At 38.4% G+C, this 52,500-nt stretch overlaps 3 protein-coding genes and 4 pseudogenes across 4 annotated transcripts in view; 1 reads left to right on the top strand and 6 right to left on the bottom strand.

Moving 5' to 3' along the window:
• Window positions 1-369: 369 nt before the first annotated feature.
• Window positions 370-3,576, bottom strand: LOC111319364 (uncharacterized; annotated as a pseudogene). Its single transcript, XR_015996409.1, has 3 exons — window positions 3,010-3,576; window positions 2,627-2,741; window positions 370-1,478 (listed from the first exon to the last, which is right to left on the bottom strand). The product of XR_015996409.1 is annotated as an uncharacterized LOC111319364 (transcript).
• A 1,920-nt stretch (window positions 3,577-5,496) lies between these two features.
• LOC148740019 (uncharacterized) lies at window positions 5,497-6,344 on the bottom strand (annotated as a pseudogene).
• Window positions 6,345-11,023: 4,679 nt separating this feature from the next.
• LOC148740020 (peroxidasin homolog) lies at window positions 11,024-13,055 on the bottom strand (annotated as a pseudogene).
• Window positions 13,056-13,662: 607 nt separating this feature from the next.
• Window positions 13,663-18,119, bottom strand: LOC111319706 (uncharacterized). The gene is made up of 4 exons (XM_088748062.1): window positions 17,710-18,119; window positions 17,313-17,427; window positions 14,895-14,989; window positions 13,663-14,749 (listed from the first exon to the last, which is right to left on the bottom strand). Exons 1-4 carry the CDS (start codon window positions 18,037-18,039, stop codon window positions 14,084-14,086), a joined length of 1,206 nt encoding a protein of 401 aa, XP_088604188.1. The 5' UTR covers window positions 18,040-18,119; the 3' UTR covers window positions 13,663-14,083.
• A 10,581-nt stretch (window positions 18,120-28,700) lies between these two features.
• Window positions 28,701-34,124, bottom strand: LOC148740021 (uncharacterized). The gene is made up of 3 exons (XM_088748067.1): window positions 33,702-34,124; window positions 32,694-32,808; window positions 28,701-30,754 (listed from the first exon to the last, which is right to left on the bottom strand). The coding sequence occupies exons 1-3, from the start codon at window positions 34,029-34,031 to the stop codon at window positions 30,126-30,128; spliced, it is 1,074 nt and encodes a 357-aa protein (XP_088604193.1). The 5' UTR covers window positions 34,032-34,124; the 3' UTR covers window positions 28,701-30,125.
• A 6,969-nt stretch (window positions 34,125-41,093) lies between these two features.
• On the top strand, window positions 41,094-42,910 carry LOC148740022 (uncharacterized; annotated as a pseudogene).
• A 6,917-nt stretch (window positions 42,911-49,827) lies between these two features.
• Window positions 49,828-52,500, bottom strand: part of LOC111346650 (uncharacterized) — a 12,002-nt gene continuing 9,329 nt past the window's right edge. The window contains exons 5-7 of the mRNA XM_088748058.1: window positions 52,162-52,284; window positions 51,768-51,869; window positions 49,828-51,413 (exon numbers count right to left, since the gene is read on the bottom strand). Coding sequence (XP_088604184.1) covers window positions 50,785-51,413; window positions 51,768-51,869; window positions 52,162-52,284 — 854 coding nt within the window. The 3' untranslated portion in view covers window positions 49,828-50,784. The remainder of the gene's footprint in view (window positions 51,414-51,767; window positions 51,870-52,161; window positions 52,285-52,500) is intronic.

A 52,500-nucleotide genomic window follows, 5' to 3' on the forward strand; every position in this document is an offset into this window, starting at 1 on the left:
AAAAAAATAGAATTTGTTCACTGTTGACAGATTTTTAGATCTGATGTTTTGTACAAGGGTTTACAACAAAAGGATCCTTTGTGAGACTTTTGTACAAGCTCATTCTAGCTCATTCTCATAGCCTCTGGGGCTCGCAATTTAAGAGTCTGAACGTCTCGCGCTCGCACTCAAAACCCTTTGAAGTCTCGGTATCGCAATCTAAAAAGTCAAAATGTCTCGGGCTCGCAAAGAAAAACGGTAGTCTCACCGTCTCGCAAAGTCTCGCATTCACCATTCGCCTTAACTTAATATAAGTAGACTATATATTAAGTTTTCAAACCATTTAGTGGATACTATTGTCAAGGAGCCTCAGGCTACTTCTATTTTTCAAAGCTTTTTATTCATCTAGTTATTGATTTTTTTTTTTTTTTTTACCAATTTAACAAAACATGTAGTGCTCGATATTGCTTCATAAATTTCTCCATGAAATAACCGATTGATTGATTAAACATATCTTGGATGTTTTATATCTGACATCATTATACAATCATCGATGAATACTTCACAGTTTCTCGAAAGATCGATAAGTTGTAAGTTTGACTTAAATGAATTCTACTGTATTTGATTTTCTCGAAAAGTTCTGATGGCAATTAATTTGTTGCTTGTACAGATCATAGGATGCTTAAACATTAAAACATTGTGACCGAGGTGATGGTCAAGTTGCTTTATCTTTGCTATGAGAGGGAAAAAATGCGCTCTTACTGACCATTTTAAAATATGCACCTAACTTGAATTACAAAGTGACCTTAAATGAAAGATTTCATCTTCTACGAAGTTATTCATTTCTAAACTTACTTTGAAATATGAAGACCTGGTCATTTTAACGGATCCATAAGTTCAACGAGTAGGACTGGGATACAGCGTTGCCGGCCTAAGCCTCATAACCAAAGTCAAAGTCTCTCTCACTGCTGCAGCGTCTCTTTCTGTGATTCCAATCCCGTGATCTGCACGTTCACAGTTACTTCCTCCTCCACCAATCATCATCACTGATCCATCACCATCATCCCAGTCGCACCAGAAGCCGATCTTGTCAGCACTTTGGATGTTTCCACTGCACTTAGCCTGTTGAAACCCATCTGTTGACTTGTACTGTCCACCATATTGAACCGTACAACTTCCTGGACACTGATTACTGGCCCAAACTGTGCCATTTCTAAAGTCGCCATAACTTGTGATTTTCGATCGGAATGTTTGTCCACCCGAACAGTTACCTGTGGTTTGTAACAGAGGAGTGTGGCTGGGATCGTCACTACGCGTGATCTTTATTTCGCTACCGCTGACCAACCAAAAGCCTGTTGAGATCATATCGTTGTTCATTGAAGGGTTGTTTGTCGCTCCAATAGCAGTTTTCTGGTCATACCACCATTTTCCATTGCCACGCATCCAATTCTTGCTATCGCTGTTCGAGAATCGAGCGATGAGAGTCCAGCCATTTTTGTCTGCAATGAAAGAACATTTCCTCACCTTTTTGCTTTTGATAACAAAGTCTGGAAAGTTTAATGTTATTTCTTCGTCTTTCTGGGATATAATGGGCATATCGTAAAGGATAATTATTTTTTACTTTTTCTGACTTTCAACGAATTTGGTAACGGTTTCGCCCTTCTTCACTCCTTCTTGACTGTGGCAGTAAAAATGACATTTTTGCTGGTGACCACAGTGAAAACATATTAACCGTTGGCCGTAATTTAGCCGAATTTTTTAACCGAAAGCCGCAGACAACAAAAATAAAAGTGGAGGAGCCAAAAAGTTTGAAAAAGTCTTGCTTCGATTGAACATGGAATGCACTTCAATGAATATTGTGGATTGATGTTTGAGTTATGTTGGTTTGAATGAGCTTATGCATCGGATAACGCGCAGAAAGCGCTTGAATACTAAATGCCGCGGTAAGGGGTCAGCAAGGAGAAACAATTGGCGTTGTTTGTTGCTTTTGCTCCCAGCTGCGTTGGAGAATATGTTGAAGCTTTTGAACCACTTTTGCCATTGGTGAGGGAGATAATTTTGATTGTCATGGGATCAAACGGCGAAATTAAAGCGGTACTTGTCAATACAACCATGGGTTCAATAAATCCTCCTCGCTAGTGTAATAACATGTAATAATAGTTTTCTTCCGATCGGTTTTTATTTTTAACGGCTGCTCATCCTTTTTACACAACATCTGTTCAAACGACTTACTAAGTTTAATTCTTAAAATCTTGTTTTAAAATTAACAAAGATTCCTTTACCAACAATGGAAAGCTGTAACGTATTGAAAAAACAAAATATTTACATTCTCTCATGCCAGATTATGATCACAGACGGCTTGAGTCTTAGCTTGCGTCTTTATATCATGACTTACGAAAAGCAAAATAGACTGTATTTAGACCCGATTTTGCTTTCAATTCCTGCTTTGAAATTTTTGAAAAGCCGTTGTTATTCCATTTTTTCCCAAAGAATGAAAGAGTTCTGTCTTATTATTAAGTGCAGCAGCCAGCTGGATTTTTCTTGAGGAGCGGCTATTTACATGTTCAGCTCCATTGAGCACTTATATTAGTTCGGCCTGTTCTGAAGGTTTTCCAAAAAAAAAAAAAAAAAAAAAATGCAATCTTACCAATTATTTGACAGTCATCTCCAGTCCACGGATGTGTGCAGGAACATGAAAATGTTTGGTTCTTCTCGTGAAACAAACAAGAACCACCATTACGACAGCCTGTCATAAGACATCCCTAAAAGGCAAACATGTATTGTCGTTTAACAGGCATATTTAATTAACAAAATAGAGTACACCTCTTCCTGTTCAGCTGCAGTTGTTTGCATGTATGTAACCACTCGATAAATCAGGGAAATCTCAAACCAATATGTATGAAATTGCGATGCTCCTTCACAAATGAAAATAACAGCTTTTTTCTTCTTGTACGTGTTCAAAAAAAAAAAAAAAAAGAAAAAAAGAAATAAAAAACAAAAACAAGGATAAAAACAATAACAAAACTATACCTTGAGCATCATAGAGAAAGTGAAGCCTTTTTGATCATAAAACTGGGCATTTCCGTCGAGGATCCCATGCTTGCTCAGTTCACAAGTTCCTTTATCGTCCTTTTCGGATGGTTCTTCGAAGTTTGTTGAAGTACACCAGGAATTTTTGAGGCATGAAAGACTGCATGATATTTGAGTGGGAGATCGAAACTGTTCGACGACATGACCATTAAGGCGCTTGTTTTCCTTAGTGGCGAATAACGCTGAACGAGAATGCGTCAAGTCTTCTTTAGCAAAAAGGATGGTGAATCCTTGAAATAGTAAGAGGAAGAAACTTTCGTTGACCGCCATTTCTAAAACATATCATTAACCGAGTGAGATCGTTGACGCAGATGTCAATTTTATTGGAAGTTGAAACAGTACAACACCATTGGCCAATTCTTAATTATCGACGTTGAACAAGGAGAGAGGCCACATGCGATAATCTAATAAATGAATATTTGCTAGCTTTCTGTGTAAGATGGAATCGACGTATCCTGTGTAACCGAGATCTTAAAGATCAAGTCCAGGCGAGATGTAAAGTGAACTACAATTAACTGATTTTCTGCCATCGAGTCAGGAGAATAAGAAAACCAGAAGCCCCATCATTTGCCTTCGAGTAAATCCTGCTATTTTAAACAATTTGACTAGAAACTTCTGGCCTGTCCTGATCTTGCTCGCTAATCTAGCTTCCCGTTTCCCTTTCATATTACATTTGCACAGTTCAAATGTGAAACAAAGGGTCTCGCACGACTGATAGAAAGGAAAAAAAAAGATAATAAGGCCCAAAATTTGAAAAATATGCTAAGACATCATCTCGGCTCGGGACTTTTTTAAACTCCCAAGTCTTTAAATTACAGTTGATTTATTCCCATCGCAGACCCGGAATAAAAATTCGTAAAACTAAGAAAAGTTATGGGTTGAAATAATAATTTTTTTTTTTATTTTGGCTGCTGTAGTTTGCTTTCCTTGAATTTTTTCCATAAACATTTGAATTTACCAGCAGGTTTTAGAGATAATGTTGATCCAGAAAAATACACGATGGTGTTTGGATGCCTCAATTTGATATTCCAGAGGAGAAGAGAGGAAGTGAATCTCGGATGACTTCGAGAAAAATGACTCCAATTATTAACCATACAACAAGAGAAAATAACTTACAGTCTCATTATTTTCTTTGATCATACTGATATTTCAAGAAATTAGAGTCTGCTTAGGGCGCGGACTTTCATGGCATTCCAGTTGGTCAACTCGGTCAACTTGGGATTCGTTAGTTTGTAACCATATCAAATTTGAGTATGACAGCGATGTTCGCAGCCTCAACATTAAAAATAAGCAATAGTGAAAATAAGGCCTGTACGGGATCTGAGCCTCTGACGCAGATCGCTTTCATATTCACTTCTTTTAACCACAGCTCACGAATATCATTTTCACATATTGACAAACGTTGACATGTCAAGTTTATGTGATGGATTTTCTCACTGATGCCATCATTTTAGAGTGTGTTGCGAAAAATCAGGATAGTAACATGGTAATTAACTTATGACTAGACATTAAAACAGAAAAAGCGAATGGTGTAAGTTCGAGAATCTCAGTCTTGTAAGTCGAGGCGACACATGCTTTCGTAAAACATATTTTTTAGTCAATTATGCCTTTAATAAACTGGTATTGCGTTCTTCAGAAAGATCACCACAAGATGTTTACGGCCACCGGTTGGTAAAATGTTAATTTCAAGGATGGTTTTCATTTGTCCGAAGAAAACGATTTCTAAGACTTGTTCCCCCACCGTCCCAGACTCTCGATTTTAGGGCAACACTTCAGACGAGCTATTGGAGATAAAAACTGATAAAAGGTAATCACCATAAATTGTTACTAAATTTGAATTGTGATGATGAAAAGAGAAACAGTCTTGATTTGTCATATCAAGTTCCCCTTTATATCAAAGTAAACTGTTTAGGCTTTTTAATCATTTATCGTATGATCTATTTATTCTTGTAAATATTCATTTATTCATGCCAATCAAATAAACAAATGTTCGATAGAGCCTCAGCATTTTCTCGATCAAATAAAAAATGAATATATTAAACATGTTTTCAGTTAACTTGTCTTTGAAATCACATCACTGACCGATCATTAATGAATACTTCACATTTTTCTTGAAAAGGTGAGTTGTGAGTCTGATTTAAATGAACTCTACGGTCAAGGAATTTGTCGAAAAATTCAATGACAATTTTTCTTGCTTTGTTTTCTTATCAGTTTTTGTTTTTGTTTTTGTTTTGTTTTTTTGCCGAAACGCTAAGAAAAATGGCAATTTGTTGCCAATGGAGATCTAAGATGAGAAGATCTTAATATTTTTCCTACATTCAAAAAGTTCATCTAACTTGGATCAGAATGTGAAAATAAATGAGTAATATCCTCCTTTCAAAAGTTCTGCTGTTCCAAACTAAGTTTGAAAAAATAAACATCTGGTCATTAGCGGATCCATAAGTTTAACGAGTAGGACTGGGGTGGAGCGCTTCCTGTTAGACCATCAAAACCAAAGTCATATTCAGTGTCGCTGGTTCCGATGTCAGCAAAAGAAGCAGCGGCAGTTTCTGTGATTCCAATCCCATGATCTGCACGTGCACGCTACTTCCTCCTCCCCCAATCATCATCACTGATCCATCACCATTACTCCAGTCACACCAGAAGCCGATCTTGTTGGCGCTTTGGATGTTTCCACTGCACTCAGCCTGTTGGGACCCGCCCATTGACTTGTACTGTCCACCATATTGAACCGTACAACTTCCTAGACGCTGATCACTTCACCAGACTTTGCCATTTCTAGAACCGCCATAACTTGTGATTTTAGATCGGAATGTCTGTCCACCCAAACAGTTACCTATGGTCTGTCACAGAGGGGTGTGGCTGGGGTCGTCACCGCGCGTGATCTTTATTTCCTTGCCGCTGACGGTCCAAAAGGCTGTTGAGATCATACCTTTGTTCACTGAGAGGTTGTTTGTTGCTCCAGTGGCAGTTTGCTGGTCATACCACCATCCACCATCGTTACGCATTTAATTCTTGTTTCAGAATCGAGCGATAAGAGCCCAGCCTACATTGAAAGAAAAGTCCTTTCCTTTTCTGTTACTGATAGCAATGTTTGGACAGTTTAATCTTATTTCTATGTGTTTCTAGATGGCCATATCGCCAAGGATAGCTATTTATTCTTTTCCAAGCTTGTAACGAATTTTGCAATGATCTCGCCCTTCTCTTTTTCTTGGTGTTATTATTAAAAAATTAACCGTAATTTTTTTTTTTTTTTTTTTTTTTTTTTTTTTTTATGGTGACCACAAAGGAAGTATATTAATTGTAGACGAAAGTCTAATTCTAAAAGATGAGATCATTGAGTATTCAAAACTCGTTGAGAGAAAAATAGTTACAGTTTAGCTATTAAACTGACTCTAAGTAGTGTGAACGTGACTAACAGATTAAGAACAAATAAGCTTTAACCATACATGTTTTTCCATTTCCAAAGAATCCGCTCTTACAGGAACAACTGAAGGAGCCATAAGTGTTCTGCCAGTTTGCATTGACGTCACAGGGCCAGAGAGAACCACTGCACTCGACAATATCTGAGAAATATACGATAACGGCAGGAAAGCGGTGAACAACTCAGCTTTGAACAAGTCTCTGGCTATGGAAGTAAATCACACCGTCAGTTAAGTTTGAAGCAGTAAAAGTACACTAAAATTGTATCTCACCTGTTTCACAATATTCCCCAGTATATCCTTTCGCGCAAATACGGATGTAACTGTTCTTCTCGTACTGTGCAGTGTATTTCCCATTGTTCTGACAAGGCCAACTGATAGTCTGAGACTAAAGAAAACATAACAGTGAGAAAGAAACGCGGAAGATGTGGCATCCGCTCGACCAACCCAGGTCCCTATTCATAGTAATTATCATCAGGAGCCGTCTTTACAAGTAGAGTCAGTATCTATTAGAAGTTCGCTAATATAGAAAAACCTTTATACGTGTTAAGATCAAATAACACTCACCCTATTTCTGCTAGAACTCCACTCCACACGCATGCAATCGTATGTAGTCCCTATCTTTTTCCTTTTAAAAGAAGCAGAGTGAACAACAACTTACAGCGATACTATATATAGTGATGATGACCCTGACTGGGGATGAGCTTGTCTGAGTTGTTGTAGATGTCCAATGGAAGCAATTCACACAGAACTTTGCCAGTGATCTCATGAAATACAGCCAGGTTAAAAGAGAAACATGAAGGGATATTGACACAAGCAAATCCACATTCGCTGCCTTCAACAACATGGTCCAAACCAATAGTAGTGATGTTGAGGAAGAAAGACTTGTGAAGCTCAAAGTTGACATAAATTAAACCATTGTTTCATATGCGCCTCGGCTGAGAAGTTTTCCTTCAGCCAGTACACTTTTGTTTCCAGAAATGAAAAAAGAAATGAAAAAATTTATTACAAGTTTCTACTCATGCTCAATATATCATCAGAATTCTAAAACACGTGTTACAAAAACTATTATCACTAGTACATGGAAACAACTCCTTGAGTTTTTGGGAAGTCTTAATTATAAGATCATTTGAAGTTGTATGCTACCATCATCCCCATGTGGCCGGAATCTGATCAGTTCCCTTGCTCTTGAATTAAGTAATTTTATAGCAAACTGTAAGTAATTTGCAGACTGTAAAATGATATGATAAAATCATTATAGGGGCTTTTTGTATACTTGGCATAACAGATCACATATCAATTGATAACCTGTCGTAAATGTAAATATACCCGGGCTGCAAGTTGTCTATCAGTTCAGAGAGCAATAAACAGGGAGTCCACTCTTAGTGATAACTTTACGTATGATGTACGATCCTCGCAGTAGATAGCGCTATTTAAGCAATAGCGAAAATCAGACCTGAAAAAAACCAGGCCTGTACGGGATTCAAACCACTGACCTCTGCGATACTAGTGCAGCGCTCTACCAATTGAGCTAACAAGCCAACTGGGAGCAGGCCGTTAAGTTGATTCGTAATAAACCCGTAAAAGTGATAAATCAGATACAATTAAATATATGAAGTTCATATATTTTGAACTGCGCCATTAGATACGTATGAAGCACGATCCTCGCAGTAGATTTTTTTCAGGTCTGATTTTCGCTATTGCTTGAATAGCGCTATCTACTGCGAGGATCGTGCATCATACATATCTAATACCGCAGTTCATATGAAGTTCATATATTTAATTGTATCTGAATTATAACTTTATTATTGATTAGTTAGAGAGAGAGATATATTTTTTTAAAAAAATGTTTTATAAAATTTTTCAAGATTTCAAATTCAATAACATATCTAAAAATAAACTTTTTTCACCACACCAAATTTGATTTTCTCGGTTGTCTTGTAAACTGACAACGTCCAAAATCTGACGTGCTTTGGAAATTGGACCAGTTAGTGTTAGCAATTTCCACTTAGAAAAGATATTGTTTCGACTCTTCATGATGAGAACTTGTCAGTGACAACAGTTCAGCAAAAGGAATGAAACAGTTTCATCGTCGTGAATGACTTAACTTTATAAGTGTTCTTAAATACTCCTCACTTTATTTTCAGTAGAAATTGATTTCCTTCATATCTTCTGTCCCTTTGTTCGGACGAAACAGTTGTAAAACTTTAAGAACATGCAACTTTTGAAACAGATGAATGTATAATCGAAAATTTTCACCTTATACTCCTCTACCTGTTTTTCCTTTTCTTTTTTCCTCTTTTATTTTACTATTATTCGGTGAAACAGTTTCTTTATAATTGCTCTTTCTATAAGGGGATAAAACATATCGCATGGTAATCCCCTGTATTGTGATAAAAAGTTAATGCGTGTCTTGGTAATAATTTTGAACGCTTCAAACAAGACACAGGTTGGGACTTTTTTTCCCTTACTCCGGGAAGAAGATGATCTTTACTGCATTCGATTCTGGAATAGTTGAAAGAGAATACCGTGGGGATACCAAGAACCAAAAAAAGGAGAAAAAAAAATATTTTAGGTGAATTGTTTGAATGGTATACCAGCAAAATGTTGAGTTTATGATACAACTTAGGAGAGAATGATAATTAACTCACCTTTGTCTGCTACAGCCCAGCCAAGTAACCATTCCACTAAAAACACAGACACAAAAACATACGGAAGCAGCGAAAAAATGGAGCTTTTCCTTTTAAAATACATTACATACGACTGAAATATCTCTTATGCTGACAGACTATTCGTGCGCTGACTGTTTTAGTTAGTTGCACGACTGAAGATCGCTGTGTGGGTCCTAATTCAACGACCATTAGAAGATCATTAGAAGGTCTGATTTTCGCTATTGCTTAAATAGCGCTATCTACTGCGAGGATCGTGCATCATACGAAACATGATTAAGATACACATAAGAACATCTTTGAGGCAGTCAATTCTCTACTTTCTCTTCTTTCAAATAACCTCTACTAAATGTTGTTGACGAAAAAACGATTACATGCAATCGTCACTTTCTAAAATGTTTCTCGCTTTACACTGATATTGATGGAATGAAGCAAGGTGTTCTCCTTAAAACATTAAAAACAAGCTCAGTGTTTGGCAGGTTATGATCTATAGACGTAGCATTTGTGCGTTTTCTTGTTTACATCTGAAGTTTTAGTTGATTAACGATTAACGTAGTAATGGGTATTTGGAAGGGAAAATAAAGAATAAAAATAAGGACATAAGGTGATCAGGGACTTATACTTAGTAGCATCGAGGAAAGGTTGTGTATTTTTTTATTATTTCAGTAAATTGCGTGAGGTCATTGGTTCGAGTCCCGTACAGGCCTGGTTTTTTTCAGGTCTGATTTTCGCTGTTGCATAAATAGTGCTATCTACTGCGAGGATCGAGCATCATACGTATCTAATACCGCAATTCAAAATATATGAACTTCATATATTCATTGTATCTCATTTATCACCTTCACGGGTTTATTACGAATCAAATGAACGGTCTGTTCCCAGTTGGCTTGTTAGCTCAATTGGTAGAGCGCTGCACTAGTATCGCAGAGATCAGTGGTTCGAGTCCCGTACAGGCCTGATTTTTTTCAGATCTGATTTTCGCTATTGTATAAATAGCGCTATCTACTGCGAGGATCGTGCATCATACGTATCCAATACCGCAGTTCAAAATATATGAACTTCCAATATTCATTGTATCTCATTTATCACTTTCACGGGTTTATTACGAATCAACTTAACGGCCTGCTCCCAGTTGGCTTGTTAGCTCAATTGGTAGAGCGCTGCACTAGTATCGCAGAGGTCAGTGGTTCGAGTCCCGTACAGGCCTGATCTTTTTCAGGTTTGATTTTCGCTATTGCATAAATAGCGCTATCTACTGCGAGGATCGTGCATCATACGTATAAAGGTTTGTATGGGATGTTATCGGTTTGCCTTAAAAGAGAGAAAGAATGTCTTGTTTTGAAATAAAATGGACTTACCTTATGGCCTTGTTGTATTCTTTGATTATTACCAGCGTCTCAGGCCATTTTGAAGCGTTTTCGGCGAGTTAGCGATATTTTGGTGTTCAACTGCTTAAATGAAGACAAGGCCGGAAACCCATTTTGGACATGTCCGAATAATTCCGCCAAAAGATTACAACCAGTCTCGATTCCTCCAGAAAATCAAGCAGAGATGTTGCAGTTCCATTTCCATTCACTCGATTCCCAATTCCTTCCACAGTCTTTCTTTAGCGATGCTTTTCTCTCCAGTTCGATAGGCTTTCTAATTTCGAATTAGTCACGTTGAAACGATCGTGGCCCCGTTCGCCGATCGCATAGTATGCCGGGTAACAAAAATAACCGTTGTGAGAGTAGCCAGCGGCCTGCAGTCGACAAACAAACCAGTTAGCTCCCCTGGTCCCTGCAGGCCGCCGGCTACCCTTGCCGGGCTTAGTTTTGTTACCCGACATACTATGCAATCGGCGAACGGGGCCACTATCGTCGCTTAAACGGATCCAGGTTTGTTCGTAACAGTACAAACGTACAGCCTGGAATCTGTCTAGGAGAAGTCTCGGATTCTTAAAGTGCCGTTATGACAGAATAACGACCTTTTGGCAATGCCACGAGTATGCGTTTCCATGTGATGACAGACGAAGGGTTAGTGAGGGCTTCACAAGTTATTTCTGCCACGGTGCCTTCCTCGAATGGGAAAGAAAAAGATCTGGTACTTTGATCACTTGTGGCGCAACTGTTAAGATAAGAAGGGGAGGAAGGGAAAAACAAAAAATAAATTTTTTAAGCCCATTGAAGTGTTTCACGTAAAGTTCACCTTAAATTTGTTAAATAGTGTTTTTTTTCTTTTTCAGAACATACCTGTAATAATAATAGTAACAGTATCAATTATACTAATAACGATAATAATAATAATAATATTAATAATAATAATAATAATAATAATAATATTAATAAAATAACAGCAAAAACAATAGCTATAATTCTTAAGCATTTGTAATTTTGGCCACTCTCGATGAGATCAAGAGAACTTTCAAAATCCCTGGGGCACATAGATCCTGAAATTAAACTTATTTGAACAAGAATGAAAACTGGATCATTTGAGGTACTTGTCATAACCTTTGCAGTGCACTCATATTCAGTGAATATCATAATACCATTTGCCACATTTTGGTTAGTTTCGTATACAGAGATCAACTGAGTCTTTTCCTCATTCTCGTCTCCTTTGCGCGTGACAGTAACTGTAGAATCAATATTTGAAATGGAAACAGAAAACAACTTGAGATGGAGGAAAAATTTCACAGCCCCTTCCCCCTGTCACGTTCTTCGTAGCTTAGCCGTACAGAAGACAGATAGAATAGGGGTAATAATGAACGCCAAGCGGTACGTGTATTGATTCAACTCTATTCAAATCAAAGAAAGTGAACGCACCCCTATAGGCGGGTTGGATTACAGCTATTTCGAGTTACATAATTGTTAACTTAACAATGTAGGATATCGTCGCACCCCTCAGAAAACAAAATGGACAGCATGCAGCAGAACCTGTATTAAGCGGCCACCTTGTCGAATGTCACTCTTTCGATGGACTGTAAAGCATAAAAGTGACCCCACCTTCAACGAAAAGCTTTGTAGTCTTCCTTTTCTTCCGCAGAAAACTAACTGTCAAACACATGTATTCCCCGCTTTGTAGGCCTAGCCACAAGTTGCCGATGAATCCAAAAAAAGTTGCCGATAAAAGTGTCTAAAAGTTGCCAAAAAGTTGTAAATTTTTTCAAAAAGTTGCCGAAAAGTTGCTGAATTTCCAAAAAGTTGCCGAAAAGTTGCCAAAATGTTCTCCTTTTTGTACTTTTTTGGGTGTCAAAGATTAAAACTCGCACATTGCTTCTTATCAAAACTTTATTTGTCAAAGTCCAATGATTATATCAGAGGTTTTTTCCATTTCACTGGATCAACAAATAGTCACTGTAATTGTCCGCCATCTTGAGAAACGTGCAACGCGATACCGCTGACCTCGTGATAAGGTATCACAAAAATCAACCCATGGGGAGCCCTGATTATTGTATTTTAGAATAAATTGAATAAATGTTTATCGAAAACTGACCAAAGTGGCTCAACACGTGAAGAAAGTGGCTTCAAAGAACCTCAAAAAGCCCAAAGTTGCCGAAAATTCTAAAAGTTGCCAAAATTCTAACAAGTTGCCGAAAATCTCAAAACTTGCCAAAAAGTTGCCGAAACGTTTCCGAAAAGTTGCCGAAAAGTTGCCGAGCAAATTGTGGCTAAGCCTATTCCCCAGAGTCATTGACACTCCACTTTAAAACTTCTAGGAGGCCATTTTGTTTTATTTTCACGCGCTCAACCGCAGGGAGACCATCGACTATACTCCAAGCTACCACAGGGTTTTGATGCCCTCTGGCCAAGCAGTAGAATCTAGCAATCTGGTTCTCAGTTACTGTTTAAGTCTCAGGTGATATGGTCACCTCCGGCAAGGAGACACTTTTTCCTGGTTCTCCTTTCTGTCCTACCATTTCACGGGAGCCAGACGCACATATTAGTTGAAAATTTGAAAACCAAACAAACAAAGAATTGATAAACTCAATCTGAATTGGCTTTTTAATGAAAAATAGTCTTAATTGATAGAAAAATCGGCTCGAAAACCTTTTTCGCCTTTTTCTCCCTCCAGTCCTTTGTCTCCCCTGATGCCTTGCTTGCCGTGTCTTCCAGGTAAGCCCAGTATGATAAGTAGTGCGATTCCATTCAAGTAACTCTATTAAAATTGCAACTTCATATTTTAGTCAAGGAGGTAGTGAAAATGCGATTACATTCAGGGGCAAATCCCCATTAGTCAATAATTAAGAAGTACCTCCTACCCAAGAATATTTATGACTATGTTAGCAAAGTAAAGCAAGATGCTGTAGTCAGAGACTTACACTATTGTTTAGTTGTCTCATTGATGGTCTAGATTTTAGTCCCAGGTCTCCTCTTGGTGTGCTGAACCATCTAAGGTTCAGTTAATCAATGGCCTGTATTCTCCTATTACCACGGTTGACACTTTCTTTCAAAACTTGAATATAGTAAGTAGACTATATATACATTTTTTAAACTGTTGGTGGATACTATACATCAACGAACCTCTTTTCTTCATTTGAAAGCGTTTTATTTATTTATCACATCGTTTATTTATTCATCTTGTAATTTAATTATTTCTACCAATCTAATAAAACACGAAGTGCGCGATATAGTTTCAGAAATTCTTGATGAAATGACTGATTATTACATATCTTGCATATTTTATCTCTGACATCAATAAACAATCGTCAACTAGTACTTCCTTTTTCCTTGAAATATCGCTGAGTTGTAAGTCTGACTTAAAGTAATTCTACTGAATTCGATTTTATCGAAAAGTTATAATGGCAATGAATTTCTTGATTGTTACTGACCATTTTAAACTGCTCCTCTAACTTGGATTACAATGTGACATTAAATGAATAATTTCATCCTCCACAAAGTTATTCAGTTCAGAACTAAGTTTGAAAAATGAAAGGCCTGATTTTTTTTAACGGATCCATAAGTTCAACGAGTAGGACTGTGCTGGAGCGTCTCCTTCTTGAGCACTATAACCAAAGTCATATTCAGATTCATGTCCAGGGCTTCCTTTGAGATCAAAAGAAGCAATGTCAGTTTCTGTGATTCCAATCCCATGATCAGCACGTGCACAGCTACTTCCTCCTCCACCAATCATCATCACTGATCCATCACCAGTACCCCAGGCACACCAGAAGCCAATCCCGTTGGCGCTTTGAATGCTTCCACTGCACTCAGCCTGTTGAAACCCGTCTGTTGACTTGTACTGTCCGCCATATTGAATCGTACAATTTCCCAGACACTGATCACTGGCCCAGACTTTACCATTTCTAAAGTCGCCATAACTTGTGATTTTAGATCGGAATGTTTGACCATCCAAACAGTTACCTGTGGTCTGTAACAGAGGAGTGTGGCTGGGGTCATCACTGCGCGTGATCTTTATTTCTCTACCGCTGACCAACCAAAATGCTGGTGAGATCATATCGTTGTTTATGGATGGGTTATTTGTTGTTCCAGTAGCAGTTGGCTGGTCATACCACCATCTCCCATCGTCGCGCATCCAATTCTTGCCATCGCTGTTTGAGAATCGAGCGATAAGAGTCCAGTCTTGGTTGTTGTCAGCCATGTGGCAGTAAACCTATTAAAGAAAGAACATTGCAGTTTAATTTGTTTGTATCGCCAAGCATAGGTGGGATTTAAAGGCTTGGTTATTTTAACCTTCACCTGCAATACTGGTACAAATTCAATTCGTGCTTTACCCTTTGTCTACTTTCACTGCTTACCTGTAATTCCACATTCCCAATTTTTAGCCAGTATTCACCATCCAGTAACTGCTCCCTATCTATTATCTGAGCCACTTCACCACATGAGTTGGCGACTGTAGAATAAATCCAACAACAACATTAAAGTTCGCCTCAGTGGAGTATAGTATCATTTAATTCCAGTATCACGGCTTTGAAGCCACTTTTTTGTGCCTTCTAGCTACGAGAATTTTCACACCTAACAAATTTCTTCTTGATGCATTTTCCAGTTTCTTTAAGAGCACCCCTAGTACTGAAATAACCACTTTTCTAATCTCTCTACTTCGATTTATTTCCGTTTTTTAAACATTTTCACTTTACAGCTGGATGAAAGCATTCGCATCTGAGGGTACAACCACGTAGATAAAAAATTGCCCATCTTTTTCTTGTTTTTAATAACAATACATGGACAGCTTAATCTTATTCTACGACTTTCTGGATGGGCACATCGTTACAATCCGATACATTGTAACGACTTGTGCGATGGTCTCGCCTTTCTTATGTTTCTTGGCAAAATTTGAGCCGACAGAGTGCGGCCGTTTTCAAGTTAATCAGTTCATGCATCGGAGAACGCGCAGAAGGCGTCTTGAATATTAGATGCCGCGGGGACAGTAAATAGAAACAATTGGCGTTGTCTGTTGCTTTTGCAGCCAGCTGTGTCGGATAATATTTTGAAGCTTTTGAACCACTTTTGCCATTGGTGAGCGAGAGAATTTTGATCGTCATGGGATCAAACGGCAGAATTAAAGCGGTATTTAACAACCACGGGCTCAATGAATCCTCGTCGCCAGTGTAATAATGTGTAATAATAGTTTCCTTCCCATCGCTTTTTATCTTCAATGGCTGCCTATCCTTTATCACAACAACACAACACGACAGCACATGCTCGCTCTACGAATTTTACTCTCTGAGTTCGAAGAGTATGCTTTGCATACCATAGCACTTTTTCAACTATTGACTATTACTGTTAACTACTCGGTTCTGAAAAAAAAAAAAAGTTCTTTATTCACGCACACACTAATCCAAGTAATAAAATGTAGGGCCAAAATGTACGAGTTTTATACTTGCTAGCATTCTGCATATATTACAGTCACACTACAATGTACACTAATTAGCAACGATTGTAGAATTTTAGCATTCTCCCCATTTTTTTGCAGTTCATTAGCGTTCCTTCGAGAATACGTTTAGTCTTTCTTTCCCGCGTTCGGTATAAAATAAGTGTTTTTAATATTCTAGCTTTTTTGTTTCATCGTTGATTTCATCGAGAGAACATCTTGTCTTAAGAGAACATCTGGTTTAGAGTTGCCTTTTCGCGGCCTACAGCGCCGATACAATCTAACATCCTAGTTATTATGTTCATCGCGTTCGCTTTAGCCGCCTTTCAGTTTTATATTTCTGCATTTTGTAAGCTTCTATTTTTGTTGGTTCTTCCTAAGTTCAAACCTCTCCTTCCGATCGAGCGTTTGTAATCATTGCTGTAAGCGGCAACGAAAAGACTTGCCTTTTGGTAGCAACAACGATTCTATTTTGATAAAATGTAAATGGCGGCGTAAATTTCTGATTATGCAACAATTACAATGTCCTCTCATCTACGTTTATAACCCCTCTCCTGTGGGATGAAAATTGAAAACAAAAAATATAATACACCTCCCCTTACCGAAATTTGCGCGTGTGAGAAAACAAAACATAACAAAAGAAATAAGCCGATCCGTTGAAGTGACTTACTAAGTTTAATTCTTGAAATCTTGTTTTGAAATTAAAAAAAGATCCCTGTAGCGACCACGGGAGGCAGTATCGTATTTGAGGAATGAATATTAACATTCTCTCATGCTAGATTATGATCACAGACAGCTTGAATCTTGCGTTTTCCTCCGTCAGATTGTGTAAGTTTGCACAGTTTTCAAGACGAATCAAGTAAAAAATATTCTAGCAAATACGTTTTTGCAATAGTCAGAGGAACGGTATGCAGAGGGGTGATAATGTAGCCACCATCAAAAACACTGGTGAAGCGGCGGAATCATCAAGCGCGCTGGCTATAATTTTTCACGGGTGTATATTTGCCTCATTAAAAGCTATTTTTCTCGTATTTTATACTTAGTGCCGACAGCATATTCATGAACTTTTGGATCATGACTTAAGGGGAACAAAATAGTCTGTATTTAAAACCGATTCCGGTTTCAATTCCCGTTATGAAGTTTTTTCAAAAGCTGTTGTTATTTCATTTTTTGTCCAGAGAGTGAAAGATTTCTGTCTTATTCTAAGATGCGCCAGCCAGCTGGATTTTGCTTGAGGAGTGGCTATTTACATGTTCGGCTCCTTTGAGCACTTATATTACTTCGGCGTGTTCTGCAGGTTTTACAAAAAAAATAAAAGAAATAAATATAATAAATGCAATCGTACCATTAATTTGACAGTCATCTCCAGTCCACGGATGTATGCAGGAACATGAAAACGTTTGGTTCTTCTCGTGAAACAAACAAGATCCACCATTACGACAGCCTGTCATGAGACATCCCTAAAAAGGCAGACATGTATTGTCGTTTAACAGACATATTTAATTAACAAAATAGAGTAGAACTCTTCTTGTTCAACTGCAGTTGTTCGCATGTATGTAACCAATCGATAAACCATGGAAATTTCAAACCAATATACATGAAATTGCGATGCTCCTTTACAATTGAAAATAACAACTTCTTTCTTCTTGTACGTGTTAAGGAAAGAAAAAAAAAAAAAACAACAAAGAAACGAAAACAAAAAAAAAACAAAAACAAGGGAAAAAGCAATAACAAAACTATACCTTGAGCATCATAGAGAAAGTGAAGCCTTTTTGATCATAAAACTGGGCATTTCCGTCGAGGATCCCATGCTTGTTCAGTTCACAAGTTCCTTTATCGTCCTTTTCGGATGGTTCTTCGAAGTTTGTTGAAGTACACCAGGAGTTTTTGAGGCATGAAAGACTGCATGATATTTGAGTGGAAGATCGAAACTGTTTCACAGCATGACCATCAAGGCGCTTGCTCTCCTTAGTGGCGAATAACGCTGACCGAGAATGCGTCAAGTCTTCTTTAGCAAAAAGGATGGCGAGTCCTTGTAATAGGAAGAAGAAGAAACTTTCCATGACCGCCATTTCTAAAACATATCATTAACTGAGTGAGATCGTTGATGCAGGTGTTAACTTTATTGGAAGTTGAAACAGTACAACACCATTGGAAAATTCTTAATTATCGACGTTGAACAAATTTAAAGAGAGAAGCCACATGCGGTAATCTAATACATGAATATTTGCTTGGTTTCTGTGTAAGATGGAATCGACGTATCCTGTGTAACCGAGATCTTAAAGAACAAGTTCAGGCGAGATGTAAATTTAACTACAATTAACTGATTTTTCAGCCATCGAGTCAGGAGAGTAAGAAAACCAGAAGCCCCATCATTTACACCCGAGTAAATCCTGCTATTTTGATCATTTTGACGAGAAACTTCTGGCCTATCCTGATCTCGCTCGCTAATCTAGCTTCCCGTTTCCCTTTCATGTCAAATTTGCACCGTTCAAATGTGGAATAAAGGGTCTCGTACAACTGATTGACATGAAAAAGAGATAACAAGACCCAAAATTTGAAAAATATGTTGATATATATATCATCTTGGCTCGGAACCTTTTAAATTCTCAAGTCTTCAAATTACAGTTAACTTATTTCCATCGCAGACCGTGAATAAAAAATTCACTAAAGAAAAGTTATGGGTTCAACTAAGAATTTTTTTATTTTGGCTGCTGTAGCTTGCTTTCCTTGAATTTTTCCATAAACATTTAAATTTATCAGCTGGTTTTAGAGATAATGTTGATCCAGAAAAATACACAGTGGTTTTGGATGCCTTAATTTGATATTCCAGAAGAGAAGAGAGTAGGTGAATCTCGGATGAATTCGAGAAAAACTACTCCAATTATTAACCCTTTACCAGCAAGCCACGCATACATGGTAGTAATTACTACTATTGCTGTTGTTATTTGTTTCTTGTTGAAATTAAGAGACAACATTAGGTAAGTGTGTACATTGTAAAGCTGTTTGATGTTCAGATACAATAAATATATGAAGTTCATATATTTTGAACTGCGGTATTAGATACGTATGATGCACGATCCTTGCAGTAGACAGCGCTATTTATTCAATAGCGAAAATCAGACCTGAAAAAAATCAAGCCTGTGCGGGATTCAAACCACTGACCTCTGCGATACTAGAGCAGCGCTGTACCAATATTCTACAGATGCATTAGGATTGACAGCTTAGCAAGTGTCACTTTTATCGTTGCTCTCCTTAAAAAGGATCAACTATCTCTTAAGAGAACTCGTATTATCATTGGCAACGATTTTGAACACTTTACCTAAGAGGTACAGGCTAGAAATATTTTCCCGTACTCCTGTGCCCTCGATAAAAGATCTTCATTGCACTCAAAAGTGGGTGAAATTTAATGCCTGAACCAGAAAAAATATTGAGTTTACGATGTAGCCAATAAGATAATAACAATTTGATCACCTTCATCTGCAACAGCCCAGCAATGAAACCATCCTACCAAAAACACAAACGCAAAACTGAAGGGAAGTACAGTGAAAAAGAGACTTCACTTTTTAAAATACATTTAAAAAATATGACTGATGTGATAGGCAGTGGCATACTTTTCGTACATTAACGCTTTTAGTTACTTAAGCGACTTGAGATCAAGATCGTGCGCCCCCGATTTAACAACCAAAAGAAGACTACTGGACACATTTGTTTCTGCAACACAGAGCATTAATAATTTAAGTAAATCAGCATAACAAATCATTTACTGCACGCCTTAGGATAAATCAGTTATCAAAAATAAAGTCACGTTCGTAAAGAGACAGACTTTTCGTACCTTAACACTTTATAGTTAGTTAAACGACTCAACATTAAGGTTTTGCGCCCTAGTTTAACAACCATAAGAGGACTACTGCACACATTTGTTTCTGCGACCCAAAGCATGAACATTTAAAGTGAATCGGCGTTATAAATTATTTACTGCACGCCTTAGGATAAATCGGTCATCAAAAGTAAAGTCACGTTCATGATAAAAAGTGATTCTTCAATATATGGATTTTTTTTCAACCAACATTTGGGTGCGAAATCCAACATAAGATCTTCATCTTCAGAGATAGTTTTACTGCTAAAAGCGGAAAAGAATTGTTGTTTTCTAAAATGTCTTTCCTTTAATTGGTTGAAATGAGGCATGTGCTTTTGTATCTAAATGTAAAAATAAACCAAGCTGAAATTACAGGAAGGGAATAATATACAATATAAAAAGCGCGCGTAGCCTTAGTGCGTTCTCAGTTTTTTTTTTTTTTTTATAACTTAATTCATAGAACTTGCCTCATTTTTTGTAACTCAAGATAATGGAGAATAATTCTATCTACTTCGTGGCTGATTATCTTAAAATTACTTAAAAAGGTCACTATGAAAGAACGAAGGAAAATCTCTGTTTTCATTCAAACTGAGATATTGGGTGCGAAATCCAGCATAACATGTTGAGCTCTAGAGAGAGCCAACTTCTAAAAGCGGTAAACATTGGTTATTTTCTAACATTTTTTGGCCTTTCTTTGGTTGGAATAAGGCAGTTGCGTTCGTAGCTAAATATAGAAGTGAAACAAGCTGTAATTACAACAAGGGAGTAATATACATAACGCACGTAGCCTTTGTGCGTTCTTAATTCTGTTTAACTTAATTAATAGAACTTGCCTCATCTTTTGTAGATCGAAATAATGAAAAACAATCTTATCTACGTCTTAGCTGATTAACTTGAATGCGCGCAAGTTACTTTGAGGGCCACTATAAATAAAGAATGAAAATCAGCGTTTTCATTGCAACCGAGATATAATGCGCGCTATACCTGTAAAAAAAAAAGAAAAAAAAATTTTCTTAAAGCTTAATAAACACTGATTTCGGATATTTAATCTAATTTTATAATTGAACAGAGTTGGAGCTTATTCTTTCGTGCCGAGACATATTACAACATACGTTTGACGACGCATTTTAACAAACACGCTTCTATCTTATCGGCACGTGACGTATACATGTTGATCTGAAAAAAACGTGTCTGAAATTTTTATTTCAACACCTCGTTATTTCTTAGCCATCCTTTTAACTTCAAAGTAGCGCTTTTGAGCGAGGTTTTCAAAGTAGAGACTATATATCAAGAAGTAAAGCAAAAATCGAAAATTCGGGACATCCTTTTAGGTTCATTATACATCCAAATTTCACGAAATTGACCGAATAACAGCCGAGAATAAACTATCAATAGATCAGAGCTCATACCAAAAACACTTAAATTAGAAAGTGACTTAACATTTTTTATAACATAACCAAAGTTAAGCGGAATGTAGCTGTTTGATGTTTTGTTGGTGTTTGTTTGTAGGTGTTTAGTTACTACGCGTTCCTAATTCACACCTACGAAGGCTGTTATCCATTTGATACTACATGTATTTTGCCTGTCGCCGCTGATGCTGCAAGACAGTGGAGAGTGGATACAGTTTATGAGGAGTTAGCTCGAGCAGGTTAAGTGTGACAAGCGTGAATATCAGGCTATTTGTATCGAAAGCTAGGTGATACAACTGGCAAAATCAAAAAAATTAGGAAAGAGGTCAGGCATTAGACCCTGGCCACTGGATTTCTCTGAGTCTGTTAGGAGCCCCAATCACTATTGGTAAGTAATGTGTCCGCTCGGATGCAAACTTCGAATAAATCTACCTTTTTCCTGAGTGGCAAAAGAGACTTGTCCCTTTTGGACATGATAAAAGCTTGAAAACAACACTTGTGCTCATTCAATTAAACATGTAGTTCTCAACTAAGTTTTGGCAATTTTCTTATCAAAACACCGATTAAAATACTAATGATCTATTGCATGTTTTAGATCTGACGTCACTAAACAATAATCACTGAATACTTCATATCTCCCTGAGAAGATGAGTTGTGAGTCACTTAAATTAATTCTACTGAATTTTATTTTCTCGAAAAGTTCTAGTGGCAATTAAAATGTTGCCAGTGACGATCCAAAGTCATCAAAAGATTAGATCGTTGCAGTTGCGGGGCTGGACAAGTTATTTTGTCTTTGCTATAAGAGGAAAGAGGTTCGCCATTACTGACCATTTCAAAATATTCATCTAACTTGGATCACAATGTGACATTAAATGAATACTATCATCCTCTATAAAGTTCTTCAGTTCTAAACTAAGTTTGAAAAACTAGGACGTGATCATTTTTAACGTATCCATAAGTTGAACGAATAGGACTGGGATGGAGCGTTTTCTGTGTGAGCACTAAAACCAGAGTCATATTTGGTCGCTTTGTATCCCTCTTCAACAAAAGAAGTTCCGTCGGTTTCTGTGATTTCAATCCCTTGATTTGCACGATCACATTCCTCTCCTCCACCAATCATCATCACTGATCCATCACCATCCCTCCAGTCACACCACTTGCCGATCAGTATTGTTGGCGCTTTGAAGGTTTCCGATTCTGTTTGTGGAAACTCGTATGTTGGCTTGTACTGTCGGCCATATTGAACCGCACAACTTCCCGAATATTGATCACTGGTCCACACTTCTAATAATAATAATAATAATAATAATAATACACTTTAGTTAATTTAGAGAGGGTGGCACGGAATAGTTGAAGTAACTAATAAACTTCTGGCCCTCTATTTAAAAAACTCTAACAAGCAATGTACGGTTGAATTCTAACATAACTATCAATCAAACTAGGTATATTTATCTAATAAGAAGACGAATTACGAGTAAAAATAAAGTGTATCTTGAGAGAAAATGATGAATCATATGTTAGACTAGAACATGATTTAGTTTCTGTTGTAAATTAAGAAGGTTATTTCCATAATTGTTCTTAAAAGATTCTAATGGCACAGAATTACTGAGTTCTAGACTTAAGCTATTCCAAAGTTTACAGGTAGTGACTACGAATGATCTACCGCCTTCGGTCATACGACTAAATCTTGGGAAAATACAGTTAGTGTTGCTATATCTTGAAGCACGATCATGTTGCTGACTATTAAGTATTAAAGAGCCTTCAGTATATAAGGGTACTTCACGCTTGACACGTTTGTACGCAACGCAGCATTTAGCTATTTTTGATTCTTTATAAAAAGGGAGCCACTGAAATCTATTGTACAGCTTGACGCTAGACGCTTGCTTGTCAGCAGCAGAAATTACCCTAGCTGCTCGTTTCTGCAACTTTAAAACACCACCTAGAATCTCCTTGTTACAGCTAGTCCAGATTGAGCTGACGTAAAGCAGGACCGATCTAATCATAGAGTTAGTACAATAATCTTTGTGTCATGGGCAGGAAATATCATATCTTTTTCAATATTCCGATTCGCTGGGACACCTTTTTACATAGTTTCTCAACATGGGAAGTAAATGCTAGTTCAGAGTCATTTTCAAGGCCAAGCAGTTTAATACTGGGGACAAGTTTAAGTTTAGTTCCATTAATAGTTAAAGCCATCTCGTAATTGATCCTTAAGGCGAGACGCTTACCAGTAACTTAGTATAGCTTTGGTCTTGCTTTCGTTGATCGGTAGTTTGTTGGAAGCTGCCCTTTCAGAAATTTCAGCAACTAAGGAATTCAGGTTCTGCTCTAGTCTAACAATTTAGCTGTAATTCCCACAGGAAGTCAACGTTTAGTTTCCAGAATTTTGTTACCCCTGAAATCCCGAGATGGGTGATCCCATTCACATAACCCTATTGAAAATGGACCCGCGATTTGTTCAAACCGGTAGTGAAAACACGACGTCATCTTGTGGCACATCCCCATTAGCTTATCATCATGAGGTCCTCCTCCCCCCTTCGTGATATACACGACAATGTCAACGGAATCAAGCAAGATGCCGTAATCGGAGACTGACACTGTTTTTAACTTGTCGTCCTGGTTCTCTAGAATTTAGTACTAGGCCTCTTATTGGTGTGCTGAACCAATGGAGGTTCAAATAGCGTCCATTTTTCTATTACCTGGATTGACACGCTCGTAGAAAACTTGAACATGATTGATTACATGATATGTAACTTTTTCAAACTGTTCAATAGATACAAGGACTCTCAGGCTTTTTCCTTTTTTTCAAAAATTTTTATTCGTCCACTTATTTAGGCATAGGGTAAAAGATGGACTGGACTGGACGATTTTTTGAACGATTTTTTGGAAGATTTTTTGGACGATTTTTTGGACGAGTTTTTGGAAGATTTTTGGACGATTTTTTGGACAATTTTTGGACGATTTTATAAGGGGGGAGGCACACCTTTAGCACTCAGGCAGGAGCGGGTGCACTCGAAAAGTACTGAGGGAGGGTGGGGAAGAGTGTTATTACTCAGGGAGGGGTGGTAGGTGGTTGTAATTGTAAACACTACTGGTTAATGGAGCTTTTACTCGATCGTAATAATTATTGATTGTTTTAAACTGGCGAGCGAAGAAAATTTAGTGGTGAACAATAAAGAAAATACTTATGTTTCGGAACTATCGGTCTGATAGTTGCCTCTTGGAAATTTGATGTTCTCAAAAGTAGCATATTTGTCCTCGAAGCTTCGCTTCTCGGTCAAATATTTGTTTTAAGAACATCAAATTCTCGCGGGGCAACTATCACCCGATAGTTTCTCGACAGAAACACTCTATTGTTTAACTAGGTACTTCGGTGTAGTGCAAAATTCTGTGATCTCGTCTGATAAGATCACCGACAAAAGGAAGATAGATATATTCAGTACTAACATACTGTATACACAAAGGAAAACGTGAAGCAACTGATAGTGCACACACGAGTCAACTCAAAAGGCACACGGATAACTCAACAGGGGAGGATCGTAAACGCAGTATTTTAAATATAAATTGAATTCCAGTGTTTACGTGGCAGTTTCGCTTTCCCATCACCGAAATTCCGAGATCTCGTCTGAGAACATCAATGACAAAAGGAAGAGAGATAAATCTGGTAATTACACACTGTATACACGTTTTTCGAGGTGTGCGTTTTAGAGGTGTGCGGTCATGCGGTCTGCGTCTTCGAGGTCTGTGTTAACGAGACACCTGAGAGAATTTTGCTTTGTACGATATAGTAAACGTACAAACGTTAAAATTGCGATAGCGCTTGAGAATTGTATATTTGCGACTAAAGTCAAGGGAAAAGGAACGGAAATTCTGTGATATCGTCTGATAACGTCAATGACAAAATAAAGATAGATAAATCTGGTAATTACACAAAGGAAAACTGACGGTGCACAAGTCGACTCAAAAGGCACACACATAATCTATGCCAGACTGGTAACTCAACAGCAGAGGATCGTAAACGCGATATTCTCAATAAGAATTAAAGTCCAGTGTTTACGTGGCAGTTTCGCTTTCGCATAGCTAAAAAAATTAAAGAAACGCCGCGGCCCAGCGCAGAATGTTGATATAGGAGAAGTCAGTCGAAAACCGATTAAAATCATTATTACGATCAAGTAAAAGCTCCGTTAACGAGTAGTGTTTACAATTACAACCACCTACCAACCCTCCCTGAGTAGTAACACTCTTCCCCCACCCCTCCCTCAGTACTTGTCGACTGCACCCACCCCTCCCTGAGTACTTAGGGTGTGCCTCCCCCCTTATAAAATGGTCCAAAAAATCGTCCAAAAAATCGTCCAAAAAATAGTCCATAAAATCGTCCAAAATTAGTCCAGTCCAGTCCATATTTTACCCTATGCCATTTATTTATCGTTTTATTTCACTTATTTATGCCAATTTAATAAGATATGGAGTGCTCGACGTAGCTTCAGAATAATTTTTTGATGAAGTATTCGGTTAAAACATTAAACAGATCTTGCATATTTTATATCAGACATTACTAAAGAACCATCAATGAATAGTTTACATTTCCTTAAAAGATCGATGAGTTGTGATTCTAACTTAAATTAATTCTACTGAATTTGACTTTCGCAGAAAAATCCTAATGGCAATTATTTTTTTCCCAGCGAGGATCTAAAGATGTTTAAGGATCTTAGCATTGTTGCTGGGGTGCCCTTCAAATCATTTTATCTCTGCTGTGAGAGGAAAAAGATGCGCCATTATTGACCATTTTAAAATGTTCATCAAACTAGGATCACAATGTGATATTAAATGAGTATTATTATCCACTACAGAGTTCTCCAGGTCTAAATTAAGTTTAATAGTAACGGTATAAATGTGTTTAACAGATCCATAGGTTCTATGAGTAGGACTGGGATAGTAGATTGATTGAAATGTGTTTACCATGACCAAGACCATAACCAAAGTCTTATTCACTGCATCCCTCGTCATCAAAAGAGGCATCGTCAGCTTTTGTGATTCCAATCCCATAATCTGCACGATCAAAATTCTTTTCCTCCTCCACCAATCATCATCATCACTGATCCATCACCACCATTCCAGTCACACCAGAAGCCGATCTTGTCGGCACTTTGGATGTCTCCACTGCAATTAGCCTGTTGAAACCCATCTGTTGAATTGTACTTTCCTCCATATTGAACCGTACAGTTTCCAAGACACTGATCAATGGCCCAACCTGTGCCATTTCTAAAGTCGCCATAACTTGTGATTTTAGATCGAAATTTTTGGCCACTCAAACAATTACCTGTGGTCTGTAACAAAGGGGTGTGGCTGGAGTTGTCACTGCGCGTAATCTTTAATTCTCTACCGCTGACTAACCAAAAGGCTGGTGAAATCATATCATTGTTCATAAAGGGGTTGTTTGTTGTTCTAATAGTAACTTGCTGGTCATACCACCATCTCCCATCGTCACGCATCCAATTCTTGCCATCGCTGTTTGAGAATCGAGCGATAAGAGTCCAGTCTTGATTGTGGGCAGCCATGTGGCAGTAAACCTATTAAAGAAAGAAGAACAAGGTTTTAAGTTGTTTGCATCGCCAAGCATAAGATGGATTAAAGGCTTGGTTATCTTAGCGTTCACCTGCAATACTGTTAAAAATTCAAATCATGCTTTGCCCCGCTATTTACTTGCACTGCTTACCTGAAATTCCATTTCCCCAAATTTTAGCCTGTATTCGCCATCCAGTAACTACTTGTTATTTATTATTTTAGCAACTTCACCACATGAGTTGGCGACTGTGGGATAAATCCAACAACAGCATTCAAGTTCACCCTTCTCAATGGAATATAGTATTATTTAATTCGAGTATCGTTGCTTTGAAGCCACTTTTTTGTGCCTTCTACGAGAGTTTTCCAACCTAAGAGTTTTCTTCTTGATTCAATTTACAATCTCTTTAAGAGCATCTTTAGTACTGAAATATCCTATTTTCTAATCGCTCTATTTCGAGCGGTTACTATTTCTAAATCTTTGCACTTTAAAGCATTTAGATGAAAGTATTCCCATCTTGAGGGTAAAGCCACACCAATAAAAGAACACTGATCACCTTTTCTGTTTTTAATGACAAACGTGGACAGCTTATTCGTATTCTACGACTCTCTAGGTGGGCCTATTGTAAAGGATAGTTACGTGTTACTTTCCTAGATTGTAACGAATTGTGTGATGATCTCGCTTTCCTCGTGTTTTTTTCTTGGCGAAATTTGAGCCGACGGAATGGGGTGTTCTCCCGCGGAGGGAAAATTGATATTCATTCAGCATTCCGTGGTCGTGTTTTAATCAGCTTATGCATTGGATAAAGCGCAGAAGGCGTCATGAATATTAGATACCGCGGTAAGGGGTCAGCAAGGAGAACCAATGAGCGTTATTTATCGCTTTTTGCAGCCAGCTGCGTCGGAGAATATGTTTAAGCTTTTGAACCACTTTTGCCATTAGTGAGCGAGAGCATTTTTATCGTAATAGGATCAAACTGCGGAATTAAAGCGGTATTTAAAAATACGGCCAGGAGTTCAATGAATCCTAGTCGCCAGTGTAATAACGTGTAATAATAGTTTTCTTCCGATGGGTTTTCATTTTTAAGGCTGCATGCCCATCCTTTTACACATTAGGTAGCTTTAGCAACGACGACGGTGACGGCAACGAAAACGTCGTGTCGAAATCTAACTTTTAGTGTTTGTAACTCTTTCGAGGTCATTCCGATGTGTCTCACTTGGAACATGCTGGCGAAGTATTCAGGGACTATATCACTACGAGTGGCGTTAAAGTAAGGAGAAAGAAAGAGAAATTAACCGTCATGCGCTCACGTTCTCAAGAAAACCTAAAGTTTGGTTATTTCACGTTGTTATTTTGCCGAGAACGGTCAAGAAATGTACCAAAATGTTAAACGCACGTGCAGGGCGACTGTCTTTGCTCATTAAGCCTATTGCTTTCTGCCGTTCTCGTTGCCGTCGCCGTCGTCGTTGCTAAAGTTCCCTAATAGGGAATTTAAGCAAACCACGACGGCGACGGCAACGAGAACGTGGAAAAACAATAGATCTAATTGGCAGAACAATAGCCCAGCACGTGCGTTTTAAACCTTTGTACATTTCTTAGCCGTCCTTTGCAAAACAACAACGTGAAATCCCCAAAATTTGCGTCGTCTGCGAAGCAAAACCGTGGCGGCCAATTATTTTAATTTACATTTGGAACTCAACGCTACTTTTACGCGTTATGTTGAGTTGGAAGTCTGGCGCCCTATGAGACGGTAAATACATGCAGCCATTTTCGAAATTCCAACTAAAAGTAGAAACTCATTTTTTAATCGAGGGGACGTTGTGGGGATCACGTGGTTTTACAGGGGAAACAAAAGCAGGGAACAGTGATCGCTAACAGAGTAGAAAGAGGGTACTATAAAGAATTGTCAGCCAATAAGGGGGATAATTACAACACTTAAGAGCCCGATAAATTGTATTGTGACACAACCAGACTCCTTTGACCCTTTCCCCCCCTTCAAGACGACAAACAATCGAGAGATTTAGCACCGCATTTACGTAAAACGGCAAACGTCTGCTTGTCCTTTTACTTATCATGTATAATAGCGTAAACCTTGCTGCTTTAGTTTCGCATGTGCTCACGCCATGGTGGATTGAAGGCGCGTCTGTATGGCTAACAAAGAATGTTTTTGGTGCCCTTTTTCCGGTATTAAACTTCGGTCTATTCCGTGAGAGAAAAACGGAAGAAAACCTTACGTTCACGACAAACGCGTTAAATAACTCGTCAGATCACTTGTCACATAACTCGTCAGGTATACAGGTTGAAGTTATGATCCCACTGTATAGCAAATACAGACCTACTCATCCAGGCAAAATAATGAAGCTTCTCGGATGACTACACTATGATCTACATTATACCACAGCCAGCAAAAATTTTGAATCAAAGTAAATAGTTTTATGATTACTTGTGAACGTTTTCGGATTCTCCTCGACGTTTTCATCTGCCTTATTCGGCATCTTCATGCGACTTTCAACAGCCAAAATTCGCACTTCGTTCATTTCCATTTGCTTGTTGATCGTCTCCATTCTGAAAAACAGCGCGTGGGGCGTGGGGGGTGGGGTTTGGTAAATTTTGTTGTGACACAACCAACATCTACCGAAGCCCCCTCTCCCTCCCCTTTCCAGTGATAAGAAATGACCAGTGCCAAAGTTATTAGTTCCAGGCCTCCTTCTTGTTTATATCTGACATCACTACAAAATAATCAATTAATACTTCACATTTCCTTGAAAAGATTGATGAGTTGTAAGTCTGACTTAACTTTATTCTGCTGAATTTCGTTTTCGCATAAAAATTCCCTAAGAAAATTCATTACTTGACGAGGGAATTCCGCATTAAGCTGCACGCGAAAATCGATATCGCACGTATTGCGTAATTGAATTAAAACAAGAATAAAACAGGGAAGCGACAAAAAAAAAAAAAAAAGAAAAGAAAACTGCGTTACTTATAGTTGTTATGTAGACGAAGATGCGAAACAATATGACTTAGCCTCGTTTTCAACTCGCCGATTCCACGCTTAACACTTCTCCTCTTTAACAAATCAGATTCAATTCAATGATTCGATTTTAAAGGCAATTAATTTGGTCTCCAGTGAAAATCCAAAGATATTTAAGGATCTTAGCGTTGTAGCTGGCGTGATAGCAAACTTATTTTATCTTTGATATGAGAGGGGAAAGGTTCTTTATTACTGACCATTTTAAATGAAATGCTCATTTAGCTTGAATCACAAGTCAACCTCCACAAAGTTCTTTAGTACTATACTAAGTTTGAAAAATAAAGGCCTGATTATTTTTAACGGATCCATAAATTCAATGCGTAGGACTGGGATTGGTTCTTCGTTGTGACAGCTTTATAACCAAAGTCATATTCAGTCTCACTGGATCCGCGGTCAACGAAAGAGGCAGCGCCAGTTTCTGTAATTCCAATCCCATGATCAGCACGCTTACAGCTTTGTCCTCCTCCACCAATCATCATCACCGATCCATCACCATTACCCCAGTCACACCAGAAGCCGATCTTGTCAGCACTTTGGATTTTTCCACTGCACTCAGCCTGTTGAAACCCGTCTGTTGACTTGTACTGTCCACCATATTGAACCGAACAGTTTCCAAGACACTGATCACTGGCCCAAACTGTGCCATTTCTAAAGTCACCATAACTTGTGATTTTGGATCGAAATGTTTGTCCGCCCAAACAGTTACCTGTGGTCTGTAACAGAGGAGTGTGACTGGGGTAGTCACTGCGCGTGATCTTTATTTCTTTCCCGCTGACCGACCAAAAGGTTGTTGAGATCATATCGTTGTTTACTGAGGGGTCGTTTGTTGCTCCAATAGCAGCTTTCTGGTCATACCACCAGTTACCATCATCACGCATCCAATTCTTGCCATCGCTGTTTGAGAATCGAGCGATAAGAGTCCAGCCTTCAAAGAAAGTACATGTCTCAACTTTTCTGTCACGATTTTTGATAACAATATGTAGACAGGTTATTGTTAGGATATTTTTTTATTATTTTTACAGCTTGTAAAAAAAATTTGCAGTGGTCTCTCCTTTCTTCTGTTTTTTTTTTTCTTGGCGTCAGCAGTAAAATAATAATAATAATAATAATAATAATAATAGTAATAATAATAATAATAACTAACAATTTTTCTGGTTGCCGTAAAGCGGCCAAATTTTTTACCGTAAGCCGTAGAGAAAAAACTCGGACTCAATTCAGCTCTTTAGAGGATATTATCGTCCCAACGTTTAAGTAAAAGTTTCGTAACCGAAAAAGAAATTGGCCTCTTGGCCAAGCACTGCTAGTGAAGCAGACATTACTTTTCAGCTGTTGCAAAACAATATTCCCGTGTGTCATAAACCGTACATTTTTGTTGTTTCATCTTGTACCTCTTTGTTCATAAAAAAAAAAAAAAAACTTTGAAAGCCTGCTACAAGAATTTTCGAACCTAAGAATTTTGTTCTGACCGCATTTTCTAATTTCCTTACGAGCGCCTTTATTACTGAAATAAACACTTTTCTAATCGCTCTAGATCTATTTCCAGCGATTTCTGTTTCTAAATCTTTGTACTTTAAAGCTATTTGGATAAAAAGTATTACCATATGAGGGTATAGCCATGTCAATAAAAGAACATTTCTCGTCTTTTCTGTATTTAATAATACTATATGGACAGCTTAATCTAATTCTACGAATTTCTGTATGGGCATATCGGAAGGATAATTTTCCTAGATTGAAACGAATTGTGAGATGGTCTCGCCTTCCTTCTATTTTTTTTGGCGAAGTTTGAACTTACAGAATAGGCTGTTATCCCGCGGAGGGAAATATTCATTCAACAATTCTTGGCTGTTTTTTTTTTTTTAATGAGCTTATGCATCGGATAACGCGCAGAAGGCACTTGAATAGTAAATGCCGCGGTAAGGGGTCAGCAAGGAGAAACAATTGGCGTTGTTTGTCGCTTTGCTCCCAAGTGCGTCGGAAAATATGTTAAAGCTTTTGAAACACTCTTGCCATTTGTGAGGGAGAGAATTTTGATTGTCATGGGATCAAACGGCGGAATTAAAGCGGTAGTTGTCAATACAACCATGGGTTCAATTATAATCCTCCTCGCTAGTGTAGTAACATGTAATAATAGTTTTCTTCCGATCGGTTTTTATTTTTAATGGCTGCTCATCCTTTTTACACAACATCTGTTGAAACGACTTACTAAGTTTAACTCTTAAAATCTTGTTTCGAAATTAACAAAGATCCCTGTACCAACAATGGAAGGCTGTAACGTATTAAAACGACCGAATATTTACATTCTCTCATGCCAGGTTATGATCACAGACGGCTTGAGTCTTGCGTCTTTATACATCGGGCGAATTGTGTACGTTTGCACACTTTTCAATACAAATCAAGTAAAAAGTATTGTTGCAAATACTTGTTTTCAATTGTCAGAAAAAGGGTTTGTACAGGGGCGATAACGTACTTACCATCAGATACACTGGTGAAGCGGCGGAATCATCAAGCGCGCAACTGATTTTTAACGGGTGTATGTTCACTCAACTAAAAGCCACTTTTCTCTCATTTCATACTGAGTGGCGACGGCATACTAATGAACTTTTAGATCATGAGTTAAGAAGAACAAAATAGTCTGTATTGAAAAAACCGATTCTGCTTTCAATTCCTGCTGTTAAAATTTTCAAACGCCGTTGTTGTTTAATTTTTTTTTTTCCTGAGAGTGAAAGAGCTCTGTCTTATTATTAGACGGGCTAGCCAGCTGGATTTTGCTTGAAGAGCGGCTAGATAGATGTTCGGCTAGTACGTTAAGCACGCTCATTAGTTTGAACTGTTCGGAATGTTCTTTTAAAAAAATGCAATCTTACCAATTGTTCGACAGTCATCTCCGGACCAAGGATGTTTGCAAGAACATGAAAATGTTTTGCTATTCTCATGAAACAAACAAGAACCGCCATTACGACAGCCTGTCTTCAGACATCCCTAAAATAATAAACATGTATTGTCATTTAACAGGCATATTTAACCAAACAGAGTACAACTCGTCCTGTTTAGCTGCAGTTGTTTTGCATGTACTTGTAAATAAACAAGACTAAGTGATATAAGGGATAAACGCTCAATAACTCTCGGAAATCTAACCAATATGCATGAAAAGGTAAACCTCCTTTACAATTGAAAGATCACAACTTTTTTTCTTTTTGTACGTGCGCGTCAACGTTCCACTCAGCGACATTATAAATGTTTATTGCACCGTGATAAGATCTGTTTTAGAGTACTGTGCGCCAGTTTTCCATCACGCGCTCCCACAGTATCTTAGTGACGACATTGGACGAGTGCAAAGAGAGCGCTCTCCATCATTTGTCCTTATGCGTCATATTTCGAATGTTTGGCCAGGTTCGACTTAGTAACCTTGCACGCGAGACGCGTGGCTCTGTGTAGCAAGCTTTTCGAGTCTATCACGTCATGCCCGGATCACAAACTCGCGCCTTTCTTGCCTCCTAAGAGAGAACACAGATATAATCTAAGACAGTCCAGGGCTTACGCCATGCCCCGTACACATACAAATCGTTTTAAGAACACTTTTATTCCAAGTATGTGTACATAAATATATATATATATATATATATATATATATATATATTTTTTTTTTTTAGACTAGTTTGTACATAGTCATATATAGAGAGTTTTTCGCATTTATGGTTTTATTATAATTTCAACTTGTATTTGGAATTCATTTATTCCTAGTTCTAAGTAATTGTAACGCAATTCAGTCTACGGACTGCCATGTTCGATATTCTAATAAACTATCTATCTATCTATCTTCGTGTTAAAAAAAAGACATGCAAACAAAGGAAAGAACAACAAGAAAACTATACCCTGAGCATCATAGAGAAAGTAAAGCCTTTTTCATCATAAAACTGGGCATTTCCGTCGAGGATCCCATGCTTGTTCAGTTCACAAGTTCCTTTATCGTCCTTTTCGGATGGTTTTTCGAAGTTTGTTGAAGTACACCAGGAGTTTCTGAGGCATGAAAGACTGCATGATATTTGAGTAGGAGATTGAAACTGTTTCACAGCATGACCATCAAGGCGCTTGTTCTCCTTAGTGGTGACTAACGCTGAAAGAGAATGCGTCGAGTCTTCTTTAGCAAAAAGGATGGCGAGTCCTTGAAATAGGAAGATGAAGAAACTCTCCTTGACCGCCATTTCTAAAACATATCATTAACTGAGTGAGATCGTTGACGCAGCTGTCAGTTTTATTGGAAGTTACAATTGAAACAGTACAACACGATTGGCCAGTTCTTAATTATCGACGATGAACAAAGAGAGAGGCCAGACGCGGTAAGCTAATAAATGAATATTTGTTAGCTTCCTGTGTAAGATAGAATCGACGTATCCTGTACGTGTAACTGAGATCCTAAAGAACAAGTCCAAGCGAGACGTACAGTGAACTGCAATTAACTGATTTTTCTACCATCGCGACAGGAGAGTAAGAAAACCAGAAGCCCGATCATTTTCCCCCCGAATAAATCCTACCATTTTCAACAATTTGATGAGCAACTTCTGGCCTGTCCTGATCTCGCTCTCAAATCTAGCCTCTCCTTTCCCTTTCATATCAAATTTTCACCGTTCAAATATGGAACAAAGGGTCTCGCACGACTGACAGAAAGGAAAAAACTATGAGAAGACACGCAGGGCTTGCACTGTAAGTATCCCGGAGAGCTTCATACAATTCCTTATAATTTTATTATAAGGAATTGTATGGAGCTCTTTTAGCGTTAATCGTGGCGTGGCGGGTGTTGTCAAGAATGATCCTCGCGAAGGTCATACGTGACAACGCCCGCGCGCCTCGACTAATGCTAAAAAACTAATAAAGGCCGATAGTTTCTAAAGAAACTGTTTGGGGCTGCTTCGGTGGGGGTAACGAAATAATTTGAATATATCAACAAAGTTGAAATGGTAAATAGGCCACCGTTACGATTATAAAAGCTGACGTTTCGAGCGTTAGCCCTTCGTCGGACGAAGGGCTAATGCTCGAAGTGTTAGCTTTTATAATCGTAACGGTGGCCTATTTACCATTTCAACTTTGTTGATATATTCAAATTATAATTCTAAAAAAGCTGCATACAATTCCTTATAATTTTATTATAAAGAATTGTATGGAGCTCTCCTAGATACTTACAGAGCACGCCCCGCGTGTCTTCTAATGAAAGAGATAACAAAGCCCAAAATTTGAAAAATATGTTAAGACATCATCTCGGTTCGGAACTTTTTAAACTCTCAAGTCTCCAAATTACACTTAATTTATTCCCATCGTAGACCAATAACAATTCGTAAAACTAAGAAAAGTTATGCGTTCAAACTAAGACTTTTTTTCATTTTGGCTGCTGTAGCTTGCTTTCCTTGAATTTTTCCATTAATATTTAAATCTACCAGCTGGTTTTAGAAATGATGTTGATACAGAAAAATACACAATGATGATTGGATGCCTTAATTTGATATTCCAGATGAGAAGAGAAAAAGGGAATCTCTGATGACTTTGAGAAAAATTACTCCAATTATTAACCATACTAAGAAAAAATAACTTACAGTCTCATTATTTTCTCTAACCATACTTATTTTGCAAGAAATTATAGAGTCTTCTTAGGGCTCCGACTTTTCACGGCATTCAACTTGGTGAACTTGGAATTCGTTAGTTTGTAACCACATCAAGTTTGAGTATGACAGCGATCTTCGTAGTAATGAACACTAAATATAAGCAATAGTGAGAATATGGCTCGAAAAAAATTTACGGGATTTGAGCCCCTGACGTCTGTTCATTATTGCGAAGATCGCTTTGAATTCATATTCATTTCTTTAATCGCAGTTCACGTACATGATTATCACATATTCACAAACGTTGGCATGTCAAGTTTATCAATTGAGATGTTCATAAGAAAATATCCCGTTATAACATGTGATGGATTTTCTCACTGAAGCCATTATTTTAGAGTGTGTTGCAAAAACTGAGGATATTAACGTGGCAATTAACTCATGACTAAACATCAGAACACAAGATGCGAATGGTGTAAGTTCGAGACTCTCAGTCTTGTAAGTCGAGGCGACCCATGCTTTCATAAAATATATTTTTTAATCAATTATGCCTTTAATAAACTGGTATTGCGTTCGTCAGAAAGATCTCTACAAGATGCTTATGGCCACTGTTGGTAAAATGTTAATTGTAAGAATGGTTTTCATTTGTCCGAAGGAAACGATTTCTTAAACTTGTTCCCCCACCGTCACAGACTCTTTCGATTTTAGGGCAAGACTCGAGAGGAGCTATTGGAGCTAAAAATTGATTACAGGTGATCACTATAAATCGTTAGTATATTTGAATTGTGTCCATGAAAAGAGAAACAGTCTCGATTTGTCACCTTGAGTTCCCCTTTATGTCAAAGTCAACTACTTTTGCTTTTTATTAATTTATCATATGATCTATTTGTTCTTGTAATTCTTCATTTATTTACACCAATCAGATAAATAATTGCTCGATATTTTCTGTTACTTTGTCTTTGACATCACAGACCAATCATTAATGAATACGTTACATTTTTCTTAAAAAGGTGAGCTGTGAGTCGAATTACAATAACTCTAGTGATCTACTGTTAATGAATTTGTCGAAAGATTCAATAGCAATTTTTCTTGTTTTTGTTTTTTTATTACTGAAACGCTCAGAAAAATGGCTGTTTGTTGGCAATGGAGATCTAAGATGAGAAGATCTTAAGATCTTTCCTACATTCACAATGTTCGTCTAACTTGGATCAGAATGTGAAAATAAATGGGTAATATCCTCCTTTCAAAAGTTCTGCTTTTCTAAACTAAGTTTGAAAAATAAACACCTGTTCATTTTAGCGGATCCATAAGTTCAACGAGTAGGAGTGGGATGGAGCGCTTCTTGTCAAACCATCATAACCAAAGTCATATTCAGTCTGACTGGTTCTGTGGTTAACAAAAGAAGCAGTGCCTTTTTCTGTGAGTCCAATTCCATAATCTGCGCGTGCAAAGCTCTTTCCTCTTTCACCAACCATCACCACCGATCCATCACCATTACTCCGGTCGCACCAGATGCCGATCTTGTTGGCGATTTGGATGTCTCCACTGCACTCAGTCTATTGAAAGCCGTCTGTTGACTTGTACTGTCCGCCACATTAAAGCGTACAACTTTAATTTCCCGACACTGGCCTGGGCCGCCTTACCGTTTCTAAAGTCGGCATAAGTTTAGATTTTCGATCGGAATGTTTGTCGACCCAAACAAGTGCCTGTGGTCTGTAGCTTTGGTGTGGCTGAGGTCATCACTGCGCGCGATCTTTATTTCTCTGCCGCTGACCGACCAAAAGGCTGGTGAGATCATATCGTTGTTCACTGAAGGGTTGTTAGTTTTTCCAATGGCAGCTTGTTGGTTATACCACCATTTGTCACCATCGCGCATCCAATTGTTGCTATCGCTGTCGGAGAATCGAGCACTGAATTAGGGCCCATCCTTTAAGACTTGCTATGATATTACAATATCCCAAACAGTACATTGCAAATACATTTAAATCGAGAAGAGGCAGTTATCGTTTGGCCGGTTATAGGTTGGGAATTAGTATGAAAGTTATATTCTAGTCAAGTTAGAATTCTCTCTAACAGGTAGGCATGACGAGTTAAGAACTGTTGGATGTTACCGATTTCATCTTGATCTTGATCTTTTTTAGCTTATCATTTTTTGCAGTCTTCTGGTAAATAGGTTAAGAATATGATCTCAATGTATAGCAAATACAGACCTATTCATCCAGGAAAAATACTGAGGCTTTTCGCTTGACTGCAGCCTAATGTGATCTCCATAACATCAAAACGGTCATAGCCGGTGCACCGCAAAAATTTTCGAGCTTATGAACAAACGCTATGTTTAAGAGTGTGTCTCTGTAATTTCCGACCACTCGAAATTGGTTCAAAAATAAATCTTGCCTTAAACTTTGCATGTGGATAAGGAAACCCTTGCCTATCATCGGAACAAAAGTGGTTTCCCTCAGATTATTTTTTAACAATTTTCCGCACTTAGGTCCAACCGCGAAATTGACATCATTTGTGCACACAAAATGAGCAATCTTTACTAGGATCTCACGCTGTCAAAATGGATTCAATACGAGAGATATTCTGGAATACAACAGTTTAATACATCAAATTTCCAAGTCTGATCCCAAAGGTCGAGTATCTGGATAAATGTATACAGTGTTGTTGCGTCAAATATGCCACTACTCGACTAAGCCGAAAGGTGGTACTTTTTAGATTGCGATTTCTCCGTACGGGAACAAAACTAGATATCAGGAGTTACACACACAATGAGTGGGCGACCACGAAACAGGCTTGTAGGGATGAACTTGTAGTTTACTTGTCTTTTTCCTCCCACAATATATATATATATATATATATATATATATATATATATATGCAGTTATATATATATATATATATATACAAAGCTTTGCTTTCATGTCCAAATTGAGCACTCTAACTAGGATGAGTCATTGCTCTGCAATTGCGCATGCTCGCTAGTGTACTCTAGTTTGAGCACTCTGGCATGGCTTAGACGATACCACAAAGGTTGGATCGTTTGGGGTGACCATAGTGGTACTCCTCCATCCTAGCATTAGCACTGCACTGATGAGGCCCAGAAGGCCGAAACAGTACTGTCTGCAGTTAGTTATATATAAGCGCGAGGGCCGTACTGGGAGAATATCGGCCAGAGGTCTTGACAGTATTCTTCCAGTACGGTCCCAAGCAAGCTTGGTTAATAAGAGATTTATTATACGAGTGAAGTTCAAAGGGACACAACTGCGGTATCATTCGGGACCATTCTGGACAGTGCCCGGTCCAATACTTAAAGGATATTGACCGGCAATAGAGCATTTTGATTGGTTGATTTTAGTTATTGTCCCTCTGAGTGCCCGAGTCGTGTAATAAATTGCGTAAAAATATCCATGGCTATTATCGCAGGAAAAAATAAAGCGAAGTAGAAATGTGGGGTTTTCACATACCTGTACGGCGCTGCTTTCGGTGATTTGTATTCGTAATTATCCACAATGAACCACGAAATAATCGCAAATGAACAGCTCAGCGCACTTACTAATACTGTAGAATGTCTGTAAGCCAGGTTTTATTGTCTGAACGGTCCAAGGATTTCAAGGATTTCTTTCCGGGTGCGAGTCTGTAGAAATTTAGGTCATTCATTCTAAGTGACGATTCAGCGGCACCGAGTATTTGTATAATAGCTCTGTAATCCTGTCCATCTTCCAGCTTTAATGCCATGCTGAGAACAATATCCCCTAAAGTACGCAGCAACATCCGAATTCAAGTTGTAGAGTGTTCCAAATTTGCCGGTCATTTGAAAGAAATCGAGTAACATTCATCGTGACATTCTTTTCTTTGATAAGCAACCCTGTGGCCTCGATTGCATGAAAATATAGACAATCGCGGGCCGGGGGCGGGGGGGGGGGGGGAGGGGCAGTCGTTAGAGTCTTTTTTCAGACATTCTATAGTATTAGTAAGTGCACTCAGCTGTTCATTTGCAATTATTTCGTGATTCATTGTGGATAATTACGAATGCAAATCACTGAAAGCAGCGCCATACAGGTATGTGAAAATCCCACATTTCTACTTCGCTTAATTTTTTTCCTGCGATAATATCCATGGATATTCTGTTCTTCGATGTGTAAGGTATCTCGTAATAATCAATAATTTCCTTGAGAATTGTATTATTCAGTTTCAGGAGTTTCCGCTGAGTAGCATATTCACAAACATTGAAAGTGACATAGATAATATAGAGTTTCAAACCAATGTGTGCATGGATAGAGTTTAGAAGCTCTACTTCATCTTCAAATTCTTCCCATTCAACTCCTGTGCCTCCTCTTCTTCTGAAGGTGTTGAATATTTTCGAGTGGACACCAGCCTGGAGAAGAAGCTTTCCATCTGGCTTTCTTTACGCCATTCCTCTCTTGAGAAAAGTCTCTCCCCTTCTTTTGGAGTCAGTTTGTTACCAGTCGCTATCCCAAAGTCAGACTTTGTCGTTAGGTCATAGGCCTTTACATCCTCTGCAAAACGGGCATTCCTTGAACTTGTTGCCAACACCTTTCCTTCACACAATTCTGAAAACTGCCAAACGGTAGGTCCTCTTGCTTTGCTATATCTTTCTTTGTCTTCAAATTGGTGATAGTAGAAAACTGCTTAGCCCAGTTTCTTCTTAGCGAATCATACAATTTTTCCCAGGCAGACTAGTGGAGGATTGGTGGTCTCCAACATGTAGATGGAGTTCCAAATAAGACAATGTAATATTGTTCTCAGCATGGCTTTAAGTTGGAAGATGGGCAGGATTACAGTGCTAGAGTACAAATACCCGGTGTCGCCGAATGGTCACTCAGAATGAATGACCTAAATTCCCAGACTTTTCTCGTGTCAGGAATGGCTAAAAGATGGCCAGATAGAAAGCTTCTTCTCCAGGCTGGCGTTCACTCGAAAATATTCAACACCTTCAGAAGAAGAGGAGGCAGCGGGAGTTGAATGGGAAGAGTTTGAAGATGAAGTAGAGCTTCTAAACTCTATCCATGCGCGCATTGGTTTGAAACTCCCCATTATCTATGACACTTTCAATTTTTGTGAACATGCTACTGAGCGTAAACTCCTGAAACTGAATAATACAATTCTCAAGGAAATTCTTGATTATTATGAGATACCTTACACATCGAAGGACAGAAAAAAGGACTTTGTTGCAAAGATAGAAGAACTGGTCACAGAATGCGTTTGTCTCCAATGACTGTCCCCTCGGTTTTTACCTCCAGAGGGTGACTAATATAGCTATAGCTAGAGTTTCCGGTTTGTTTTAATCCTCTGTCAGTCGTAAACGCGATACGCTTATGTCGAGTGAGGGCCGGAAACCTGCCAGTTGACCTCCAATTTAATATAACTGCATCAGGGTTTTTTTTTTAAGTCTTCATTTCGACTCAGATGGATTTGTTGTATTGACCTCGTTGTCGTGATGATCGATTGAAAAGGAACGCTGCGCTTTTCGTTGTCTTCGGTGACCTCAGTGCATTAAGTTCGATTAACAGACTACGAGATATTTATGATGGTAAACAATGTCCTGTTTCAAATGCCTCATGTGAGAGGGGAGTCCAAGGAATATTCGCGCCAGCGATTCATCTACTGACTAGCCTGGTGTGAGGTTTAGAGCGCCTCAGTAGATGAATCGCCGGCATGAATATGCCCCTGACTTCACTCTCACATGAGGCATTTGAATCAGGGCATCGTTTACCATCATCCAATCAGCGTGGCGCAAACAGCGTGACGGTTGCTCCCTGGAACACGAAAGGTCTGCCGCGGATACCGATCGCTTGGAAAGCTGCATTTCTCGAAAGTTTTTGGGCGGTTAGCGCTTGGATTTTGAATGGATCTTCGATTATCTGATGTTTGATTTGGAAGCTGGGCGATTCTGATTTATGGATGAAAATTGGCTTCGCGCTGGAGCGGTCGAAAATGAGCTTTCCACCCTTGTCTCCATCTTATATAGTAAAGTAACAGTCAACGCAAAATCTACCAAATCGCTCAAATTCGCCATTTATAACCGCAGAAACGGCAATAGACAGCAAGTGATGTAGGTTTACACTTAGTTTGAGCCTTAACATAGACATTCCTTAATATAAGTCTACGATATTACTACTCTCCAATATTCTCCCATACATTTCTTTATATTTCGAACAAACGACCAGACACGCCGCCCTGTGTGGGCCCCCTGTGGCCTGATATAGCATTAGTCGGAATTCTTCTTAACACCCTAAACCTCCTCCACCCATCAGCAAAGTTAAATATGGAGGTGGAACGGAATGCCTCGCTCCCTTTCATCGGTGTTGAATTGTTTAACTTAGCTCCCAGAATCAAGATTAAGGTTTATTTAAAGTTAAGCACAGTCTCGTACCTGAGAGTATTTCTGAGTTATTTAATATAAAGAACGCTCAATATAATTTACGGAACAGTGATTTGGAACTGCCAAGATTCGACACTGTAAGATTTGGTAGGAATTCTATTAAATATATGGGACCTCTCATCTGGTCGAAGTTACCAAGACACGTAAGAACGATAGAAACTCTAAATCCGTTCAAGAACATAAGAAAAGTCGACCTTTCAACTCTCGTCGAAATTTAAAACTTAACTAAATAACTTTATAATCTTTTAAATTATCTACTGTAAATAACTATCATCTACATATGTAAATGTATTTGACTTTTAAATTTTTTAGTGTCCCCCATTAGCTTATAGCTAAAAGCATTGACACTTAAATAAAGTTTTTCTTTCTTTCTTTCTTTCTTTCTACGTAAAAGCAACCAATACGGGCTTTTTTATTCCACTACTAAAGCCACGTGGATAATTGCAGTACAAGTGCAGTCTAATTACCACCACGTTAGATCGAGCTTACCGCATATCTTCCGACTGGTCTTACTTCTCACAAGAATGCGATCGGCTTGAGAATGCATTCTTAAAGCTTAAGTACTCGAGGCATTTAGTCAATGTGGCTGTCAAGCAATTCGTAGATTCCAAGGTAGCAGAGTAGCGGCACATTCCAACAACCGACTCGACTACACCCCCTTATCCGAGTTATCATACCGTTTAAAGATCAGATCTCTGCAAACGTAGTAGAAAAACGTCTCACAGACCTCAGCACAAAAATCAAGACCACAATTTAGCCCGTTCGAGAGGTCAAGCCGGCCACTTTTAACCAACAATGTCTAGCTTATAAATTTCAATGTAAACTGTGCGATTTAGGATATGTTGGTTACACTCGCGGCCACCTCCACGAACGCGTTGGTGGACACAAACAAAAATAGTCGTCAATTTGTAAACATTATTTTAGCGAACATAACTGTAACGTACCACTTTGTCTTTCAGAACAATTTCACGCGCTTACTAAATGTTCTAACAAATTTGATTTCCCAATTAAGGAGATGCTTTTTATAAGAAAACTTAAACCATCCCTAAACGTGTAAACGGACTCGATTCGTGCAAAGGTATTCACTTGAAGAATTTATGATCCTTTGTTATTATGCTAATTTGTAGAGACCACGGAAATCAAACTTTGCATTATTTATTCACTTTGCCTTGGGAATGGTGTCATGATGAGGCGAAACGTCAGCATATTTATTCATTTATCAAAATATCAATTTAGTCATCTAATTATTCTCTTTTTGCTTATCCAAGCAAACATGTAGTGATCGATTTAGCTTCAGCAATTTCTTCATGAAATAACCGATTAAAAGAAATTCACACATCTTGCATATTTTATTTCTGACATCACTAAACAATCATCAATGGATACTTGATATTTCCTTGAAAAGATGAAGTATGAGTCCGACTTAAAATCATTTTATTGAATATGACTCTCTCGGACAGGCTCTCATGGCATTTAAATTGTTGCCGGTGAAGATCTAAAGATGTTAAAATATTATTGCGTTGCGGCTGGGGTGATGGTCAAGTTATTCTATCTTTGCTGTGAGAGGAAGAAGATGCGTTATTAATGACCATTTTAAAATGTTCATCTAAATTATATCCCAATGTGTTATCAAATGAATAATATCATTTTAACAAAGTTCTTCAGTTCTAAAGTAAGTTCGAAAAATAAAGGCATAATTATCTTCAACGTATCCATAAGTTTAACGAGTATGACTGGGATGGAGCCTTTCCACTGTTAGCATCATAACCAAAGTCATGTTCCTCGTGGTTTTCTAGAACAAAAGAAGCTACGTTAGTTTCTTTGATTCCAATCCCATGATCAGCACGTGCACAGCTACTTCCTCCTCTACCAATCATCATTACACCAGCCATACCAGAAGCCGATCTTGTTGGCGCTTTGGATGCTTCAACTGCACTCAGCCTGTCGAAAGCCGTCTTTTAACTTGTACTGTCCGCCTTATTGAACCGCACAGCTACCCAAACACTGATTACTGGCCCAAGCCTTACCTTTTCTAAAGTCGCCATAACTTGTTATTTTGGATCGAAATCTTTGTCCACCCAAACATTCACCTGCGGTTTGCAACAGAGGGGTGTGGTTGGAGTCGTAGCTGCGTGTGATCTTAATCTCGTAACCACCGACCATCCAAAATACTGGGAAGATCATGTCAACGTTTGTAAATGGGCTATTTGTCCAGTGACAACTTGCTGGTCGTACCACCAATATCCGTTATCAGCCATCCAGTCGTCATTATTTGAGATTCGGGCGATAAGAGTCTAGCCTTTACCGACTGTTATCATGTCACAGAAGACCTTCCATAATGGTAAAAAAAGAAATTGATTAACGGAAACGAAACCCTGGAAAACATGAAGTGCTTCAAATATATTTTTTAACAATTCAAGTATGACTTTTAATTTCAAATCTGTTTTTATCGCTGAAATAAGCACACAAGACATTATGCTTAACCAGGGTAATGGGCTTCTGGCTTAACAGGTCAAATCATATCAGCCAAACATTTTTACTTTTCCTATATGGGTCACCGTAAGCTCGAAACAGATTACAGCCAGTGTACCGGCCGGCGGCTAGTCAGGCGGCCACCTATCTAAACTCGCCCCAATAGCCTGCACCGTTGTCGGTTTTGTTCGCGCTTCACGGTTTTGCGTGCATTAACCGACGCGCGGCGAAGCTTACTGAATTGGTGTTTGAAAGATGCTTTACGGCCAAACCGTTTGACTCATGTTTAGGCATCCAACTGACACAACCAATCAAATAACAGCTTGTAGCAACTAACTGGTTATTTCTTCGAATAGGGGTAGATCCTCGCAGGTGGGATGTAATCAAATAAATTGCAGTTGAGAAGCCTGAAAGAGATCAGGCTTTGGTGGCTTTCGAACGATGAACCTAGAAAATTTAACCCTGCTTCCAATGCATGACTTCGTGGGTCAGTTGTTAATAGCGCTCAACTCGTATCTGGGAGGCACAGGATCCAATTCTGTCAAAGCCTCTATTTTTACTGGCGTCTTTTTACAATTCCCTTAATAGAACGAAGAATCTAACAAAATTTGCCTCGCGTCATATGCGTGGCTTCGGTACTCAGTTGGTAGAGTAGCCCCAAACTAGTGTATGGTATGGACGGGTTCAATTTAACTTGAAGCCTAAATTTTTCTTACTTCTTACACTCACTCTAAGGGAAGGACGGGTGGGATAGGAATGGGGAGAGGAAAAGTGAGGATATACATCTCTTCAGATTGGGAAAGGTTCTTCTCTTGCTAAACGTTAACATTGTTTTTTTTCTCCAATATGGAATACCAAACATGTACTTTTTTAGTAGCCATCTCGATTATCTTTTTACTGGAAACAGAACAGCCGCGAGCTATTAAAACATCGTGATTTTCGCCAGTACGTCGCACGAAATGTTCTCGGTAGAATAATATTCCATAGTCTATGAGTTCGTGGGTGATTTTAAAATTTGCGCCCTTTAAGCTTTCTTTTAATTAAGTAAGGATGAAAAAAAATCCTGATCTCTTTTAACTCTTTAGTTCGCTAAAAAAAAAATTCCCTTTCGGAGAGGAAAGAAAAACAACAACAACAACAACCGCAAAACAAACCAAGAACATAGTTGGTCCACCAGACATTCTTTCAAAAAATTCATATGTATCCTGAAAGAAAGAGTAATGAAGATAACGCTGACACTGTATCTCAAATTGTTCGTCGTAAGCTCGTAGCTTCCGGAACGACTCTTTACCTTTTTCTTCAGAACTTCTTCACAGGAATTGATAAAAACGGTCAGGAATATTTAGATATTGAAAAGAAGGAAATGATTGCGAATGATCATTTATCAAGAGAATATGATAGCTGATATTCTCTTCTTATTCATGTATTAAGCTTGGGATTTTTCATATTTCGACGAAGATGCCGGCCATTTACATATATGCTGAGCTGAGCTGTTTGACTGTTTGTTATTGCTTTAGTTACGTGGAAGATCACGAAAATGACGGACGCTCATCCTGTTAGTTTTGCCGCCGCGCAAATTTTCAATTTAGTAGGCCAATGGTGTTCCCGCCATGACACAATCGGTCTTTAAGCTGATATGCAACGAGTTTCAGGTAGCTGAGACAAACGCAAATCAAAAATCAAACATATTGAGATGTTTACCCTTCACAGCTACTTCGATTGTTGTTTCTGCTAATCCGAAGCGGTTTGTTGCACGGCAGACATACTTGCCGTCGCTGTTGTACTCAACAGGGTTGAATTGGAGGCAGCCTTGTTCCTGATAAGTCACTGATGTACCACCAGAGTGCACGTGACGAGGGCGTGACCATTCGACGCTGGGACGAGGAAAGCCAACAGCCTTACAAAAGAAACTTAAAACGGAGCCTTCATCCACGATGACCAAAGATGGTAGTCTCTTGACAAATGTCGGTGGCCAGTAAAAAGGCCAAATTTTTTAACCGCAAGCCGTAGAGAAAAAACTCGAACTCAATTCAGCTGTGAGAACTTGCAATAAGAGTGCTCTAATGTCTTTACACGATATTATCATCCCAACGTTAAAGTAAAGGTTTCTTAAGCGAAAAAGAAATTGGTCTCTTGGCCAAGTACTGCTAGTGAAGCAGACATTGCTTTTCAGCCGTTGCAAAACAACATTCGGATCAATGCCGTCATCTGGGCACGGGCACACGAAATCGAGTGCAACGAGGACGTTAAAAAAAACCAGCGCGTTCTACTCTAAATCGAGTATAACGAGCACCTCAAAAAGAACGAGCGCGTTTTACACGAGATCGAGTAAAACGAGCGCGTTCAAAAGGACGACCACGTCAACCTTAAAATCCAGTACAACGAGGACGTTAAAAAGAACGTCCTCGTTTATACGATTTCGTCGTATGCTTCAACGATCTTTCGTAACATCGTGCTCATTGTCTAAGAACGTGTTCTTAGACAATAAGCACGCATCAGATCGTTAACGATGCAAGCGAAACGTCGACGATCTAATCGTCCACATCAAAATCTTCAACCTACGTTGAATCGTATCAACGGAGCATTATGACGGGTAATTTTTGGAAAAAAACATTTTTCCAAAAAAAAAACTCCATGCTTGATTTTAACTAACAGAGAATTATTGCATCAACTAAACTATCAACAAAATCGCCATATTTAATTCTCTCCTTTGCAACTCTCATTGTGATAAAAACATTGACATTGATACTTCAAAATTTTCTTTATTTGATTCTTTTCAAGCCTCACGAAGACTTGTTTATCAAGTCCTGCAATATCCCTTAATATTACACTTGTTGGAACTATAACTGAAGCATTTTCTCCGCTAAACATCCGGAACACAACACTAGCGTCTCTTTCTTGGCTAGTGAGTATGCTCTGGTTTTAAAAATAAATACAAAACATATTACATTCCCAGGACTGGATAAGGCCAAAAACCAACGATAAGTTGCAAGGTAAATGCGTTTTATTGAAAGCAACATGCAACAGTCATCATAAAAATCATGCATAAGGCTTGTAATGGCATAGCGGCAACTTGTCACGGTTAAAAGTTCTAACAGGTCTGGGCATTCATTGCGATCGCAATAGATTCAGGGATTTCTAGCTCAAGTAAAACAAATGCTTTAGGGAATAAAATTCAACCATTTATATGCCTTGAAGTTCCTAGTCAGAATTCTACCTTATCATGAGTACATTTTTTTGCCGCACCTATGGGAGTGGAAATATATAGAAAATGTCTTAGAATGTGTTTTAACTTAATCGTTGTCAGCCTCTTTGTGCCGATTATTCAAACGAAGCCTAGGTAAAACCTAATAATTTGGATATATCAACAAAGTTGAAATGGTAGATTGGCCACCGTAATGACTACAACAGCTGACGTTTCGAGCGTTAGCCCTTCGTCGGAGCGAATAACAGGTAAAACCTAGCCTAGCTAAAATCTGACATCCAGGGGAAAATTACTGAATGCTGATTGGTCGATAAATAGCCGGACCTTTTTTCTTAATTTTGCCTTTGAAGAGGACCAAATTACTTGCTCCTGATTAGATAATCGCTAAAACACCAAAGGCTCGTATCAGATTGACCTATATGTATCGACTCCAATGTCTCACTGAACGATTACCCTTCAATGGAAAACGCTACGACATATCTTTTTTTAATCAACGACACAATAAAGCACAAGAACTACCAAAAAAAAAAAAAACAATCCTTACCAGGGTTACAGCACAATGCTAAAAAAAATTACTTGAAATTTAACAACATAGAAAAATTACTTAGAAAAATGTATTTAAACACGCAACAATAGAAAAAAAAATTCAATTAAAAATGCACTATTAAGTCCTATAGGGCAACCTGGTTGTTTTAGATCTCTCAAAGGATAACGAAAATAAAAAAATAAAAAAAATAAAAAAATTAAAAAATCCAGTTACCATAGTCCTCACAGGATTTTACGCCACTTCTCTTAATATTCCTTATAGTTTCATATTTCAATTGAAAAGTCGTTTTCCAGATTTTAACACTCTTTTAATCATATAATTAAAGTCCGATATTAATGGATAAAAAAACGCTAAACTCTAACCCTACCCCAAAACAATCCCCAACCCAAACCCTAACCCCTAACGAATTAAGGAGGCTGGATATAATTTCTATGGCGCGCGCAGACTGGGTTCTAATTTACCCGGAATTTTTAAAAGTTGCAAAAAAAAAAAAAAAAAAAAAAAAAAAAAAAACACAAACAAACAAACATGACCGCCGCGCTTAGGCCAGAATCATTTTTTCATCTGCCTAGTAGACTATGTTTTACGCCTCTGGGTAGGCTGCCTATACTTTCTTCTAACTTTATTAGTAGCGTGTATCAAAAACGGAAAGCTACAACACTCTCAAGCGACCAAAATACGCGTGAATCCGGCCGCAAACACGATCGCGATCGTCGGAGCTATTGTCCCATATCGTGGCTGGTTTCCGGAACACTAAATAGGTGCTACCTACATGCAAATATCAGCAGCTACGCTTCTCGTGTAAACAAGTCACTGTCAAAACTGTGTATGGTGAGAGAACTTTGCTCAAAGAGAATGTTCCAGTACACTCCTGAGCGAATGTCTTCAATCTTTTACCACTTTCCTTTCCAGCACTACGCATTGTCACTCCGTTTTAATTGGCCAGAATTCTGCTGTGTTCGTCACTCCTACACTCCGACGATTTGCTAGAAATTCAAATAAAGAAACATTATCGTCGAAGAAAGTGTTTTTTGCCGATAGCCTTACACTCATCAAACACTCGCTAAAGGTGGTAACGCTCTTCCAATCCTAACGGAAAACCATGTAAAAGCAATCTCCCGTCTGTGTATCAAGCTGTTTTTTTTATGAAGATTTCAACGAACACGATACTTTCGAAGGTGTACGTGCCCTCTACTGTGTTCTCTTTCAATCCCCATTGCAGCTAACAAGCGCTGACATTGTAAACAACAGCATGTGAAATCTGCCTCCTTCGCTTTCGTAGACATGGACTTTCTTGACGGACGCCACGAACGCATGTAAACTTTCAAAGACAAGCTCTATTTACAGGGTGATAACGAGCTCCTCGTCAAAGAAAACATCATTCAGAAAATTGCAGAAAGCGGTCTGTGTTACGATGACTTAAAAGATCTTTACAACAAAGGTGGGAAGGAAGCACTGGCCTCCATTCTTCGCAAATCGCCAACCACATCGCGTCGATCAGCTCCAAGAGGAACAAAAGATCCCGACACTTTGCACAAAATAATCCAGCACTTTGAAGGCAAATAGAGCAGCAGCCATTTCCATGTGCAATCCACCCAGAAGGTGAACCTCTCTTAGCAAAATAAAGCTCTTTAGAAGAGCGCGAAGGACGTTCGGCGAAGAAAACGGCCAAAACCTTGTGGCGTCCGTGGTAAGTGTCGTGGCGTGACACAAATGTTGCGCATGCGCAATGTCCCATCTTGTCGAGCCGAAATTTTCAAAATTTGAAACTTTAGACACGTATTTCAGTTTCCGCTCGGTGAATTTATTTTATTTTTTGCACGTTAACTTTGAACGGCTTTGTGCGTGTTTTACAAACATTCGAAAAAATTCTGTCAGAGGGAAAAAAATCAACGATGAATTCTAAAAAAGGCCTCTTTTCCTTAAACTCTCTGACAAAATTTTTTAAACTTAACAGTGAAGTAGACCAAGACAGTCAAAGGACGCATGCAAAATCTAAAATAAATTTACCGTCCAGTTTTTAAGAAAATTCAAGTCAAGTCTAATTTTGGACCCAGCATTGTAAGCCTGCAACGTTGCCATGGCAACGAAGTTTTCAATATAGATAGATAACAAACTTTAGACAGGGTGCGTTCTCACAGAGAACCTACTGGTACGCTGAACCATTGAAGGTTCAATTGATCAATGGCCTAGAATACTTGAACATAATAAGTAGACTATATCTAAATTTTTCAAATTGTTCAGTAGATACTATACGTCAAGGAAAAAGTTTTTATTCATCTGGTTATTCATTTTTTTTATGCCAATTTAACAAAACACGAATTATTTTATATAGCTTAAGAAATCTCTTGATGAAGTAACCGATGAACTGATTAAACATATCTTGCATATTTTATGTCTGATATCACTTAACAATCATCAATGAATACTTAACATTTCCTTGAGATCGATGAGTCGTAAGTCTGACATAAATTAATTTTACTGAAGTTGATTTTCTCGAAAAGTTCTAATAGTAATTAAATTGCTGCTTGTACAGATCATAGGATGTTTAAAGCGTTGCAGCGGGGGTGATGGTCAAGTTATTTTAACTTTGCTACGAGAGGGGAAAGATGCGCTATTACTAACCATTTTAAGATGTTCATCTAACTTGGATTAAAAAGTGACATTAAATGAATAATTTCATTCTCTATAAAGTTCTTTAGCTCTAAACTAAGTTTGAAAAATGAAGAGCTGATTATTTTTAACGGATCCATAAGTTCAACGAGTAGGACTGGGATGGAGCAGCTCTAGTAAGAGCATTATAACCAAAGTCATATTCAGTCTCGCTGGTTCCTAAGTCAACAAAAGAAGAAGAACCAGTTTCTGTGATTCCAATCCCATGATCTGCACGTGCACATCTACTTCCTCCTCCACCAATCATCATTACTGATCCATCACCACTACTCCAGTCACACCAGAAGCCGATCTTGTCTGCGCTTTGGATGTTTCCATTGCATTCAGCCTGTTGAAAGCCGTCTGTTGACTTGTACTGTCCGCCATATTGAACCGTACAACTTCCCAGACACCGATCACTGGCCCAGACTTTGCCATTTCTAAAGTCGCCATAACTTGTGATTTTCGATCGGAATGTTTGTCCACCCAAACAGTTACCCATGGTCTGTAAGAGAGGGGTGTGGCTGGGGTCGTCACTGCGCGTGATTTTTATTTTGCTACCGCTGACCGACCAAAAGGCTGTTGAGATCATATCTTTGTTCACTGAAGGGTCGTTTGTCTCTCCAGTGGCAATTTGCTGGTCATACCACCACTTACCATCATCACGCATCCAATTCTTGCCATCACTGTTTGAGAATCGAGCGATAAGAGTCCAGCCTGCAAAGAAAGAACATTTCCTATCTTTTCTGTTTCTAATAACAATGCATGGATAGTTTAATCTTATTTCTAAGTCTTTCTGGATGGCCATATCGAAAAGGATATTAATTTATTCTTTTTCTAGCTTTTAACAAGTTGTGCAATGGTTTCAACCTTCTTCTGTTTTTCTTGGCGTAATTATTAAAATAAATTAACCATGAGAAATTTTCTGGTGACCACAAAGGAAATATATTTATAAAAAATTAAATTATTAATTTGACAAAACTCGCAGGGAGGAAATAGCTATAGCTTAATTAGTTAACTGACTCTAAGTGGTGTGATTAACAGATTAAGAACAAATAGGGTTACTCATACATGTTTTCCCACTTTTACAAGAACAGTTGTAGGAACCATAAGTGTTCTGGCAATTGGCGTTAACGTCACAAGGCCAGAGGGATGCATTGCACTCGTCAATATCTGAAGGAAAATAGAAATTAACCTTTGGGTAAATTTACAAGAGAATTTGGAAATCAATGATAATAATAGGAAAGCGGTTAACAGCTGAAATTTTAGGCACTATCCGATTGGGGAGGAGAATTACAACGTCAGTTAAGTATGAAGCAGTCATGTAAATGTACACTAAATTTTGTTTCATCAGTTACACAATGTCCCCATTTGCATGGTTCACGCAAACGCAGACGTTGCTGTATGTCTTCTTCCAATGTTTTACATTCTTCTGACTAACAGATCAGCAACAAATAGGGTTTACCTGTACATGTTTTTCCATTCCCAATAAATCCGCTTTTACAGGAACAACTGTAGGAGCCGTTAGTGTTATGGTAGTCTGCATTAATGTCACAAGGCCGAATGGAAGTACTGCACTCGTCAATATCTGCAAGGGCAAAACGATATTAATTTTTGGCAAAATGAACAAAAGAGTTTGGAAGTATACGTTAACGACAGGAATGCGGTAAACAGCTAAGCTCTGAGTAATTTTCCAGTCGTGAAAGAGAAATATAATGTTAGAGAGCTAGAGCTTCGTAATGGCTGGTCGGTTGTGTTCATCTGGCTCTGTGATGATTTACCTCCTAACTTGTCTAATGGTGCT

The sequence above is a fragment of the Stylophora pistillata genome, chromosome 2 (genome assembly GCF_964205215.1).
Source record: "Stylophora pistillata chromosome 2, jaStyPist1.2, whole genome shotgun sequence".
NCBI classification, from domain to species: domain Eukaryota; kingdom Metazoa; phylum Cnidaria; class Anthozoa; order Scleractinia; family Pocilloporidae; genus Stylophora; species Stylophora pistillata.

Coding starts and splice junctions, on each gene's coding strand:
- LOC111319706 (XM_088748062.1), bottom strand. CDS start 18,039: ATGGCGGTCATGGAAAGTTTCTTCTTCTTCCTATTACAAGGACTCGCC. Junction 14,990..17,312: donor AGATGACTGTCAAATTAATG/GTACGATTGCAT, acceptor TTTATTCTACAG/TCGCCAACTCATGTGGTGAA. Junction 14,750..14,894: donor TTGGGAATGTGGAATTACAG/GTAAGCAGTGAA, acceptor TTTCTTTAATAG/GTTTACTGCCACATGGCTGA.
- LOC148740021 (XM_088748067.1), bottom strand. CDS start 34,031: ATGGCGGTCAAGGAGAGTTTCTTCATCTTCCTATTTCAAGGACTCGCC. Junction 32,809..33,701: donor CTTTCTCTATGATGCTCAGG/GTATAGTTTTCT, acceptor TTATTATTTTAG/GGATGTCTGAAGACAGGCTG. Junction 30,755..32,693: donor AGATGACTGTCGAACAATTG/GTAAGATTGCAT, acceptor CTTTCTTTGAAG/GCTGGACTCTTATCGCTCGA.